Genomic DNA, 72,089 nt, shown 5'->3' on the forward strand with positions numbered 1-72,089 from the left:
TCACTTGACATTGTATTTTGCAGAGCAGAAGTTTTAAATGTTGATAAAATACAGCCTATCAATGATTTCCTTCATGAATTGTGCCTTTGTACTGTATTTAATAAGTCATCACCATATACAGGTCGTTTAAGTTTTCTCTTATGTTATCTTCAAGGAGTTTTATAGTTTTGCATTTCACATTTAGGTCTATGATCCATTTTGGGTTAACTTTTTGTGAAGGGTGTAAGGTTTGTGACTAAATTCTTTTTTGTTTTGCATGTGGATGTCCAGTTGTTCTACCACCAAACTATCTTTACTTCATTGTGTTTCCTTTGCTCCCTTGTCATAAGTTATGATCAGTTGAGCATATTTGTTGATCTATTTCTGGGCTGTCTATTCTGTGTCCTTGATCTATTTACCTATTCTTTTGCCAATACCACACTGTCTGAATTACTATAGCTTTGTAGTAAGTCCCGAAGTCAGGTAGTGTCAATCATCCAATTTTGTTCTTCTCCTTCAATATTATATTAACTATTCTGGGTATTGGCTTTCCGTATAAACATTAAAATGAGTCTGTTGATATCCACAGAATAACTTTCTTGGATTTAGATTGGGGTTGCATTGAATCTAAAGATCAAGTTGGGAAGAACTGACATCTTGACAATATTGAATCTTCTTATCCATGAACATGAAATATCTTTCCATTGTAGTTCTTTGATATCTTTCATCAGAGTTTTGTAGCTTTCCATATACAGATCATAAAAATATTTTATTACACTATATTTATTTCTTCTTTTCAGTTCTAATGTAAATGATATTGTGTTTTTCATTTCAAATTCTTTTTGGTCATTTGGTGTATAGGAAAATGACTAACCTTTGTATATTAACTTTGGATCCTGCAACTTTACTATAATTATTTATTAGTTTCAGGATTTTTTTTGTCAACTTTTGCAAATTTTCTACATAGTCACTCAAGTCATCTGTGAACAATGGCAATTTTATTTCTTGGTTCCCAATCTGTATATCTTTTATTTCTCCCTCCCGCACCCTTCCCCCATCCCCACATTTTTTTCTTATTGCGTTAACTAGAATTATCAGTATGTTGTTGAGGAGTGGTGAGAGGGACACTTTTGCCTTGGTCTGATCTTGGAGGAAAAGCTCTGATTTCTCACTATTAAGGAAAATGTTAACTGTGGGGTTTTTTGTAGATATTCTTTGTCAAGTTCAGGAAATGCTCCTCTATCCCTGGTTTACTGAGAATTTTTATCATGAATGGGTGTTTGGTTTGTCAAATGCTTTTTTTGAATCATTGATATGATCATGTGATTTTCCCATTTTACCCTATTGATGTGATGAATTAGATTAATTCATTTTCCAAAGTTGAATCAACCTTGTATAAAGGGATAAAAACCTAGGGTATATCCTATTTGGTCATGGTATGTAATTCTTTGTATACATTTTTTGATCCACTTTACTAATATTTTGTTGAGGACTTTTGCATGAGAGATATTGGTCTGTAGTTGTCTTTTTCTTATAATGTCTTTGTCTAGTATTGGTTTTAGAATAACATTTGCCTTATAGAATGAGTTGGAAAATAACCCCTCTGCTTCTAGCCTCTGAAAGAGATTGTCAAGAATTGGTTTAATTTCTTTCTTAAATGTTGGGTATAAATCACCAGTGAACCCATCTGGACTTGTTGCTTTCTGTAGGAAGTTATTATTATTGATTCAATGTCTTTAACAGATACAGGCCTATTCCAATGGTCTATTTGTGCCTGTGTGAGTCTTGGCCGATTGTGACTTTCAAGGTCCATTTCATCTAGTTATCAAATTGTAGGCATAAAGCTGTTCATAGTATTTCCTTATTAACCTTCTAATGTCCATGGGATCTGTAGTAATATGCTTTATTTCATTTCTTCTATCAACAATTTATGTCCTCTCTCTTTTTTCTTAGCCTGGCTAGAGACTTACCAGTTTTACTGTTCTTTTCAAAGAACCAGATTTTGGTTTCACTGATTTTCTCTATTAATGTCCTGTTTTAAATGCTATTGTTCTTTGTTCACTTATTTCTTTTCTTCCGCACAGTTTAAATTTTCCCTTTTTTTTTTTTTTTAGTTTCCTAAGGTTTTTTCTATCCTTTTACTTTTAATCTTATGTGTCTTTATATTTAGAGTGAGTTTCTTATAAACAAGAAGATGGATCTTGTTTTTATAGATGGATCTTGTTTTTTGATTCACTCTGACAATCTCTGACTTTTAATTGGTTCATTTAGACTATTGATGCTCAAAGTGATTATTGATGTAGTTGGATTACTGTCTACCATATTTGTTACTATTTTTCTATTTGTTTTCCTTGCTATTTTTTTATTTGTTTTCCTTTGTTACTATTTTTGTCTTCCTCTCTTTTCCTGCCTTTGGTGGTTTTAACTGAGGATTTTATATCATCTATTTTCTCTTCTTTCTTAGCATTATTCATTATTATTCTTTTTACTTTTTTTAGTGGTTGCCCTAGAATTTGCAATATACACTTACAACTAACCCAACTCCATTTTCAAATAACACTACATCACTTCACAGGTAGTGTGAGTACCTTATAATACAAAATAATTCTAATTCATCTGCCCCATTTTTTGTATCATTGCTGTCATTCATTTTACCAAAATATAAGCACATATATTATATATATAAAAGAAAGACAGACGTTATATCTACATATGTAGATATATATAGCATACATCTATCTATAAATGAGATATATAATACATACCCATAAGCATACATAATCTAATATACTGTTACTATTACTTTTGAACAATTGAACATAAGATAAATAGAAGTTTTTACCTGCACTTATTCCTCCTTCAGTGCTTTTCTCTTCTTTATGAAGATCTGAGTTTCTGACCTATATTATTTTCCTCTTCTCTAAAGAACTTTTTAAAACATATTTTGCAAGGCAGGACTGCTGGCAATAAATTTCCTTAATTTTTGTTTGAGAAACTCTTTATTACTCTCTCAATTTTGGGAGGTACAGAACTCTGGGTTGATGGATTTCTTTTTTTTTCTCTCAACACTTTAAATATTTTATTTCACTCTCTTCTTGATTACGTGGCTTCTGAGGAAAGTCAAATGTAATTCATTGTTTCTCTACAGGTGAAATCCTCGTTGAGAATTTTTTTTAATCTTTAATTTTTTGTAGTTTAAAAATGATAAGCCTAAGTGTAATTTTTTGACATTCGTCCCACTTGGTGTTCTCTGAGCTTCCTGGATTGGTACATTAATTTGGAAAAATTCTCAGTCTTTATTATGTCAAATATGACTTCTATTCCTTTCTCTCTTTCTTCTCTTTCTGGTATTCCCATCATGCCCATATTACACCTATTGCAGTTGTCCTACAATTCTTGGACATTCTTTTCTATTTTTTTTTTCAGTGTTTGTTCTCTTTGCTTTTCAGTTTTGGAGGTTGGTGTTGATATACCCATAACCTTAGAGATTGCTTCGTAAGTTGTGTCCAGTCTACTAGTAGGCATGCCAAAGTATTCTTCATTTCTATTACAATATTTTTTTATCTCTAGCATTTTTTTTCACTCTTTCTTAGGATTTCCATCTCTCTGCTTACATTGCCCATCTGGTTTTGCATGTTAGTTCCTTTATCCATTAGTATATGAGTCACTTTTGTTTACAATTTCTGGTCTGATTCCAATATCCTTGCCATGTCTGGTGATTCCAATATCCCTGCCATGTCTGGTTCTGATCTTTCCTGTCTCTCTTCACGTTGTTGTTATTTTGCTTTTTAGTATGCCTTATATTTTTTTCTTGATAGTTGAACATGATATACTGAGTGAAAGGAACTGCCACAAGTAGACCTGTAAAAATGTGGTGGTAAGGTTGGGGGTGGAGGAAGAGGGAAAATGTCCTATCATCCTATGATTAGTCTTTCAGTGAGCCTATACCTCTGGACTGGAAAATGTTACAAATGTGTCTCAGGTTTTTCTCCCTCTTTAGATGGAACAGGATGGCTACAGTTGGCTGGAGCTAGGTAGTTCCCTTCCTTCAAGTCAGTTAGGCTCTGAAGAAACCCCAGCAGGTTGGGCTCTGGTTAAATAGTTTTTCCTGAGAGCAGGCCTTGTTAAGAACAGAGTGCTCTGACATATTTTTAAATAGTTTTTCCCTCTCCTGCTACTGGAAGCATAAAGTTTTTGTTTGTTTTGTTTGTTTTTTTCTAGTATTTACTATGAGAATCTGGTCAGGCTTCTAGAGGTAAAACTTACATAAATGTTGCACCTGCTCTGCCCCGCACTCATGGCTGGCTCACCCTGGAGTTTTTAACTCTCAGACTTGTCCACACTGAGCTTCCAGCAAGTAGTCAATTACAGTTCAGATTTCCTACCTTGGCACTGGTTCTCATGGTGGTTTCCACTCCTAAGTCTATACACCAGTAAGCTAAGACTTCCTGTATTTACCTGTGTGCTCCTATTTTGGGGGCAGCAGTTTTCCCTGTGTCCTCACCTCTCTTAGATATCCAAGAAGAGTTGTTGATTTTTCAGTATGTTCAACATTTTACTTGTTAGAATGGAGTAGAAACTTCAAAGCTCCTTACCTGTGAAATGGGAAATGAGAAGTTGATCCCCAGCTTTTTCATAAATAATGTAGTATTTTTTAAATGTCAAAAGAATATCAGGAATCTACTTCCCCAGTTCACATATATAATAATAACAGCCTCTATTTGTTGAGCACTTACTATGTGTCAGGCAGTGTTCTAAGTGTCATATAATATATGTATATGTATATATCTATATAAAAATATGTATTTTTTAATTCTTCGTGTTAGAATTTTAATTAGAAGTAGAAATATAGGCCACTTTCTAGCTCTGTGATTTTGACCTCTCTTTCAAACACAATTCTGGTACATGTTCTTTCTTCATAAAATATAGAATAGAATAGTAAAATAAAATAAAAATAATAGAGTAAAATAAAATATTAAAATTCTACCAATTCTTTAAGACCTAGTTGAAATATCATTTTCTAACTCCATCACTAGCCCTGACTCACCGAGGGAACGCCCAGGGTCATGATTCCTTGTTCTTTCCTCCTACTATCATATAATTTTATTATGGCACTTAGGAGATTGTATCATAGGTCCTCACTGGGACATTGCCTTCACGAGATTATGGATTCCTTAAGGGCAACAACGTTTTATTTTCTCAGCTTATAACAAAGGAAATATATCATAAACATTTAAGGAATGAGTCTCATCACTATATGACCTGCTAAATTTGTTTCTCCCAGACAAGATTTCTATTGCTTCCCAGTAACAAAAGTTAAAGGCTTCTGCATTAGAAAAAAGAAAATTGTAAAATTTGTCAGAATCTGGTTTTTGCACTGGCATTTTAATCATTTGCTTTTAATATTCTTCCTCAAATAGAGGGGTTGACTGATCACAAGTTGGTCTCCTTGCCAGGGAAAATGGTGTATCTTCAAGGAATGCAGCATAAGGATTATGAGTGTGACTTGGAGATGGACCAGGGTTTTGGTTTAGTTCTAACAGCCACTGGCTGTTATTAAAGCTGTGGCAAGTTATTAAAGCTGAGTTTTCTCATTTGTAAAATGAGATATAGTGTCTGCTCATGCTGTTGTTGTGAGGATTAAATAAGTTAATACATATAAACAATGTAATATAGTGCTTAGCATACATACAATAGGTGGTTAATAAATATTATTTGTTAAGACATGACACCCTATCTTAGGCTGGTTTTCCTGAAGCAGGTCCTGGGACAAGGATTTGTGTACAAGTAATTCACCAAATAAGTTCTCAAGAAAGAAAGAAAAAAAAAGTTACAGGAGGAAGGTGGACAAGAGAAGAATCCAAGCAGGGATATGAGTACAAGCAAAGTCCCACGGGGGCAGCATCAAGTTGGTCCACAGGGGTCTCCAGTGTGTACATTACACCTCAGAACTGGTCCCAACCCAAAGTGAAGGAATTCAGATTTCATATTGCTGCACTGTCAGTCATCGGCTATGTACCGCTTCAGAGGATGTAAAGTACCTTCTGGCTCCCTGTGTAAGTGGGTAAAATAGCTCTAGTAGTCTGAAGTCTGTCCTCCAAAGAAAAGTTGCAGGTATGGGCCTTTGCAAGCAAAGGCATGTTATGCACAAAGAAGGAACACACAGGAACACTCAAAGAGATATGAGGGGATTTGGGCAGTGCACCATACTCCAAGGTATAATCAATCAGGCAAAACATAACTACCCATTGCATGGCATAAAGACAAATACACACAGGTTCAAATCCCATCTCCTCCCTTTTCCTGGCTATACAAACTTTGACAATTTACTTAATATCTCTGGGTATCTATTTCACCATTTGCAGAAAGGGGATGATAATACCTATCTCAAAGAGTGATTATGAAAATTAAATAAGTTCATGTCATGTAAAGTAACTATCAAAATATCTGAGAGTTATCAGGCAACTCTCAGAATATAGTTATCAGAATATCAGACATAGTTATATAGTTATCAGAATATTAGACATACTCAAATATGCTCTGTAAATATTAATTCTCCCCAATCTTTATAGGATTTCTTATATATAAAAAAGAATGGATTGTAGACTACGAATTGAGGAATCTATAAGAACTTTCTCCTGGCATAACATTCTTTGGACAAACTCTCTTCAAAGCAATTTTGTTCAAAGGCTATTTCTCTTTGTGACTTTTTTAATTCTTCTGATTATACAAAGATAAATATTTAAATTTAAGAACCATATGTTAGAATATTTCTGAGGCATCCGCTAAACTTACAGCTTCTAAGAAGAAAGAGGTGCTTTAAGCTCAGGGTATAGCTGGTGTACAAATAGTAGCAACAGAAGCAGCAGCTAGAGAGAGTAAGGAGAGGTTGGTGCAGTGCTGGTGAGCAGAAAGCCATGGGAAGAGATCACATGGGGCTAAAAGTCAAATGTCTCCAGTTTAAGTTTTGCCATTAAGTCAGTTACCCTCCTTGGACATCAGTGTTTTCATCTGTAACATCAGTGGTTGAATTAGATGGTCTCTAAGGTATTTTCCAGCATGAAAATTCTCTCATATGGATATTCAAAATCTCAGCTCTTAAATCCTGGATCTAGAAGATTTCCTGTTATGGTAAAAAGGGTACAAAAGTTCAGAGAAGGGAAACGACAGGCTAGAATGGTCAGGGGAGTCTTCATAAAGAAGTAGAATGTAAGCTGGATAGAATTAGAAAAATGAATATGGTCAAGGGGACAATAGTGGAAAGTAAAAATAATTTCCCACAAATTTTGACTAGAGAAAAATATTTATCATAGGTAATATTGGGAGATAAAACTGGAAATGATAATTTGGAACTACATTATGATGAATTCTGAATAGCAAGTAAAGGATTGTGCCAACCTAAAGGTAATGATGAACTCTTGAAGAACTTGAGAAAGAAAAGTTAGTATTATACATTAGGTAATTTGATGTTGTGCAAGACTGGACTGGAAGATATTGCTAAGAAATCTTTAAGAAGGCTGCCAAATTGTCCAGTTATGAGATGAAATGAGGGATTGTACCATTTTGTTAATCTGTAGAGAGGTTAAACAGAACACAGTCCTCTGTGGACTGGAATAGTCTCCAACAGTTTATCTATACATAGAGAAGCTGTAAATTTCCCTTTGTTCATGTAAGACTGTATTACCCTTTATATATATCATCACCTCCCCCTGATGGGTTTGAATGTGCAGGTTTGGGAGTAGGAGCAGGAAAGAGCTGAAGCACTACTTTGTAGAACAGAGAAAAAGTATTTGGAGTTCCAGAAATTTAACAATCCTAGAAGGAAGGGGTAAAAAGCAGAGAATGAAGGAAGGTGAGGGGAAAACTGGACACTAAGTAGGAAGAAAGGCAGGCCAGTGAGAAATCCTTAATGGTGGGATTCCCAAGAATGTACAAAAATAGGTGACTTCATATTGTTTCCTGTTTAGTGTACTTAGTATATGAAAATGGCAAAAACAGGGCCAGGCATGGTCACTCATCCCTGTAATCCCAGCACTTTGGAAGGCCGAGGCAGGTGGATCACTTGAGGTCAGGAGTTTGAGATCAGCCAGGCCAACATGGTGAAATCATATCTTTACTAAAAATACAAAAATTAGCCAGGTGTGGTGGCACACACTTGTAATTCCAGCTACTTGGGAGGCTGGGGTAGGAGGATCGCTTGAACCCAGGAGGCAGAGGTTGCTGTGAGCCGAGATCGTGCCACTGCACTCCAGCCTAGACAACAGAGCAAGACTCTGTCTCAAAATAAATAAATAAATGAATAAATAAATAAAATGGCAAAAACAAAACTGAAACTCATCAAACCCTGCCATTTTCCTTTTCAGAGTTTGGAACTGATTTGGAAATAGACGTAGGAGTCAGACAGATTATAAAAATATTAGCACCATATATGCTGCAGCTAAATTAATAAGTATGGCTTGAGCTCAAGTCACAAATGGGATTTCTAATGCTTCTTTCCAAGTGTAGAGCTCATAGAGATACTCCCTCTTTCACAGATACCTGCATCTGACTAGGTACAAAGGGAATCCCAACCTCACATAAGTTGGCACTAGGAATAGGGAAGAGAGACTGGTTTCTGGATCTGCCTCTAGAAGGTAAGACATGATCCTGAACCACATGTACTTAGCACAAGGAATCCAGAGCACAAGGAATACACACACTACAGATAGAAAGATCCAAAAGGAAAGAGGAAGAAACTAAGCCTCACATAATAAATTCCAACTTATTTATATCTCAGGTTCTGTGTTGATAGTGAATAGCTTATAATAATTAAAATCCAATGTTGCCTTCCGAAAATTGTATAAGTAACTCAGTTTTTCAGTTCAAAAAGAGGCTCTTTTCATTTTTTTAAATAAAAAGTTTACAAATATTATTTATTCCGGAAATAAAAAATGAAATCATAGACCACATGTCTACCTCAGTAAGAATTCAAATTTTCTCATAAAGAAAATGACTATTACTATCTTAGCATGTAACTGACTCATGATTTGAAAGTCCAGTGACAGGAGACCTCTTTGTTGCCATGGCAATCAGAAGTCCTGACTCTCTCAGGAGAATTCAGTGTTAATGGAGCTAGAGAGTAGAATGATAATTACCAGAGGGTGGGAACATGGGAGGATGAAGACAGGTTGGTTAATGGGTACAAACACACAGTTAGGTAGAAGGAATAAGTTCTAATGTTCAGTAGCAGCATAGTAGGGTTACTACAGTTAACAGTAATTTATTGTATATTTCAAAAGAGCTAGAGGCCGGGCATAATGGCTCACACTTGTAATCCCAGCCAAGGCAGATGGATCATCTGAGGTCAGGAGTTCGAACCAGCATGGCCAACATAGTGAAACCCTGTCTTTACTAAATACAAAATTAGCTGGCATGGTGCACGCCTGTAATCCCAGCTACTTGGGAGGCTGAGGCTAGAAAAAAAAAAAGATTTAAAATGTTTCCAACACACACACACACAAAAAATGATAAATATTTGAGGTGATGGATATTCTAATGACCCTGATGTGATCATCGTTATGCATGTACCAGAATATCACATGAAGCTCATAAATATGTACAATTACTATTTCACAATAAAAAAGAGAGAAAAACAAATATGGTGTTACTCTGACAGTAGTATCTGTACAAACACAAGTTTGTTATGTTGGGTACATTTTTCTATCACACACTAAACAAATACATAACAACTGATTTTTTATAGTTCTTTTTTGACCTGGTAACAGACAAGGAAACTCATTCCTTTTGAGTGACTCAAGTGAGCCTGTTTGCCTGAGTTGAATTAAATCTAGGTTTGACTCACTTAGCACAGTCTTTTCTGATTTGTGACAAGCCAGCTTCTGCTGGAATGTCTACCTGAGGTTGATGGAGGCAGTGGCCCTTGTAGCTGGACCAGCTGACCTGGAAACTATAATATGTAGACTAGTTATGGAAGGGGGTGTCTTTGAGGCCACCAGAGCAGCTTCTCACTTTCCTCTTTTAGGAGAGTATTAGAAACTCAACCAGGGGGATAGATGGAAAACAAGACAAGAATATACATTTGTCTCCAACTTTGAGGTTCCTGCGACACCAGGAAAAATTAGGAAGAGACTGTTATAAATATTCACCTTTTTTCACCAGGCCACATGTGCCCATTGCCTGAAGGGAGTTTTTTCTAACTGTTTTGGCAAAGAGGAATTCTCTCCCTTCCAAATGTATAACTGAGAGTTTCCTGAGTTTTTTAAGGTTATAATAGCACCTCCTCAAAATAAATACTCCCCCAAACAATAGAGGGGATCTAAGTCCACCAGGCTTCTTCAACATTTCAAAGGCCTTGGACAAGCTTCTGTTTAGGCATTGTGATAAGCTGTTATTTTGGTTAAAATGATAATCATTCTTTATTCATTTAGTCAACCAGTCAAAAACAATTTCCTGAGCCCAAGTTCTGTGGGATGGGAGCATACTTGGTTTTCTTGGAGCCACCAGAGCTGGAGTTCAGGGAGAAGCAGGGAGCAAGAGGAAGGGAAGGTCAGTGAGGGCAAGACTGCATAGGATGTATTTGTTAATACCCAGTCTATTCACTCCAGATAATCACAGCTTCCCAGAGCTGCCAGTGTGTAAGAGCTCCTTTCCTAATTCTATCAATGTACAATTATCCTGTAATATTCCTGAGAAAATGGAAGGAAGGTGTGGTACGCTGTCCAAGAGGACAGTGTCTGAGCACATATGATAAAGCCTCTATCTTGGGGATGTTGCCAAGAATTCAACATCATATCCTTTTGTCTGAACTCTTAAAGACAATTTTTGCTATTGTTCAGTCCTTTTTGAGGGTTTCTGATGAGTCCTGGCATCTTTTGCTTTAAGATAAGACATTCTTAATTCAATAACATCTCCCAACCTAATCTTCTTTCTCGTTTTTATAAAAACTCATTACATTACTTGCCTAGTAAAACAGCATTGCCTTGTGATGGAGTGATTACATCCATGGGCTCTGGGATAAGAATGCTGGGTTCAGATCCTGACTTTACCAGTTACTAGCCGTGTGATATTCACAAGTTACTTAGATCTGTGTGCCTCAGTTCCTCCACACATAAAATGAAGGTAATATGCATACTGGCCTTACAGAGTTGCAGTGAGGGTTCAGTGAGACAACCTGTGCTCTGGTAAGAACTGAATAAATGTAAACTATTAACGTGATTCACTCTGCCTCAAATAATAACCAGCAAACTACCAGATAAAGTTTTTGATATGCTTGTATGGAAAGATATTTTATTATTTCTTTACTGGACAGTATTTTTTTTTATTTTATTTATTTATTTATTTATTTATTATTATACTTTAAGTTCTAGGGTACATGTGCATGACGTTTATATCATGTATAACTCCCCAATGCAATCCCTCCCTCCTCCCCCCTCCCCATGATAGGCCCCAGTGTGTGATGTTCCCCTTCCCGAGTCCAAGTGATCTCATTGTTCAGTTCCCACCTATGAGTGAGAACATACGGTGTTTGGTTTTCTCTTCTTGTGATAGTTTGCTAAGAATGATGGTTTCCAGCTGCATCCATGTCCCTACAAAGGACGCAAACTCATCCTTTTTTATGGCTGCATAGTATTCCATGGTGTATATGTGCCACATTTTCTTAATCCAGTCTGTCACAGATGGACATTTGGGTTGATTCCAAGTCTTTGCTATTGTGAATAGTGCCGCAATAAACATACGTGTGCATGTGTCTTTGTAGTAGAGTAATTTATAATCCTTTGGGTATATACCCAGTAGTGGGATGGCTGGGTCATATGGTACATCTAGTTCTAGATCCTTGAGGAATCGCCATACTGTTTTCCATAATGGTTGAACTAGTTTACAATCCCACCAACAGTGTAAAAGTGTTCCTATTTCTCCACATCCTCTCCAACACCTGTTGTTTCCTGACTTCTTAATGATTGCCATTCTAACTGGTGTGAGATGGTATCTCATTGTGGTTTTGATTTGCATTTCTCTGATGGCCAGTGATGATGAGCATTTTTTCATGTGTCTGTTGGCGGTATGGATGTCTTCTTTTGAGAAATGTCTGTTCATATCCTTTCCCCACTTTTTGATGGGGTTGTTTGTTTTTTTCTTGTATATTTGTTTGAGTTCTTTGTAGATTCTGGATATTAGCCTTTGTCAGATGAGTAGGTTGCAAAAATTTTCTCCCATTCTGTAGGTTGCCTGTTCACTCTGATGGTAGTTTCTTTAGCTGTGCAAAAGCTCTTTAGTTTAATTAGATCCCATGTGTCAATTTTTGCTTTTGCTGCCGTTGCTTTTGGTGTTTTAGACATGAAGTCCTTGCCCATGCCTATGTCCTGAATGGTACTACCTAGATTTTCTTCTAGGGTTTTTATGGTATTAGGTCTAACATTTAAGTCTCTAATCCATCTTGAATTAATTTTCGTATAAGGGGTAAGGAAAGGATCCAGTTTCAGCTTTCTACTTATGGCTAGCCAATTTTCCCAGCACCATTTATTAAATAGGGAATCCTTTCCCCATTTCTTGTTTCTCTCAGGTTTGTCAAAGATCAGATGGCTGTAGATGTGTGGTATTATTTCTGAGGACTCTGTTCTGTTCCATTGGTCTATATCTCTGTTGTGGTACCAGTACCATGCTGTTTTGGTTACTGTAGCCTTGTAGTATAGTTTGAAGTCAGGTAGCGTGACGCCTCCAGCTTTGTCCTTTTGACTTAGGATTGTCTTGGCAATGCGGGCTCTTTTTTGGTTCCATATGAACTTTAAAGCCGTTTTTTCCAATTCTGTGAAGAAAGTCATTGGTAGCTTGATGGGGATGGCATTGAATCTATAAATAACCTTGGGCAGTATGGCCATTTTCACGATATTGATTCTTCTATCCATGAGCATGGTATGTTCTTCCATTTGTTTGTGTCCTCTTTGATTTCACTGAGCAGTGGTTTGTAGTTCTCCTTGAAGAGGTCCTTCACATCCCTTGTAAGCTGGATTCCTAGGTATTTTATTCTCTTTGAAGCAATTGTGAATGGAAGTTCATTCCTGATTTGGCTCTCTGCTTGTCTGTTACTGGTGTATAAGAATGCTTGTGATTTTTGCACATTAATTTTGTATCCTGAGACTTTGCTGAAGTTGCTTATCAGCTTAAGGAGATTTTGGGCTGAGACAATGGGGTTTTCTAAATATACAATCATGTCATCTGCAAACAGGGACAATTTGACTTCTTCTTTTCCTAACTGGATACCCTTGATTTCTTTCTCTTGCCTGATTGCCCTAGCCAGAACTTCCAACACTATGTTGAATAGGAGTGGTGAGAGAGGGCATCCCTGTCTTGTGCCAGTTTTCAAAGGGAATTTTTCCAGTTTTTGCCCATTCAGTATGATATTAGCTGTGGGTTTGTCATAAATAGCTCTTATTATTTTGAGGTACGTTCCATCAATACCGAATTTATTGAGCGTTTTTAGCATAAAGGGCTGTTGAATTTTGTCAAAAGCCTTTTCTGCATCTATTGAGATAATCATGTGGTTCTTGTCCTTGGTTCTGTTTATATGCTGGATTACGTTTATTGATTTGCGAATGTTGAACCAGCCTTGCATCCCAGGGATGAAGCCCACTTGATCATGGTGGATAAGCTTTTTGATGTGCTGCTGAATCCGGTTTGCCAGTATTTTATTGAGGATTTTTGCATCGATGTTCATCAGGGATATTGGTCTAAAATTCTCTTTTTTTGTTGTGTCTCTGCCAGGCTTTGGTATCAGGATGATGTTGGCCTCATAAAAAGAGTTAGGGAGGATTCCCTCTTTTTCTATTGATTGAAATAGTTTCAGAAGGAATGGTACCAGCTCCTCCTTGTACCTCTGGTAGAATTCAGCTGTGAATCCATCTGGTCCTGGACTTTTTTTGGTGGGTAGGCTATTAATTGTTGCCTCAATTTCAGAGCCTGCTATTGGTCTATTCAGGGATTCAACTTCTTCCTGGTTTAGTCTTGGAGAGTGTAAGTGTCCAGGAAATATCCATTTCTTCTAGATTTTCTAGTTGATTTGCGTAGAGGCATTTATAGTATTCTCTGATGGTTGTTTGTATTTCTGTGGGGTCGATGGTGATATCCCCTTTATCATTTTTTATTGCGTCTATTTGATTCCTCTCTCTTTTCTTCTTTATTAGTCTAGCTAGTGGTCTGTCAATTTTGTTGATCTTTTCAAAAAACCAACTCCTGGATTCATTGATTTTTTGGAGGGTTTTTTGTGTCTCTATCTCCTTCAGTTCTGCTCTGATCTTAGTTATTTCTTGCCTTCTGCTAGCTTTTGAATGTGTTTGCTCTTGCCTCTCTAGTTCTTTTAATTGTGATGTTAGAGTGTCAATTTTAGATCTCTCCTGCTTTCTCTTGTGGGCATTTAGTGCTATAAATTTCCCTCTACACACTGCTTTAAATGTGTCCCAGAGATTCTGGTATGTTGTATCTTTGTTCTCATTGGTTTCAAAGAACATCTTTATTTCTGCCTTCATTTCGTTATGTACCCAGTAGTCATTCAGGAGCAGGTTGTTCAGTTTCCATGTAGTTGAGCGGTTTTGATTGAGTTTCTTAGTCCTGAGTTCTAGTTTGATTGCACTGTGGTCTGAGAGACAGTTTGTTATAATTTCTGTTCTTGTACATTTGCTGAGGAGTGCTTTACTTCCAATTATGTGGTCAATTTTGGAATAAGTGCGATGTGGTGCTGAGAAGAATGTATATTCTGTTGATTTGGGGTGGAGAGTTCTATAGATGTCTATTAGGTCCGCTTGGTGCAGAGATGAGTTCAATTCCTGGATATCCTTGTTAACTTTCTGTCTCGTTGATCTGTCTAATGTTGACAGTGGAGTGTTGAAGTCTCCCATTATTATTGTATGGGAGTCTAAGTCTCTTTGTAGGTCTCTAAGGACTTGCTTTATGAATCTGGTGCTCCTGTATTGGGTGCATATATATTTAGGAGAGTTAGCTCTTCCTGTTGAATTGATCCCTTTACCATTATGTAATGGCCTTCTTTGTCTCTTTTGATCTTTGATGGTTTAAAGTCTGTTTTATCAGAGACTAGGATTGCAACCCCTGCTTTTTTTTGTTCTCCATTTGCTTGGTAGATCTTCCTCCATCCCTTATTTTGAGCCTATGTATGTCTCTGCATGTGAGATGGGTCTCCTGAATACAGCAGACTGATGGGTCTTGACTCTTCATCCAGTTTGCCAGTCTGTGTCTTTTAATTGGAGCATTTAGTCCATTGACATTTAAGGTTAATATTGTTATGTGTGAACTTGATCCTGTCATTATGATATTAACTGGTTATTTTGCTCGTTAGTTGATGCAGTTTCTTCCTAGCCTCGATGGTCTTTACATTTTGGCATGTTTTTGCAATGGCTGGTACCGGTTGTTCCTTTCCATGTTTAGGGCTTCCTTCAGGGTCTCTTGTAAGGCAGGCCTGGTGGTGACAAAATCTCTAAGCATTTGCTTATCTGTAAAGGATTTTATTTCTCCTTCACTGATGAAGCTTAGTTTGGCTGGATATGAAATTCTGGGTTGAAAATTCTTTTCTTTAAGAACGTTGAATATTGGCCCCCACTCTCTTCTGGCTTGTAGAGTTTCTGCCGAGAGGTCTGCTGTTATTCTGATGGGCTTCCCTTTGTGGGTAACCCGACCTTTCTCTCTGGCTGCCCTTAAGATTTTTTCCTTCATTTCAACTTTGGTGAATCTGGCAATTATGTGTCTTGGAGTTGCTCTTCTGGAGGAGTATCTTTGTGGCGTTCTCTGTATTTCCTGAATTTGAATGTTGGCCTGCCCTACTAGGTTGGGGAAGTTCTCCTGGATGATATCCTGAAGAGTGTTTTCCAACTTGGTTCCATTTTCCCCCTCACTTTCAGGCACCCCAATCAGACGTAGATTTGGTCTTTTTACATAATCCCATACTTCTTGCAGGCTTTGTTCATTTCTTTTTCTTCTTTTTTCTTTTGGTTTCTCTTCTCGCTTCATTTCATTCATTTGATCCTCAATCGCTGATACTCTTTCTTCCAGTTGATCGAGTCGGTTACTGAAGCTTGTGCATTTGTCACGTATTTCTCGTGTCATGGTTTTCATCTCTGTCATTTCGTTTATGATCTTCTCTGCATTAATTAGTCTAGCTGTCAATTCTTCCACTTTTTTTTCAAGATTTTTAGTTTCTTTGCGCTGGGTACGTAATTCCTCCTTTAGCTCTGAGAGGTTTGATGGACTGAAGCCTTCTTCTCTCATCTCGTCAAAGTCATTCTCTGACCAGCTTTGATCCGTTGCTGGCGATGGGCTGCGCTCCTTTGCAGGGGGAGATGCGCTCTTATTTTTTGAATTTCCAGCTTTTCTGCCCTGCTTCTTCCCCATCTTTGTGGTTTTATCTGTCTCTGGACTTTGATGATGGTGACGTACTGATGGGGTTTTGGTATAGGTGTCCTTCCTGTTTGATAGTTTTCCGTCTGACAGTCAGAAGGACTGTCTGTTGGTCTGTTGGAGATTGCTTGAGGTCCACTCCAGACCCTGTTTGCCTGGGTATCAGCAGCAGAGGTTGCCGAAGATAGAATATTGCTGAACAGCGAGTGTACCTGTCTGATTCTTTCTTTGGAAGTTTCCTCTCAGGGGTGACGCCACCCTGTGAGGTGTGGGGTGTCAGACTGCCCCTAGTGGGGGATGTCTCCCAGCTAGGCTACTCAGGGGTCAGGGACCCACCTGAGCAGGCAGTCTGTCCGTTCTCAGATCTCAACCTCCGCGTTAGGAGATCCACGGCTCTCCCCAAAGCTGTCAGACAGAGTCCTTCGCGTCTGCCCTGGCCCCCGCTCTTTCCCCTAATGGACTGCAGCTGTGCGCTGTCCACAGAGGTAGAGTCTACAGAGACAGGCAGGCTTCCTTGAGCTGCTGTGAGCTCCACCCAGTTCGAGCTTCCCAGCGGCTTTGTTTACCTACTTAAGCCTCAGCAATGGCGGGCGCCCCTCCCCCAGCCTCGCTGCTGCCTTGCGGATAGATCGCCGCAGACGGCTGTGTTAGCAGTGAGGGAGGCTCCGTGGGCGTGGGACCCTCCCGGCCAGGTGTGGGATATATTCTCCTGGTGTGCCTGTTTCCTTAAAGCGCAGTATTGGGGTGGGAGTTACCCGATTTTCCAGGTGTTGTGTGTCTCAGTTCCCCTGGCTAGGAAAAGGGATTCCCTTCCCCCTTGCGCTTCCAGGTGAGGCGATGCCTCGCCCTGCTTCAGCTCACGCTGGTCAGGCTGCAGCAGCTGACCAGCACCGATTGTCCGGCTCTCCCTAGAGAGATGACCCCAGTACCTCAGTTGAAAATGCAGAAATCACCGGTCTTCTGTGTCACTCGCGCTGGGAGTTGGAGACTGGAGCTGTTCCTATTCGGCCATCTTGCTCCGCCCCCACCTATACTCTACTGGACAGTATTTTTTAGGTAAATGATTTGATTTCTAAATTTATCAAAGTCTTTAAAATCTTTTTTGGACCTCCAATCCATCTTAACTAATTTGCTGTTATTTACATTTAACTATCTTATCATCTCTTCCATTATTTATACCATTGTAATGATGATAAGTTGCTTTGTAAAAATAAAAGACATTAGTATTACTGTATCTGTTCATTTTATTATGGATTTTTATTAATTTTCACATTCTACTTTACAGAAAATATAAAGTATATGTCTATGTTTAGGAAATTCATCAAAATTAGAAAGTATAGAAAATGTGTCCCCAACATACTTAAAGTAATAAAAGCCATCTGTGACAAACCCACAGCCAACATTATACTGAACAGGGAAACGTTGAAAGCATTCCCCTTGAGAACTAGAACAAGACAAGATGCCCACTTTCACCACTTCTATTCAACACAATACTGGAAGTCCTAGCCAGAGCAACAAGTCGAGAAAAATAAAGGGCATCCAAATTGGTAAAGAGGAAGTCAAACTGTCACTGTTTGCTGATGACATGATCATATATCTAGAAAACCCTAAAGACTCATCTAAAAAGCTCCTAGAACTGGTCAATGAATTCATCAGAGTTTTGGGACACAAAATTAATGTACATAAATCAGTAGCTCTCCTATATAACAACAGTGACCAAGCTGAGAATCAAATCAAGAACTCAACCCATTTTACAATAGTGCAAAAAAATTAAAATAGTTAGGAATATACTTAACCAAGGAGGTGACAGACTTCTGCAAGGAAAACTACAAAACACTGCTGAATAAATCATACATGACACAAACAATGGAAACACATCCCATGCTCATGGATGGGTAGAATCAACATTATGAAAATGATCATACTGCCAAACGCAATCTGCAAATCCAATGCAATTCCCATCAAAATACCACCATCAGTCTTCACAGAACTAGGAAAACAATCCTAAAATTCATATGGAACCCAAAAGAAGCCTGCATAGCCAAAGAAAGACTAGGCAAAAAGAACAAACCTAGAGGCATTACATTACCTGACTTCAAACTATACTATAAGGCCATAGTTACCACCACAGCATGGTACTAGTATAAAAGCAGGCATATAGACCAATGGAACAGAGTATAGAACTTAGAAATAAACCAAAATACTTAAAGTCAACTGATCATCAACAAAGCAAACAAAAAAAGTGGGGAAAGGACACCCTATTCAACAAATGGTGCTGGCATAATTGGCAAGCCACATGTTGAAGACTGAAACTGGGTTCTCATCTTTTACCTTATACAAAAATCAATTCAAGATAGATCAAAGACTTAAATCTTTGAACCTGAAACCATAAAAATTCTAGAAGATAACTTCAGAAGAACCCTTCTAGACATTGGCTTAGGCAAAGACTTTATGACCAAAAACCCAAAAGCAAATGCAACAAATACAGAGATAAATTGTTGGGACTTAATTAAACTAAAAAGCTTCTGTGCAGCAAAGAAATAATCAGCAGAGTAAACAGACAACCCACAGAGAAATAATCAGCAGAGTAAACAGACAACCCACAGAGTGGGAGAAAATCTTTGCAATCTATACATCTGACAATGGACTAATATCCAGAATCTACAACAAACTCAAACAAATCAGCAAGAAAAAAAACAGTCCCATCAAAACGTGGACTAAGGAAATGAACAGACAATTCTCAAAAGAAGATATGCAAATGGCCAACAAACATATGAAAAAATGCTCAACATCACTAATGATCAGAAAAAGGCACATCAAAACTATAATGCAATACCTCCCTACTCTTGCAAGAATGGCCATAATCAAAAAATTAAAAACAAATAGATGTTGGCATGGATGTGGTGAAAAGGGAACACTTTTACACTGCTGCTGGGAATGTAAACTAGTACAACCACTATAGAAAACAGTGTGGAGATTCCTTAAAGAACTAAAAGTGGGCCGGGTGTGGTGGCTCACACTTGTAATCCCAGCACTTTGGGAGGCCGAGGATGGCAGATCATGAGGTCGGAGTTCAAGACCAGCCTGATCAACATGGTGAAACCCTATCTCTACTAAAAAACAAACAAAAAAAATAACAAAAATTAGCCAGGCATGGCAGCGTGCACCTGTAATCCCAGTTGCTCAGGAGGCTGAGGCAGAATAATTGCTTGAACCCTAGAGGCGGAGGTTGCAGTGAGCCAAGATCTCACCACTGCACTCCAACCTGAACAACAGAGTGAGACTCCATCTTAAAAAAAAAAAAATAGAACTAAAAGTGGAGCTACCATTTGATCCAGCAATGCCAGCAATACCACTCCTGGGTATCTATCCAGAGGAAAAGAAGTCATTATATGAAAAAGATACTTGCACATACATGTTTATAGCAGCACAATTTGCAATTGCAAAATATGAAACTAGCCCAAATGCCCATCAGTCAACCAGTGGATAAAGAAAATGTGATATATATATATATATATACACACACACATACCTACGTATATACACACACACCATGGAATACTACTTAGCCATAAAAAGAAATGAAATAATGGCATTTGCAGCAGGCTGGATGGAATTGGAGATCATTATTCTAAGTGAAGTAACTCAGGAATGGTAAACCAAACATCGTATGTTCTCACTTATGAGTGGGAGCTAAGCTATGAGGATGCAAAGGCATAAGAATGACACAATGGACTTTGGAGGCTTGGGGGAAAGAGTAGGGGGTGAGGGATAAAATACTACACATTGGGTACAGTGTACACTGCTCAGGTGGTTGGGTGCGCCAAAATCTCAGAAATTATAATTAAAGAACTTATTCATGTAAACAAACCCCACCTGTTACCCAAAAACCTATTGGAAAAAAAAAAACCCTGCTGTCAAGGAGCCCTTAGAATATCAACAATGACAACAACAAAGACAATGTGTTCCAAGAGGAAAACGTGCAATGCATTTTATAAAATGATCTGATTTTGACTCTTAGTCACTTTTATGATAACATGTAACTAAACAATTATGTGAATTAGTCATGTATTTCCCCACGTAATGTACCTTTATACAGTCAACATCCTATAGTCAGCCAATCTTGATAAGTTTTAGGAACATATATAAAGATAAAGAGAAGAAAAGCCTCTTGAACAAACCAACATTTGGGCCAGGAATAACTAGAGAGGAACAATGTGGTTACTCAGAGGTTTTGTTTTCCTCTTAGTTCTGTGCCTGTTGCACCAGTCAAATAGTTCCTTCATTAGGCTGAATAATAATGGTTTTGAAGATATTATCATTGTAATAGATCCTAGCGTGCCAGAAGATGAAAAAATAATTGAACAAATACAGGTAAGAACAAAATGGAATATCTTTCATTAATTTTTAGGTTTTTACTATTATTTTTAATTGACATATAATTGTACCTATTTATGGTGCACAAAGTAATATTTCCATACATGTATACAATTTGTAAAGATCAAATCAGGGTAATCAGCATATTCAGCAACTCAAACATTTATCTTTGCATTGTGTTGGGAACATTATAATATTTCTCTTCTAGCTACTTTGAAATACGTAACAGATTATCAGTAACTTTAATTTTCCTATTGTACTATCAAATACTATAATTTATTCCGTCTATATAACTGTGCTTTTGTACACATTAACCAACTTCTCTTTATTTCCCCTCCCTCCCCTATCCTTTGCAGCCTCTGATAAGTATCATTCTACTCTCTATCTCTGGAAGATACCCTGGTTTAGTTCCTACATATGCATAAGAACATGTGGTATTTATCTCTCTGTGCCTGGCTTATTTCACTTAACATAATGTCCTCCACACTCATCCATGCTGCCACAAATGAAGCAATTTCATTTTTTTTCAGTGACTAAATAGTATTCATTTGTGTTTATATACCACACTTTATCCATTCATCTGTTGATGGACACTTGGGTTGACTTCACATCTTGGCCATCATGAATAGTGCTACAATAAACATGGAAGTGCAGACTGATGTCTTTTCCCTTGGATATATACCCACTAGTGGAATTGCTGAATCATGTGGTCATTCTATTTTTAGATTTTTGAAGAACCTCCATACTGTTTTCCATAATGACTGTATTAATTTACATTTCCACCAATGGTATATGATAGGTCTCTTTCTCCACATCCTTGCCAGCACTTTTTTTTTGTCTTTTTGATAATAACCATTCCAACTGGGCTGAGATGGTGTCTCATTCTGGTTTTGATTCGCATTTCCCTGACGATTAGTAATGCTGAGCACTTTTTCATATACTTGTTGGACATTTGTTTTTCTTCTTTTGAGAAATGTCTATTCAGATCATTTGCCCATTTTAAAATATTATTATCACTTTGTCTTTGAGGTTTTTGAGTTTCTTGTGTATTCTGGATAATAATCCATTGTTGGATGAATAGTTAGCAAATATTTTTCCAAGAATTGGGATGTCGGCCAGGCACGGTGGCTCTCACACCTGTAATCCTAACACTTTGGGAGACCGAGGCAGGCAGATTATAAGGACAGGATTTTGAGACCAGGCTGGCTAACATGGTGAAACTCTGTCTTTACTAAAAATACAAAAAATTAGCTGGGTGTGGTGGCACACGCCTGTAGTCCCAGCTACTCAGGAGGCTGAGGCAGGAGAATTGCTTGAACCTGGGAGGCACAGGTTGCAGTGAGCTGAGATCATGCCGTTGCACTCCAGCCTGGGCAACAGAGCAAGACTCAGTCTCTGAAAAAAAAAAAAAAAGAATTGGGATGTCTTCTGTTTGAATTATGGAGAAGAAAACAAAGTTAATAGTTAATAATTACTATGGAAACTTCTGAATCCTTCAGGAAGTTAAAAGCAGTGTGGTGCACTGAGGACAATACGGTAATGGGCACAGGGAGATGAGGGTTTTAGACAGGGTTCTGCACTGTCTTACCACAAGACAGAAGACAAGGCACAGGGCTCCTAATGCTGAGTTTCTTGATCTGTAAGTTAGCAGTTGGACTCATTTTTTTCTTTAAAATACTCTTTATTGAATGTTTATGACATGCTGAAGAGCAGTAAAATTTTTTAAAAGCCTCTGGAATCATGCAGTGTATCTTCTTTTCAAAGACATAGTTCATAAGTAAATGGATCACAGGTCAGAAGGTAGTAGGTGGTTGTGGAGTAAAACAAATCAGGAAGAGGGATATGGAGTGTTAGGTGGGGCTGGGTTGGGGAAGAATGTGGGTTGCTGTTTCATGTAGGGAAGTCAGGGAAGACCTCACTGATGATGTGTCAGCAGAGACCTAAGACGAGTGAGAGAAGAGCCCATTGAAAACTAGGTGAGGGTAGGAAGGAAATACAATAAGAATCAAAGAAGAATTCAAGAGTTTTGCTTGAACACTTGGAAGGATGAAATTGTCATCAGTTGAGAAAGGGAAGACTGCAAGTGGAGAAAATTTGGCATTTGGAAAATCAAGAGTTAGTTGGTTGGGGCTTTTGGAATTTATGTTACTTCTGAAACATCCATGTAGATCTGAATTCATGATGAAGGCATGAAAATTTGGGTGTAGATAACCAGGTTTTCTACAGATGGAGAAGAGAAAGTCTCCAGGACTAAAGCAAGGATACTGATTTCTGTTTCTTTCAAATACAACATTCTATGTAATACAGAGTTTGGTGGTGCAGCCATGTAAATTATTTTTCCCTGTCCCTGATAGCAACATATACTAATTCCTTATATTTAATTTGTCCACTATTGTGTTCTGTTGCTCATGGTTGACTTTTGCATGTTTTAATTACCCAGCAGAAGGTGATAGGCATGACCTAAGTTTTAATCAAATGATTTTGTGGCTGCCATTTGTCACTCACTCTCTATAAACTCTGTTACATCACGGAGATATTTGCTTAGAGGTACCTTTTAAATTTCATGAGAAGATAAAAATTCATCTTACTAAAGATGTTTAAAGAGCAATTAATGCAGCTGGTTCTGAATGATAGGTTTTCAGTGTCCAGAGGACAGTAAATCCGTATCAAACTTTTCTTTACTCAGAAATCACTATTTGAAAGAATTACTTGGATGGGCAAAAATTTTGTACACATGGTCCTCTATAAGTACAAGCAGAAATTCAATTGTTTACAGACATGCCCAGATTTTACAATGTTTCCTGACATTTCTGCCAGCCCTCCACAAAAATCTTCACATTTAATATCTTCAAGAAATGCTGTGAAATACTATAATCCACATTTTACAGAAGAGAAAACCAGGGGTCTGAAAAAATAAATGATTTTTCTAAGATCATGTTTTTTTTTTTTTTGAGGCGGAGTCTCGCTCTGTCGCCGGGACTGGAGTGCAGTGGCCAGATCTCAGCTCACTGCAAGCTCCGCCTCCCGGGTTTACGCCATTCTCCTGCCTCAGCCTCCCGAGTAGCTGGGACTACAGGCGCCGCCATCTCGCCCGGCTAGTTTTTGTATTTTTAGTAGAGACGGGGTTTCACCGTGTTAGCCAGGATGGTCTTGATCTCCTGACCTCATGATCCACCCGCCACGGCCTCCCGAAGTGCTGGGATTACAGGCTTGAGCCACCGCGCCCGGCCTAAGATCATGTTAAGCATCACAGTCAGAGTTAGAATCGCTTCAAGCCAGGAGGCAGAAGTTGCAGTGCGCCGAGATCACGCAACTGTATTCCAGTCTGGGTGACAGAGCAAGACTCTGCCTCAAAAAAAAAAAAAAAAGAAGTGCCTTTCATCCTTATATTCCTCATGAGATAATAAGGTCTAGGGAGGGACTATTTCTTTCTTTCTTTTTTTTTTTTTTTTGAGACAGAATCTCGCTCTGTCCCCCAGGCTGGAGTGCAGTGGTGTGATCTTGTCTCACTGCAACCTCTGCCTCCCGGGTTCATGCCATTCTCCTGCCTCAGCCTCCTGAGTAGCTGGGATTACAGGTGCCCACCACCACGCCCGGCTAATTTTTTGTATTTTTAGTAGAGACGGGGTTTCACCGTGTTAGCCAGGATGGTCTTGATCTCCTGACCTCATGATCCACCCGCCACGGCCTCCCGAAGTGCTGGGATTACAGGTGTGAGCCACCACACCCAGCCTCTTTTACTAATGTTTAAGAAAATTCAGTTTTTATCCAAAATGAGTTCGTGTACCAAATATTAATAGTTAGCTAATCATTGTTATATTCATTCATTGTTATTTTTATTTCAATTCTTGCTTTTGAAAAACCCAAAACTTTAAAAATCCTTATGCCTTGTCTCTTTTCTTTACCTTTTGTTATGTTTTGTTTTGTTTTGCTGGATAATTTTTTAATAAAGTGAGGTTTACATCACTGATATTTAAGAATCGCTATATCCACAAAAGAAAACAAACCTTTTTGGCTAAGGGGTGAGGAAGTTAGAAAAAGCATGAGGAACAGGAAACACAAGTGGGGTGAGGTGGGGCAGGAAAGGAAGTTTGCAGGCACCCCCAGCTCACTCCCTGCGGCAGCACCTATGACCCTACAGATCAAGGGGCCGTGAATGACAGGGATTCAGATTTCTTTCATTCTAGACTTCAGCCAAACCTTGACCTTTTGTTCCAGCACCAAACTAACAGAGCAGCACAGGCATTTCTAATCCAGTAGCAGTGTTATTTCCTCACCCAGGGCAGGTGTCTGGGCTGATGGGAGACCTTCAGGAACACCGCCTGTCAGAAGGCACCACGGAGGGTCTCTGAGGTCCCTGAAGACCAACTGGTGCCCATGATCTCCAAACAGACAGATATTTGACCTTTGTCTTCAATGACATTTGCATGTAAATAGACATAAATAAAATCTCCATCATTTATGCTCAAGTCTAGGAAGGTGTGGCTCTCTCCGTAGATTATCTAATGACAAAAAAAGTGTAGTGGCTGTGTGCGGTTCTTGATTTTCACCCGGGTCTCACGGTAGTACAGAACATAATGGAGAAGTATTGCACACACGTTTAAAGTAAAACATGATACATTCACACTGTTTACAAGTACCTTAGTGATGCTCACTGCAAAAAAAAATCTCTTATTTAAACCTGAAAAAAATGAAACACACCAACTACAATTGTTTAGGCTAAAAAAGTTCTAATGTCGCAGCAAAGAATATCTATAGAAAAAATATACTTCTAAGAAAATAGCTGAAACAATCTAAAGACATAAGGTGTGAAACGTTTAAAAATATATATCTTAAGACAAAGTATTGCTCCAAACACTTGAAACTGAATTGTAAAAAACTCACCTGTCTAAATATAAAGGAGGTTGATGCAGCTGTGGCTCGCCGTCCTCTACAGTGAGGGATACAAAGAGAGACGAGGGGCCCAGGGCTGTAAGGACGTCAGGACCAGCCCAGAGAGAAGTCTTTCAGGAGAACTGCTGTCTCTGCCTGGCCCTCCGCAGCAGGGAAAGTGAGTGGGACGGGCCTGGGGTTGCAGACCCCGCTGGTTATGATCTGTTCTGGGATTTCTCAGAATCAGCAGACAAGGCATCAAGGCTGGGCCGCTGGCTGCAGGCACACCCTCTGCAGTAGCCACTGCTCACGTGTCCAAGCGTCAGACACAGCTGCAAGCGCTTAGGGCTCCGGCTCAGGTCTCCACCAGGATCTCCACCACGTGGTCCAGCTCGCCCAGATCGGACTTGCAGCTGGAGCTGGGGCTCGGGGTGGCCAGAGCCAAGCCCTCGAGCCCTTCACAGGGGCCCGGCCCGGCGCCCCCCATCATGCCTGTTAGTACTGTGTCCAAGTCGTAGTAGGGGCTGTCCACGCCTGAAAACAGCTCTTCCATGCAGCCGGGGTTTTTAGTCTCCAGCGTTTCAAATACCTGATCCGAGTGATTTGTGAAAGCTTCCTGTTTTCTTGAGGGCCATCCATCTCCCAGACGCTCCTCTACGGGGTCTCGGCATCTGTGCTGCAGTGACTGGGCAAAGGTCAGAAACTGGGCCCTGTGCGTGGCCGTCTCCCAAGCTAGAGGGAGGACGTGCCCCCTCCTGCTCCCACGCCGCGCGGCACAGGATCTCCATGAAGACCAAGCGGTCGAGCGGCGCCCACCCTGTAGCCTGGGGTGCCACTGAGCGCCACGTCCCATCTCCTCTTGGATCTGCCGGACCATGCTGGCAGTGACGATTGAGCGGCACAGGTTGGGCTCCATGTGGCAAAGCTGCAGCTTCACCAGGGACATGTCCAGGAGGGACTGCCGCTGCAGGCTGTATGAGGACACGGTCTTCAAGCCGGCCAGGGCTCCCTCCACGTCTTCCTCGTGGCCAACACATTTCCCCTTCAGTCCTCGTGCAAACATTGTGTCTTTGAGAGAACAGTTATCTGGGTCCTGCCGTCTCGTGCAGCCCACAAGAAAGCCACAGAAGAGGAGAGGCAGCAGAGATCCTCTATTCCAGCAAGCTGTCGAAGCCTTTGTCACGACTATCCTGTCTGACCCACGAGGCTGCTCTCTGGGTCCTCTGCTCAGCCGACTCCACCGCCACTGCCGCCCACTTCCCGCCGCAGAGGGAGGAGCGCCCGCCCGCGCGGGACCTTCTCTACCCTTTTAAAACAATCAACTCTGCTTAGGAAACTCGCCATAGTTTTACTTCCCATAAAAATTTGGTGTGTCGGCCAGGCGTGGTGACTCACGTCTGTAATCCCAGCACTTTGGGAGGCTAAGGCGGGTGGATCACCTGAGGTCAGGAGTTGGAGACCAGCCTGGCCAACATGGCGAAACCCTGTCTCCACTAAAAAATATAAAAATTAGCTGGGCACAGTGGCAGACACCTGTAATTCCAGAGACTCGAGAGGCTGAGGCAGGAGAATCACTTGAACCTGGGAAGCGGAAGTTGCAGTAAGCCTAGATTGAGCCATTGAACTCCAGCCTGGGAAACAGAGCAAGACTCCGTTAAAAAAAAAAAAAAGAAGAAGAAGAAGTTTGTGTGTCTATACATGACCCATAGTGTCTTCTTTTGTTTTCTTTTTTTAACTTTTATTTTGGGTTCAGGGGCACATGTGAAGGTTTGCTGCATAGGTAAACTGGTGTCATGGGGGTTTGTTGTACAGATTACTTCATCACCCAGGTATTAAGCCTAGTACCCAATATTATCTTTCTGTTCCTCTCTTTCATCCCAACCTCCACCCCAACTCTCAAGTAGACTCCAGTGTCTGTTGTTCTCTTCTTTGTGTTTGTGAGTTCTCATCATTTACCTCCCATTTATACGTGAGAACATGTGGCATTTGGATTTCTATTCCTGTGTTAGTTTGCTAAGGATAATAACCTGCAGCTCCACCCATGTTCCCACACAATACATGATCTTATTCTTTTTTATGACTGTATAGTATTCCATGGTATATATGTACCACAGTTTTTTGTTGTTGTTTTTTGTTTTTTGTTTTTTTTTGTTTGTTTGTTTTTGAGACAGAGTCTCCATCTGTCACCATGTCCAGCTAATTTTTGTATTTTTAATAGAGATGGGGTTTCACAGTGTTGCACAGGCTGGTCTCAAACTCCTGACCCAAAGTGATCTGCCCACCTCGGCTTCCCAAGGTGCTGGGATTACAGGTATGAGCCACCATGCCCAGCCCTGGACCACACTTTTTAATCCAATCTGTTATTGATGGGCATTTACGTTGATTCCATGTCTTTGCTATTGTGAATAGTGCTGCAACAAACATTCACGTGCATGTGTGTCTTTCTGGTAGAATGATTTATATTCCTCTGTGTATATATCCAGCAATGGAATTGCTGGGTTGAATGGCAGTTCTGCTTTTAGCTCTTTGAGGAATCACCATACTGTTTTCCATAGTGGTTGAACTAATTTACACTCCCACTAACAATGTGTAAGTGTTCCCTTTTCTCCTCAACCTCGCAAGCATCTTTTTTTTTTTTTCACTTTTTAATAATACCCATTCTAACTGGTATGAGATGATATCTCATGGTGGGTTTTTTTGGCGTTTCTTTAATGATCATTGATACTGAGCTTTTCTTCACATGCTTGTTGGCCACATCTGTCTTCTTTTGAAATGTATCTGTTCATGTTCTTTGCCCACTTTTTAATACATTGTTTTTCTCTTGAGAATTTGTTTACATTCCTTATAAATGCTGGATATTAGACCTGTGTCAGATGCATTATTTGCAAATATTTTCTTCTATTCTGTAGGTTGTCTGTTTACTCTGTTGATAGTTTCTTTTGCTGTGCACAAGCTCTTAAGTTTAATTAGATTCCACTTGTCAATTTTTGCTTTTGTTGCAATTGTTTTAGGCATCTTTGTCATAAAATCTTTGCCTATGTCTAGGATGGTGTTGCCTAGGCTGTCTTCTAGGGTTTTTATAGTTTTCAATTTTACATTTAAGTCTTTAATCTATTTTGAGTTGATTTTTCTATATAGTGTAAGGAAGGGATCCAGCTTCAATCTTCTGCATATGGCCAGCCAGTTATCCCAGCACCATTGATTTAATAGGGAATCTTTTCCCTGTTGCTTGTTTTTGTCAGCTTTGTTGAAGATTAGATGGTAGTGGATGTGCAGCCTTATTTCTGGGCTCTCTATTCTGTTCTGTTGGTCTAGGCCTGTTTTTATACCAGTACCATGCTCTTTGGGTTACTGCATCCCTGTGGTATAGTTTGAAGTCAGATAACATGATGCCTCCAGTTTTGTCCTTTTTGCTTAAGATTGCCTTGGCTGTTCGGGCTCTTTTTTGTTCCATATGAATTTTAAAATAGTTTTTTTCTAGTGCTGTGAAAAATGTTGTTGGTAGTTTGATAGGAATAGCATTGAATCTATAAATTGCTTTGGGCAATATGACCATTTTAGTGATATTGATTCTTCCTATCCATGAGCACGGGATGTTTTCCATTAGTTTGTGTCTTTTCTGATACAATCTCTTTGAGCAGTGTTCTGTAATTCTCATTGTAGAAAAGTTTCACCACCCTGGTTAGCTGTATTCCTAGGTATTTTATTCTTTTTGTGGCAATTGTGAATGGTATTTGATTGCCTATTTGATTCAGCTCTGGACTTGGCTGTTGTTGGTGTATAGGAAGACTAGTGATTTTTACACATTGAGTTTGTAGCCTGAAACTTTGCTGAAGCTATTTATCAGCTGAGGGAGCTTTTGGGCCAAGACTATGGTGTTTTCTAGATATAGAATTATGTCATAATCAAACCGGGATACTTTGACTCCCTCTCTTCCTATTTGGATGCGCTTTATTTATTTCTCTTGCCTGATTGCTCTGGTCAGGACTTCCAATATTAAGTTGAATAGGAGTGGTAAGAGACAGTATCCTTGTCTTGTGCCAGTTTTCAAAGAGAATGCTTCCAGCTTTTGCCCATTCAGTATAATGTTGACTGTGGGTTTGTCATAGATGGCTCTCATTATTTTGAGGTATTTTCCTTCAATATCTACTTTATTGTGGTGTTGAATTATATTGAAAACATTTTCTCCATCTCCTGAGATAATCATGTAGTTTTTGTCTTTAGTCCTGTTTATGTGATGAATCACGTTTATTGATTTGTGTATGTTGAACCAATCTTGCGTCCTGGGGATGATGCTTACTTGATCACAGTGGAATTGCTTTTTGATGTGCTGCTGGATTTGGTTTGCCAGTATTTTGTTGAGAATTTTTGCATCAATGTTCATAAAGGATATTTGCATGAAATTTTTTGTTGTTGTTGGGTTTCTGTCAGGTTTTCATATCAGGATGATGCTGGCCTCATAGAATGAGCTGGAGAAGACCCCTTCTCCTCAAATTTTTAGAATAGTTTCAGTAGGAATGGTACCAGCAATTCTTTGTACATCTGGTAGAATTTGGTTGTGAATCCATAAGACCCTGGGCTTTGTTTGTTTGTTGTTTGTAGGCTGTTTATTACTAATTCAATTTAGGAACTTGTTATTGGTCTGTTCAGGAAATCAATTTCTTTCTGGTTCAGTCTTGGGAGATGTATGTGTCCAGTAATTTATCCATCTCTTCTAGGTTTTATAGTTTGTGTGCATAGAGATGTTCACAGTAGTTTCTGATGGTTATTTTTATTTCTGAGGGGTTAGCATTAACATTCCCTTCTTTATTTCCAATTCTGTTTATTTGGAACTTCTCTCTTTTCTTATTTATTAGTCTAGCTGGTAGCTGGTGGCATATATCGTTTATAAATTTTTTCAAAAAATTAGATCCTGGATCTGTTGATCTTTTGAATGGTTTTTTGTGTCTCAGTTTCCTTCAGTTCAGCTCTAATTTTAATTATTTCTTTTCTTCTGCTAGCTTTGGGGTTGATTTGTTCTTGCTCCTCTAATTCCTTCAGTTGTGATGTTAGGTTGTTAATTTCAGATCTTTCTAACTTTTTGATGTGGGTATTTAATGCTATAAATTTCCCTCTTAAAACTGCCTTAGCTGTGTCCCAGGGATTCTGGTATGTTGTATGTTTGTTCTCATTAGTTCTGAAGAACATCTTGATTTCTGCTTTAATTTTATTATTTACCAAAAAAAAAAAAAAAAAAAAAGTCATTCAGGAGCATGTTGTTTAATTTCCATGTAATTGCATGGTTTTTAGTGATGTTTGATGTTCTTACTCTTGAATTCTATTTTTATTGTGCTGTGGTTTGTGAATGTGTTTAGTATGATTTCGGTTCTTTTGCATTTGCTGAGGATTGTTTTATGTCCAATTATGTGGTTGAGTTTAGAGTATGTGCCATGTGGTGATGAGAAGAATGTGTATTCTGTTGTTATGGGGTGGAGAGTTCTGTATAGGTCTATTGGATCCATTTGATCCAATGTTGTGTTCAGGTCCTGAATATCTTTGTTAATTTTCTGCCTCATTGAAGTTTCCCACTATTATTGAGTGGGAGTCTATGTCTCTTTGTAGGTCTCTAAGAACTTGCTTTATGAATTTGGGTGTTCCTGTGTTGGGCATACATATATATGTAGAATAGTTAGATCTTCTTGTTAAAATGAACCCATTACCATTATGTAATGCCCTTCTTTGTCTTTTTTTATCTTTGTTGGTTTGAAATCTGTTTTGTCTGAAATTAGGATTACAACCCCTGCTTTTTTCTGTTTTGCATTTGGTTGGTAGGTTTTCTCCATTTTTTTATTTTGAGCCTATGGGTGTCATTATGCCTTTATGAGATGATTCTCTTGAAGATAACATACCATTGGGTCTTGCTTTTTTATTCAGCTTGCCACTCTGTGCCTTTTAAGTGGGGCATTTAGCCCATTTACATTGAAAGTTAATATTGATATGTGTGGATTTGATTTTGTCATTGTTTTGTTGGCTAGTTATTATGTTGACTTGTTTGAGTGACACTGGTCTGTGTGTCTGGCTTTATAGTGACACTGGTCTGTGTGTCTAAGTCTGTTTTTGTGTTAGCTGGTAACAGTCTTTCCTTTCTATATTTAGCGCTTCTTTCAAGATCTCTTGTAAGGCAGGTCTGGTGGTAATGAATTCCTTTGACATTTGCTTATCTGAAAAGGAACTTAATTCTCCTTCACTTAGGAAACTTAGTTTGACTGGATATGAAATTCTTGGTTGAAGATTATTTTACTTAAGAATGCTGAATAAATGCCCCAGTATTAGTCCATTCTTATGCTGCTAATAAAGACATGCCTGAGACTGGTAATTTATAAAGGAAAAGATTTAATTAACAGTTCAGCATGGCGGGGAGGCCTCAGGAAACTTACAATCATGGTAGAAGAGGAAGCAAACATGTCCTTCTTCACATGGCAGCAGGAAGGAGAAGTATAAGAGCTGAGGGAAGGGGGAAGCCCCTTATGAAACCATCAGCTCGCATGAGAACTTACATCACAAGAACAGGAAGGGGAAAACCACCCCATGATTCAATTGTCTCCATCTGGTCCCTTCCACAACACGTGGGGATTATGGGAACTACAATTCAAGGTGAGATTTGGATGAGGACACAGCAAAACCATATGAGCTCCCAATCTCTTCTGGCTTGTAGGGTTTCAGCTGAGAGGTCCACTATTAGCCTGATGGAGTTCCCTTTGTAGGTGATCTGCCCTTTCCTCTCTAGCTGCCTTTAACACTCTTTTTTTCATTTCAACCTTGGAAAATCTGATGATTGTGTCTTGGGGATGATCTTCTTGTGTAAAGTCTTTCAGGAGTTCTCTGTATTTTCTAAATTTGACTGTTGGCCTCCTAGCAAGGTTGGGGAAGTTTTCATAGATGATATGCTGAAATATGTTTTCCAAGTAGTTTGCTTTCTCCTGGGAGGGACTATTTTTCTTATTTGTCTTTGTATGTGAGTTCATAGTTCTGAATATAAGATGGTATTATTTTCAGATTGGTGGTAGAGCAACAGTTCTGTAATCAAAGTTTTTCCTCTACTATGGGTTTTTTTGTTTTTGTTTTTTGTTTTTTTTATCACCCACACAGGCTCCAAACCCAGCTGCTTCTCCTAAGGTTGGGATGGGAAACCTCTTCAATGACCCATTTCTATAGAGTATCCTCCTCAGTTTGCATCAACCAAGGCTGTTTTCTACTAAGATTTCTTATAAATAGTAATGATATCAAACAGTTGTAAGATTTCCTATTTGTAGAGTTCCATTTCTATGCCAACCATACTGACAGATAGTAATAGTCCATTGAAGGATGAGGAAACTGAGATTCGGAGTATTGCATAAATCAACCAAGATCTGTCACCTAGAAGATACTAACATTAGTATTGGAATCACATAAATGACTTCAAAGTCCATGTACATATTCATATTAATCAATTTCTCTTAATGCCAAATACAAGCATTTGCCTTTTAAGGCAGGATTACAGAAGACTGAGGAGGCTTTCAACGTGCAGGATTAAGTGATGATTTTTGGTTGACAGGTGGCAGAGTTAGAATAATGAGGCAGAGACCCTGCTCATCAGTCTGTTGCTTTTCTGTCCACTCTTAAGTTCGGAAATGCCTGTCACAAAACTCTGCTAATTTAGTTCACTCTAACTTCGCCATCCTCACACGTATTTTTCCTCTAATGACAGGATATGGTCACTACAGCTTCTACTTACCTGTTTGAAGCCACAGAAAGAAGATTTTTTTTCAAAAATGTATCTATATTAATTCCTGAAAATTGGAAGGAAAATCCTCGGTACAAAAGGCCAAAACATGAAAACTATAAACATGTAAGTGTCAAAATCTTCTCTTAAAAAATTATATTTTCTGATATTACCCATTTTTGCCACAAATTATTTAAGAGTCTTTCTAACTGAATATTATCTTTTTTATTGTTCATGTTTAACAACCTTTTTCAACACTTTCAGGCTGATGTTATAGTTGCACCACCTACGCTCCCAGGTAGAGATGAACCATACACCAAACAGTTCACAGAATGTGGAGAGAAAGGCGAACACATTCACTTCACCCCTGACTTTCTACTTGGAAAAAAACAAAATGAATATGGACCACCAGGTAGAAATTTTGGTTAAAAAATAATCTTGCAATGATTGCAGCATACAACTTTCTATGCAGGTTAAGTGTGCAGGCCATGGGGCCAAAGTCTATAGAATCAAATCCTGGCTCCCCTACTTACTAGCTGTGTGTGACCTTAAACAAGTGACCTACTGTCTCTGTGCCTATTCCCTATAAAATGGCAAAGAGAGGAGTTTCTACCTTGTAAAATATTTGTTCTAGGCCGGGCGCGGTGGCTCAAGCCTGTAATCCCAGCACTTTGGGAGGCCGAGACGGGCGGATCACGAGGTCAGGAGATCGAGACCATCCTGGCTAACACGGTGAAACCCCGTCTCTATTAAAAATACAAAAAACTAGCCGGGCGAGGTGGCGGGCGCCTGTAGTCCCAGCTACTCCGGAGGCTGAGGCAGGAGAATGGCGTAAAACCCGGGAGGCGGAGCTTGCAGTGAGCTGAGATCCGGCCACTGCACTCCAGCCCGGGCGAAAGGGCAAGACTCCGTCTCAAAAAAAAAAAAAAAAAAAAATTTGTTCTACGTTAAACTAAAGAATCCAGATAAATGTACTCAGTACAGTGTCTACAAAAATATAAACAGAGAAAAGCAATAATAAATGTTTTTCTTAAGGCATGCTTTTTACATTTTAATTTTTCCAGTTCTCCCATAGCTGGTTATTAACAAATCACAGGTAAGCTACATGAAAGCCAGATATATAGTAATCTGGAAAGAGTCATGTTGCCAGTTACTGGTCAAGAGAAAACACTCCTAGGCTACCAGTTGCTGATAATATCAATCTATTTCATTGAAACAGATGACATTGTCTGTAACTGATCATTTTCACCTATAAAAATGGCAATGTCATCTAGTTCAATCTAAATGTCGAAATAATTTGTCAAAACAACAAAAGTGCATTTTACAGACAAAAATGCAAATCATTATTAAAGGAGGGCTCTACACATGTGTCACTATTAAATGGGAACCTTCCTGAATCCCCATACCCCAGAATTACCCTCTTCTATTCCTGTTCATTGAACACTCATTAAGTCTCTGGTCTCTGCCAAACATTCAGCTAGATCTGGTCCTATTCATTACCTGGACCAGTTCCCCTCTCCAGTCTTGAAAGTTCCATCATCTCCTTATGTCCCAATCTTACCTCTTCCCTGTACATTATCCTGACCATGTTTGTTTTCCTTGGCACCTCTAATCCTTTGTGCCCTTTTAGTTATACTTTCTTTCCATCTGGCATGTCCAGCAAAATCAGTCACTTCAACTACAAGTATAAATAGCTCAATTCTCTTACCACTCATATCCTTATGTTTCATTCAATTTACTAAATCTTCTGAATTATCCATCTACTTTATTCTTAGATCCTGTCATGTTTTCAAGAATGTTGAAGAAAATTATAAAACTAATTGACATGATTATAAAAACGCACTTCCAAGCTCAGTGAAGCACTCAAAGCTACTCAACAATATTTTTACTCAGCTCTTCTCAATTCTCTTTCTCAATTCCTGTAGCAGCTGTTTTAAAACTTCTACCATTTTTCTCAAGATCTCTAGGCACTCTTCTCAATCCCATCAATTAATGTCCTGATTGATAAAACAGAGGTCTCTACATTCTTCCTCTCTATTTCCAAACTTATTACCACCTACATCTTCTCTACCTGCACCTTTCTTAGAACAGAAAGGCTCCTCCAATTTGTAAGTTCAGCGTCCCCATATCAGTTATTGATTTTTCCCATATCCCACACCTAAACCCTATTCTATTACTGACAGGTCTCCCCTTCTTCTTAGACAGGTCTTTCTTCCTTTTCACAAATGCATAATGTGATATGTGCATTTATGTAAAAAACTCACATTCTTCAATGTCCTAAAAAGCAATAAGGTTTTTGGACAAATAAGATTAGTAAGAGAGCTCTCAAAATCTATGCAATTTTGTAATAATAATGATAACAACACCAACGATCACAATAGATCATTTAGATCATCCAGGCAAGCAATGCAGTATGGCTAGAGGCCGCCATAGCGCATATTAAAAGTACACACACACACACACACACACACGACACACACACACACACACACAGTGTGAAGAGGGTGAGAGAGAAATGTTACTAGAAACAGGAACAGAGATAGTTGGAAATGAGACAATGATGTAGACAGGAATGGAATTCTAAGTCAAAAAGGTTGCTTTTAAGGTGGGCATGGGAGGCAGGGAAACCTGAGAAGGAATCGAGTCTGAGTGAACTCTCTGAGAAGACAGCCAGGTACAGGGAGTTTTAAATTTTTCTTAACATGCACCAGATTCCTACTGCAGTAGCTGATATGAGGGCTTTTTCCTTTCCTACTGAAGGTTCTAATTCTGCTCCCACGAACCTGGTTCCACTTGCCTAGGAAACCTGAAACCAGTGTTTTTAAAGTGCATTATGTAGAAGAGTAACTTAGGGACCTTGTTAATATGCAGCTTCTGATTCTGTAAGCAAAGAGTGGCCTGAAGATTCTGCATTTCTAACAAGCTTCCGGGTGATGCTGAAGGATGTGGTCCAGAACCACAGTTTGAATAGCAAAGACTTAAAAAAGAAACATGACGGCTGGGCACGGTGGCTCACGCCTGTAATCTGAGCACTTGTGGGAGACTGAGGCGGGTGGATCACAAGGTCAGGAGTTCAACACCAGCCTGGCCAACGTGGTGAAACCCCATCTCTACTAAAAACACAAAAAATCAGCTGAACGTCGTGGTGGGTGCCTGTAATCTCAGCTACTCGGGAGGCTGAGGCGAGAGAATCACTTGAACCCAGGAGGCGGAGGCTGCAGTGAGCCGAGATGGCACCATTGCACTCTAGTCCAGGCAACAGTGCAAGACTCTGTCTCATAAAAAGCAGAGAGAGAGAGAGAGAGAGAGAGGAAGAAGAAGAGAAAGAAAGAAAGGAAGAAAGAAGAAAAAGAAAGAAAGAAGGGAGGGAGGAAGGGAAGAAGGAAGAAGAAGGAAGGAAGGAAGGAAGGAAGGAAGGAAGGAAGGAAGGAAGGAAGGAAGGAAGGAAGAGAGAGAAAGAGAGAAAGGAAAGAAAGAAAGAAGAAGGAAGGAAGAAAGAAAAGAAAGAGAAAGAAAAGAAAGAAAGAAGAAAAAGAAAGAAAGAGAAAGAAAGAAAGAAAGAAAGAAAGAAAGAAGAAAGAAAGAAAGAAGAAAGAAAGAAAGAAGGAAAGAAAGAAGGAAAGAAAGAGAAGATGACTTCTTCATACTATGGTACTATGGTGTATTTTCCTCCTATTTTCAGATTCATATGAGGTCGTTTGAGCTACAGTAACACACATTGTAGCAGAAGAGACTTTACTTCCAATCTCTCCTTCTCCATCTCTGTTTCCTCTGAAGTTTTTCTCAACATTGCTAAAATGAAAGTTCCACTTTCCTTCTTTCAGCATCTCAAGCTGTGAATTTACTTTTATTCCTCCATTTATTGCAAAATTCTTATTTAAAAAAATTTTATTTGAACTCCCTCTCTCAAAACTTCCCAAGTGAAGGACTAAATCTCACACATCTTTATTTTTTTAATACCTAGTATTGCATTGAATATATATATAATTAGTAATTGTTTCATATAATTAATGCTAACATGTCTAGAATTGTATTTGTCCCATAATAGTGTTTCCCAATTTTTTTTTTAAATCATGCTAGGGAGCATTTTTAGACTTTTTTTTCTAATTGTATTCACATGGTATTTTGGTGCAAGAGATGTACTGTATATCTGATATGTTGGTTATAATTTGGAGAACCATAAACCATTGTACTAAGACTTTTTACCCCCAAGAACCAAAACACAAATCCCAGTCCACTCGGTCCATAGCATATCCTCCCTTATTGTTTCATTGATTTAACATGTTGTGGAATAAGAAGATAATATATTACTTAATATAGCATAATATATAATATAATGTAATTTAATGCAATAGGCTTTTTTATACACTGAAATATAAATGTTGATAGTTGTTGAAAACTGAAATCTAAATATATTTTATAATTGAAAGAGTAGCTCCTTAAAATATTTTGATACAAAATGTGTCACTTGAATTATGATCATGTATTTGAAATGCTTTCCCACAGGCAGACTGTTTGTCCATGAGTGGGCTCACCTCCGGTGGGGAGTGTTTGATGAGTACAATGAAGATCAGCCTTTCTACAGTGCTAAGTCAAAAAAAATCGAAGCAACAAGGCATGGTTACTTAAATTTTCTAAACTGACTTCAGGCTTTTATCCGTTCTTATTTTCCTCCCTTTGATATCTTTCAAAATCATTCTTAATGCCGACAATATGTCACAAAACAATGCTTTTGTTTTTTTGTTGTTTGTTTTTTTACAAAGTGTATCTTCAAGTAGTCAATTGCTATTTAAAACATACATAATTTCAATGGCAAGCATTCGGTTGACAATTTGACATATTTTATACTTCTCTGCCATAGCTTCCAGAATTCACTTGCGTTGAAGTTGGGCATGTAAATGGATTTACAATATGCTGGGATAAGATCAAAGTTATTCACATCACACAAGAATGCACAAACATGGTTAAGTAGTGCTAAATGTGGACTGAGTAAGAAATGAGGCAGCTTCAAGGAGCCAAGCAGGAACTTCTTGGAGATTTATAAAGGTTATAATACCATCTAGCATCACAGTTAATAATAGAATCTCCTTTTGATTCTATGATCAAATGGTTGGGAAGAATCGGTTTAAAATTAAAATTGGTGCTATCGCCTCATCAGTGTAGATGTCCTGCTGGGGCTCAGGACTTGACACTAATGTGAGAACTGAAAGGTATATGATTTCAGTCAAGGTCCTTCCTCTGCCCCATTGCACCAATTTTCAGGCACATCTTTTAGAGAGTATTACATTTATTGCATTTGTTTATGTCATACTCCCCTTAGATGTATAACAGCTGCTGCAGAATATTCATCATGATTTTCCACATAGATAGTTTCATCATGTCGACCTAGTTTGGGAGCAGTAGAAGCATCGACATATTTATGAGACTCCCTAAATAACAGAATAAAAACTATTCATCATTTCCTGAATTTGAACTGAAAGCCTATTGAAAAGGCAAAATATGTTCACATCTCAGCGTATTTGTTGTAATCACTGCCACCTGTGGTCAATTACATGCCATAAAACATATGTCTAAAATGTCTCCAACATTTTTTATTCTACCATGGGATTCTTGGCAGTACCTCCTCTTCGCTTCCAATCACATTTACCCTTTGGATAAAAATACTCTTTGAGTAATAAGACTTGTGTCTATCCCATGTACCTTTCTTTTGGGAATATCTTCTTTGGGAAGAAATCTACAAAGAACTTCAAGCTAAAGTGGTACTCAGAGTAAATTGTCTCAAAAGTTCTCTTATCCAGGTCCCTATAGCATATTTACCACCAAAAGACCAGCAGGAGAGATGTCTGAGCAAGAGATCAGCAGCTTTAATACAAGGAGAGAACTCAACCATTATGTTTATCTGGAGGCCCCACTTAAAATTTCCCTCTAGAATTTCTTAAAAAATAGATAATTACTTTGATTGGAACCCTTAAACTCTACTGCCAGGATAGGAAGGACATGGTACACATAGAAAAAACATCTTGATATAAAGGTCATCATGAATACAACCTCTTAAGATTTCTATAAGTGTTAATGATTCGGTTGCCTCAGAGATTAACTGTCATGTATTTTCAGGTGTTCCGCAGGTATCTCTGGTATAAATAGAGTTCATAAGTGTCAAGGAGGCAGCTGTATTACTAGAACATGCAGAATTGATTCTAAAACAAAACTGTATGAAAAGGATTGTCAATTCTTTCCTGATAAGGTGCAAACAGAGAAAGCATCCATAATGTTTACGCAAAGTATTGATTCTGTAAGTATGCTGATAATTGCTTCCAGAATTTATAATCAAATGACATATTGTCATGTTTTTAAAGTATCTGTTCAGGTGACCTGGGGATTACATATATTGATATAGAGTTCTTTGAATATTGGCTGACACATAGTATGTGCTGACCTAGTGCTATCTAGTGTTGTCTGTTATTACTGTTACCATTATTCTTATTATGGTAAATCTACCTTATTGTAATATTGATGCTCAGTAAATGATATTTCATTCAACAAACAACATATCTGCATAAGGCATTTTAAATTTTTTCAGGTTTGTAGTTTGATTTTTAAATGCATGGTATATTAAAATTATTTTTTATTTTATTAACCGTTTAGGTTGTTGAATTCTGTAAAGAAAAAACCCATAATCAAGAAGCTCCAAGCCTACAAAACAAAAAGTGCAATTTTAGAAGTACATGGGAGGTGATTAGCAGTTCTGAGGATTTTAATAACACCATACCCATGGTGACACCACCTCCTCCACCTGTCTTCTCATTGCTGAAGATCAGTCAAAGAATTGTGTGCTTAGTTCTTGATAAGTCTGGAAGCATGGCGGTAGGTTCACTCTTTCTGGATATAGGGATGTGGGATATTTGAAGATCTGAGAACACACTGAACTCTGTCTGCACCTAGATTGTTCTAAATTGCATGGTGGCATAAAGTACCATCATTGCCCATGATCATGACTTCAAGATACTGCAGCAAAATACCATAGTAAAAGAAAGATGCGAATATGATTAAAAATACCTAATCCAAGGGTCACTTCCTCCTTGGATTCCTCCAGAAAATGGACTGGACTTCTAGGCTGGTTAAAGCCCTTCTACTGTTTCCCAACAATGCTCTGTGCATACCTCTATTACTGCATATTATATTTACGTTACACATTTCTCTTCCACTAGCCTAGGAGATCCTCTAGGACTTAGAACTATGTCTTATTCATCTTTATCCCCATTTCCTAGAATAAAGTTAATCACATGGGGTAATCAATAAATAATTGTTGAAATGAATGGACAGCAAACAAGTGGGTGCAATGTGATAAGAAACCAGAAGGACGGCACATTTAAGGCAGAGCAAAGCCTGCTGAAGAATAGGAATAAGGTCTTCAGCAAATGAGGGAGGTATTAAAAAGGGCAGAGAATGATAGAGTGGAAGGAACTGAGCCACAACAATGCGGGTAGTGGAGAGAGCATGTAAAATGAAGATGTAGAAGTTTCTCATTGTGATTTGGTTCAGGGAGTTCAGAAGGAAATTTGGGCATAAGTTGGCAGGGAGTAACACAGATCAGTATAGTGATAAGGACTGGAGAAGACAAGTGCATGAAGAAGCTTATATCCTAGACAATCACCTCTGAAAAATGGCCGGGTCCTGAGGGTTACCAAAGAGCCAATTCAATTAACCCATCGGTGGAAAGGTGGCAGCGAGAGGTTAGGAACAGAAGGAGCAAGTGAGAAGATAGGGCCTTGGCCTCTCCAAACTTAAAATGAAGCTTGAGTAAGTATTACCTTTTGGGCAGTCTAGTTTCCAGTGGATGGAGTGATTCCAGTCTCTGGTTGGAGTCTACAATAATCCGGTTTGATTTATAGGCTTGGGGGTATGGTTTTATCTGAAGACAACAAGCACAGGAGCTCCCAAGAGTAATTAGACAGTCTCTCAGATGTGTATCCTCACCCCAATTTCAACTCAATCCCCACCCTACCTTCCACCCCTCACTTGGATACTTAGCAGTCAAGAATCAATTGTAAATAAAAACCTATGCTCCTTACTACACAATATGTGTCCCATAATACATACCACCATTTTTTAAATTTTATCAATTACAAATTTGATAATTGCTTCCTTTAACAACATCGATTACCATTCATAGAAAATGTTACCAATAAATTCTGTCCATTCACTTTATGTGATTGTCTATTATTTTCCAGTCAAAATCACTTGTTTGTTTTTCTTGTCTTTTTGATCTAGAGTTATGACCGCCTAAATCAAATGAACCAAGCAGCAAAATATTTCCTGCTGCAGATTGTTGAAAATGGATCCTGGGTGGGGATGGTTCACTTTGATAGTACTGCCACTATTATAAACAAGCCAATCCAAATAATAAGCAGTGATGAAAGAAACACACTCTTGGCATGGTTACCTACATACGCTTGGGGAGGAACTTCCATCTGCTCTGGAATTAAATCCGCATTTCAGGTGAAAATTGTACTGCAAATATATTTTGGTTTTTGTTTCTTTTCAGGACATTTTCATGTTAAGTGCTACTGCACATACTTGCTGCCTTTTTTTAACATAATTAATCCTAAGAAGCACAGGACTAAACATATAGAAAAAAGTTCTCTTGATGTTTTAATGGATCAGCGAATCAATGAACAACCCATGGGTGAATAAATGACTATCAATTTGCCACTCACTTACAAGCCCAAGGAAGTCATGGACTTTGCTGTCTTGTTACCATGCAGTAGTCAGTGCTCGGTAAATGTTAGTTAAATAAGTGTGCTTGGATGCAAAAGTCATCAACTTTTGGGGCAGTGACACAGGTGGTATAATATTATTCCACTTTAAACTAGTTCTCATTTGAGTTTCTGTAACATTCAGCTAGGGCAAACTATTTATTATACCTCTTACAGCAGATGTAGCAAGACTGTGAGTCATATTTAGGGTAAGCCATATGAGTTAGAGCATGAGCTTTGACATCAGAGTACTGTATGTGCTACTTACTAACCACATAATTTTAGACTAACCTTTCAGTCTCTTTGGACTCTGTCATCTATACAATATAGGAAATAGGAATGCCTACCTCATAGAATAATTATAAGGATTACATGAAATGATACATTTACATACTTAGAACAATATTTACTATATTATGTAGCAAATATCTACTTCATATATTATATATACTAAATATATAATTTATTATAAGTATATATTTATAATAATTAGTAAATATATGTATAATTATTATGAATATTATTTTTAGCCAAATGGTCATCTTGAGCTCACAATTAATATAAATTATGTAATTTTACTGTTTAGAAATCTTCACTGTCTCTTTACAGTCTACAAAATTGTTTCAATTTCTCAGTCTGATATTACTAAAAAGTCTCCCCCACCCAGTAAAATTGCCATCATTTATCTTTCCTGCCTTATTTGCTCCATTCTCCCCTCTCAATACTCTATCCTCCAACCAACTTACTATACACATTGTTCTCCAAGTCCCCTGTGTACTAACAGCCTCAAAATCTTTGCACCATGCAAGTTCCTCTACTTAAAATGCTTCCTGTTCTCCCATCTCTGCATGTTAAAATTCTACAAATCCTTCAAAATCCTTTCTCCTTCATGTAACTTCCCTTTTACTCCCAACCCAACTGAATGTGTCTCTTCCATGAATTGCATGACAGTTTAGTTTAGGTTTGTAACATGAAGTCCTACATTCAAATCACAATTGTCACTTATCAGCTTTGTGACCCTAAACATGATTCTTATCCTCTCTAGCCCTCAATTACCTCATCAGTAAAATAGGATACATAGGGTTGCTCATGTTTTAATTTATTCAAAATATGAACATGCTTTAATTTATTCACCAAGCAAAGCTTTTTCACTCTTGTGGTATGTAGATATAAGTGGGGAACAGATAATAGATAGATAAAAACAAGAATTGCAGATTATGTAGATAGTGTTGTGAAATATCTAGTAAATGAAACAATGAAACAGGGCAATGGGACAGAGTAACAGGGAAAGGAGAATTACTTTGGGTGGAGAGGCCAATGAGCCTTCTCTAAAAAGTAACATTTAAGCTCTGATTTGAAGGATGAGAAGAAGCCAGTGGTTCAGATAGAAAAGAAAGTGCAAAAGTTCCTTAGAAAAAGGTGAGAAAAAACTAGATTATTCTAAGAAATTATAGAAGCTAGTGGCACTGGAGTTTGGCAAATGAGGGGGTATGAAATGTGGTTGGAGAGGTAGACATGACAGGTCTTAGAAAACTTCAAAAAATATGAGGCTTGTATTTTGTTTTAAGCACAACAAAAAGCTCTTGAAGGGTTTAAAGTATCAGAATTTGATAATCAATTTATGTTCCAGGAAGACGATTACAATTGCCCTGAATAAAATAAATTGTAGGCAGTAAAAGTGGTAATAGGAAGACATTTTGGGAGCCTGGAGTTGGATCAAATTATACAATGTATAAAACATGGTTAATACATAGCAAATGTTCAGTAAACTGTAACAGTACATTGTTATTTCTCTTGAACTATAGAATATTCTGTGGTAAATACATATTAGTTTTGTCTTTGTGGTTCATCTCTAGAGCTCCTCAGTCTCTGACACAGAGCTCCATAAACATTGTTAAATTGAACCCAATTATTTATTAATATATGAATGTAGGAATGTAGTTCCTACTGAATCCCCAGCACAGTGACTGGCACATTGTAAATACTTGGCAAATAACCTCATGCAGGAAAAGGAGAGGTGAAAGAGAGAACTCTGTTTCATCTTTGGATCTTCATTTTATACTTAAATGCATGGGAGAAGTGTGATAGAGATGCTACAAATGCCATAAATGTATAAAAACATTTTCCTATCTTTCCGTTTGGTTTCAATGCATGTCAGAGAATATTTCCTATATATTGCAATATGTGTAATAGTCACTCTTTGCTTCAAAACATGCAAAATTGAAATAAGGGTGGTCAATTTGTTCCCTGATACCAACTTTCAAGGGACCTCTACCTTAAACCCTCTTCTGCAAATCTGCACACACACCTCCACTCCATGCCAAAGAAAGCCACTGATAATCTGTTATTTTTCACCTCTTGGCCTGGACTCAAGGTCTCAAAATGGTGCTCCAAGATGCTACCGGCCGGGCGCGGTGGCTCAAGCCTGTAATCCCAGCACTTTGGGAGGCCGAGACGGGCGGATCACGAGGACAGGAGATCGAGACCATCCTGGCTAACACGGTGAAACCCCGTCTCTACTAAAAACTACAAAAAAAAAAAAAAAAAAAAAACTAGCCGGGCGAGGTGGCGGCGCCTGTAGTCCCAGCTACCCGGGAGGCTGAGGCAGGAGAATGGCGTGAACCCGGGAGGCGGAGCTTGCAGTGAGCTGAGATCCGGCCACAGCACTCCAGCCTGGGTGACAGAGCGAGACTCCGTCTCAAAAAAAAAAAAAAAAAAAGATGCTACCACCAATTAAAACTGTCAAAGAAAATGAAATATAGTTTTCATCCTGGGCTAAGTTCTCTTTATCCTCTTTTACTGGCATCTAGTTTCAAAACTTTGAGTTTCAAACTGTTTGGCGTTTAGGAAAAGGATTCAAGCTACAAATTGAACTTAATAAATATAATTTTAATATATTCTTTGAGCGTCACCAATATGCTTAGTTCTGTGCCAGTTATTATCAGAAGTAAATGAAAGTTGCATAACAAGCCCACATGCTTAGAACTTTCTGTGTTTTTTCTTTATAAGCATACTGAGGGTTTACTAATTTGTAATCACTGACTTTTTAAAATGTTGAAGTGGATTCTTAATGCATCTAGCTTTAAGTGCAAGAGACTTCATAAACTGAAGGCTTGTCTGTCAGAAGGTAGTCCAGTCAAAGAAACCAGAACACTATTTAATGTCATATACTGTGATTATACCTTTGGTATCTGGTTGACCTGAGTTTCCCAGGTTGAGATATTTTCATTTAGTCTAGATGATTTTCCAAAGCCTGGTCCCACCAAATTCATTTAAATAAATACTCACTGCAGCTGGGAGTTTAAAAAAATTTTCATGTTTAACATCCCCCAAGAATTGTTGATTGAAAATTCTTTATTTTAAAATAGAGGCTATCTCTTCTATTTTGCATAACTTGTGTTTATTCTCTCTGAAATTTTTTTCTGATTTCCCATTTGTCTCTTTGATCTAGGTATGCCTGTTGGTCACTGTGCTCTGAATTATGTTTGCAGGTCATTGGAGAGCTATGCTCCCACCTCGATGGATCTGAAGTAGTGCTGCTGACTGATGGGGAGGACCACACTGCAAGTTCTTGTATTGATGAAGTGAAACAAAGTGGGGCCATTGTTCATTTTATTGCTTTCGGAACAGCTGCTGAAGAAGCAGTAATAGAGATGAGCAAGATAACAGGTAAAACATGTTCCATTTATTCCAGGCCTTCAATAGCAATGCATACATGTAAAGGCTGACAGTTCAACAACTTCTCTTGAGTTTCTGCCCTGAAGGTACTGAAGCTGGGGACCAGACCCAATCTCTGTTCTCGTGGCACTTGGAGTCCAGTTGGCTGGAGAGACAAATAAAACTGTTAATGAAATAACAATCAGATAACATTCCTTCATAACAGGAGGAATATAGAAAAATAAAGTTCTGTGTGAGCAGAGGAAGCCATTAGCTTTACTACAGTTGTATAGAGCCAGGGAAAGGAAGCATGAGAAACTAGCTGAATTCTGAGCTGGGCTTTGAACAAGGTGTTGAATTTCTCTGGGAAGAAAAAGGGGCTAAGAAAAGATGATCAAGTCGTGAGCAAAAAGCATCATGTTGGGGTGACAGTGCAAGGCACATGGAGGGAATGGTGAAAACTCCGTAAGACCAGAGCATAAGCTGTGGGGTGGGTGTATGTGATTAACAGAAACTCAGGCTGAAAAGATCTAAATAACAAAGTTTTTATATAAGCATTAACTATGGTAGCTGTTATTTCAGACACAGACGTGATGAAAATGGATTACGTGTTTCCAATACCTTCTTAAACTTAGTAGAGAATATATAATTTATGATATGAGTATAAATTCTGTTGAATTGGCTTCTAATGGTACTAAATATATGCTTGCTTTTTAATGCTTAATTATGCAAAATCATATCATTTCAAAGTCCTTTCATGGCCATTGTAAAATTTATTTCTGTGCCAAGTAGCTCCTTAAAAGTAGTACTTTTTTGGATTTATCGCTCTTGCTTTCCATTTTTCTATCTGCTCATTGCCAGTTATTGTGAGGATACCTAAATATAGCAGCTCTTTCATCTTTCTAATTTTCTGATTTTGGTCTACGCTGGCTGAAATATCTGAAAGTCAACTTTGTTAGAACTAAAATAAAGGATTAACAATCTTTTAACAAAAGATTTCACAAACCTACACTGGCTGAAATATCTGAAAGTCAATTTTGTTAGAAATAAAAGATTCTCTAAAACGGCTGTGTAAAGTTTGTGAGCTTTAATACATGGAATTGTAACATCTTTCATATTCTATAATTATCATGCAGTTTAGCTAGCTAAGATTTTGATAATGAGGTATTATGGTAGCTTTCATTCCCTAGTTATGGCATTTTAAAATGAGCATTTCAGAATTAATCTGTACAACTATATGCTTTTGGTCTATTTTAATAGCACATACTGAAACTATGATTTTGTTTTAACTGTTACCTTAATAATCACTAAAATATACATATTTATTCTCTAGAAAGCAGTCTAATTAATGCATTTACATTTTAGGAGGACGTCATTTTTATGCTTCAGGTAAAGCCCAGAACAATGGCCTCATTGATGCTTTTGGGGCCCTTACATCAGGAAATACTGAACTCTCCCAGAAGTCCCTTCAGGTCAGAGTTCTCATTCCTTGGGTTTTCATGTTTACCTTTGCCATAACAAAGAAAAAAAATTTGGTGGTTATAAGTTTTGAGTTCCATATTTTTCTCAAAGTAATTTTTAATTAAAATCTAAACTTTAATCTTAAATAGAAATTACCCTTTAGCTATAGCCAAATTAATTGGTGAAATAAAAGTAAAATAAATGGGGAAGTAGCAGACATACTGTTTCTTTTCCTATTGCCACAGCTCTGGTTAAGAAATGACATTACAATGTAATAATGTCAAATATTTCACCAAAAATGGACCTTTTCCAAAATAAAGCACCCATTTTTCAATGAATGCATTTTAAAAGCTCATGCTTGAAGCTGTCTCCATACTGAACTTCTATGAAGTAGATTTAGACACATGAACTCAAGAACGTGGTTGCGAAATGGAACGAGTGTATCTTGGAAATAAATTAAGCAGGAGAAAGAAGGCGTGAATAATCATTGTCTAGCTACAAACATAGGGCTTCTGTCACCTCTTCAACCACTTTTTTCAGTGGCTTTTTTATTCACCTGTCTTCTGAACTTAACACTTTTGCTCATCTGGGTCTTAATAGCACCACCATTTTCTGTTACTTAGATTCAAAAACTGTGAGTAAACTTTGATTCTTCTTTCTTCACGTCCCATGTGAACATAGCCAGTTTCTCTCAAAATACATTTTACAAAAATGTTTGTCTTCATTCCTACATGTCTATGTCATGTCACTTTATATCAAGATTTCTGTCTTGTATTTTCCAGCTCATCAACTCACTGCCTATATTAAAACTTGCCATGATCCCTAAACAAACCTATTTTCCTCTACTTCTCAACAATGAAAGGAACGGAAGTTACAGGATGTGAGCTTAGAGTATGTGCAGATTGGTTTGCACATCTGGTCTACAGATATATCCTGCAAACAAGTTAAAAATTGGTGTGAGATATAGCCTACTACTGTGTAGAGAATAAGCTAAAGGATAATAAAGGTCATTTCTGAGGTTGCCATCGTCGTTGACTGAGAAAATGATGATTATAGTGACTGAAATTGACAAGGAGAGAAAACTGATTCTGAAGATACTATTTTGTGTTCTGTTTATTTTAAATGGATGGTAGGAACACCAAGAAACCCGCTATACAACATAGCAACTGTAGTTAACAACAATGTATTGTATATTTGAAAAACACTAAGTGGATTTTATGCATTCTCACCACAAAAAAAAAAAAAAGAGTATGTGAGGTAATGCATATGTTAATCCACTTGATTTAGCCATTCCACAATATATGCATATTTCTTTGTCACTTTAAAAAATAAGTAACTAAACAAAAATGGTTAGCTCTCCTGGACTAAGAGCTATCAACAAAAAGTTGGAAAGCTTTCTTTAAAGCTCCTCTCAAAAAAAGGTTCTATCTTCAATTTCCTCTCTTCTCAGGATTCCAACCTTTATGTATCAGTTTGTACTCTGTTGAATATGTTTACTGTCCAGTGCTACTCCCTCTATCTGTGTGAAAAAATTATTTCAAAATTCCATATCAGGATAATATCCATGAATGCTTGCCAAGACAACCGGGAAAAAAACAGTAAGGTCATATTCATGACTGTAAAACCCATGCTTCTGCTCTAAGTCTCTTACTTCCTCACTTTTTAATTGATAACTGTCATATCATCACCAGCTTGCAGAGAGATCACAAGTCTAAGGTGGTTTGCCATTTATAAGCTTGTTCTCAGGCCAGAAATTTAAAACCATCTTTAAAAAGAATAAAATTACTGTCTTTTCAATTAATTTTGAAATCTATTTAAACAGCTTGAAAGTAAGGGATTAACACTGAACAGTAATCCCTGGATGAACGACACTGTCATAATTGACAGTACAGTGGGAAAGGACACATTCTTTCTCATCACATGGAACAGTCTGCCTCCCAGTATTTCTCTCTGGGATCCCAATGGAACAATCATGGAAAATTTCACAGTGGATGCAACTTCCAAAATGGCCTATCTCAGTATTCCAGGAACTGCAAAGGTAAGCAATCAGCTTTTAGACTTCCTGTCAACATTTTTAAAAAACTGAACATAAATTGTTTAATGTCATAAATGTGAGTACCAAAGGTTGTATCAACTTTAAAATTAAGATAAAATAGTATGTACTTTCTATGCCTGTGTCCTTAAAATTATGATGGTAGGAAAAAGTAAAAAAGAACTTATGTATCAAGAAGAAGGAAGAAAAGGTAGTCAAGACAGTCTGAGAAGAATTTTAAGAAGGAAATGCAGGAAGAGTCTATGCAAATTGGTGGGTAGAGAGCTACAGGGTCCTTCCTTTTTCACCCTACCAGGATTGATGAATCTGTGGAATCTAAGGTCAAAACCAAGGCAAACCTTCTAAAACTTATTTTTTTCCAATTGAGATGTAGCAAAGTGTACACATCATGAATGATACCACTTGGCATGCTCTGTCTGAACTGTCTCAGCCCTTTCCCGTTTATCCTCAACATCCTTAAAAACCTCTTTATTCTTACTCCCCATTATATAATTTATTTAGAATTACATAATGGAAATATAGAAAGTAGCTTGACTTTGGATACTTACTATATTTTGGTTGAAATTTTTAGGTGGGCACTTGGGCCTACAGTCTTCAAGCCAAAGCAAACCCAGAAACATTAACTATCACAGTAACTTCTCGAGCAGCAAATTCTTCTGTGCCTCCAATCACATTGAATGCTAAAATGAATAAGGACATAAACAGTTTCCCCAGCCCAATGATTGTTTACGCAGAAATTCTACAAGGGTTTGTACCTGTTCTTGGAGCCAATGTGACTGCTGTCATTGAATCACAGAGTGGACATACAGAAGTTTTGGAGCTTTTGGATAATGGTGCAGGTAATTCACAGGTTTTTATGAATAAGCCAATATTTTCCTAATTGAGCATGTTGTGAGTCCCTGTGGCATTGTGGGGCAGTAAGACAGACAACAGAATTGATGCAGATTAAGGAGGAATAGCAGGACCAGCAGGAAATTTTATCTAGGTAAAACCTACAGAGTGCCTAGCAAATGTCTTGCATGTGGTAAATAATCAATGTTTTGGGGCTGAGCACAGTGGCTCAGGTATGTAATCCTAGCACTTTGGGCGGCCAAGGTGGGCAGATCACTTGCGGTCAGAAGTTCAAGACCAGTCTGGCAAACATGGTGAAACCTCTTTTCTACTAAAAGTATAAAAAATTAGCCAGGTGTGGTGGCACACACTTGTAAACCCAGCTACTTGGGAGGCTGAGGCTAGAGGATCACTTGAACCTGTGAGGTGGAGGTTGCAGTGAACCAAGATCATAACACCGCATTCCAGCCTGGGCAACAGAGAGAGACTCTGTCTCAATAACAACAAAAATACCTGATAAATAAATAAAAATAAAAACGTTTTTGCTTGTTGAATTTTTTTGTTTGTTTTCTGTTTTTTTGAGATGAGGTCTCACTCTGTCGCATAGGCTGGATGAAGTTCAGTAGCACCATTTCAGCTCACTGAAGCCTCTGCCTCCTAGGCTCCAGCAATCCTCCCATCTCAGCATCCCAAGTAGCTGGGATACAGGTGTGTGCCACCATGCTCAGCTAATCTTTACATTTTTTTTGTAAAGAAAAGGTCTACAAAAGAGAAAAAGTCTCACTATCTTGCCTCAGCTGGTCTCAAACTCCTAGGCTTAAGGTATCCTCCCACCCCAGCCTCCCAAAGTGCTGGGATTACAGAAGCGAGCCACCATGCCTGGCCATACATGTAATTTTTTGTCATCATTATTGTTTATCAGCCAGGCAACCAATGTCTGTCACCAATTAGAAAGGTCTCATTCAGGAGGCTGAGGACAGCATCAAGAAAGTCTGGCTAGAGAGGATGAAGCACAAGCAAACTAGATGCGATTAAGTGATAGAACTTGGGTCTCTGGCAGGAAAATAAAGCAGGAGTAATCCTCAACAGCTGGAACACAGTATAAATATAGTCCTAAGAACTGGGACCCAGGGGCAGCTAGCATTGCCACAAGAGAGGAAGATTCATCACTGGGGCATCAGATACCAGGTCTGGCTGGTAGGAATCAAGATGCAGTGTTGGCCATTCTCTATCTCCATGGTCTGCACAGATGAGTGATACCTAAAGACCCTTTCCCTAGATTCTAGATTGTTCTAGGAACAGAAGCTTCTGTTAAGAGGTTAATGAGCAAGGAAATAACTATATTGATAGGCACTCAAATTAACAAAATTTTCCATCAGTATATTTTGCAATGTAACTTATTCAATCATTTTATAATCATATCTTCAACTACAGTTGCCCCTGAGAAAAACTAAGAAGGTGAAATTGTTCTTTTGTGTACCTCAATGTCTTCTTCAGATATATCAGTATTTCCACAACTATTCCTTGCCTCATTTTCCCCTTTCTGCAAATCTATACTACATTAAAACTTATATGCATCATGTTTCCCTTCTCAACATTTTGCTACATGACCATTTAGGTAATTGGGGAAATTTGCTAATTTGGAGTGCCTTTACTTGAAATGGTATTGGTGATTAACAATGACATAGAGCAGACATTCTTTAGTCTGCAAATGTCTTTAGTTTGCAGACAAACTTTAGTGTGCAAAGGAGTTATCTCGAGGGCTTGTAAGAACACAGAATGCTGGGACCTTTCTCTAGGAAATCTGGGAAATGTATATCTCTAAAAATCATCAAATTTAGTAATTTTATTTGACTGTTGTGAGAATTAAATTCTACACAAAGATAGGATTTTTCCTTAGTAGAGACCCTTTTGATTTAAAAAGAGAGATGACATAATTAATGTGTTTAGAGTTAGAGAAAGCAAGCTGAAAGCAAAAAGTGGTAGAGAAATTGTAAGAGTACTATGTGTAATACTCTGTATATGAATTAATAAGGATGGGAAGGTGAAGTATTTAGGCATTTATTATGCATACATAAATATTAATGTGTGTGTATGTATGTTATATAGACCTAATAGATATCAAAATAGCTCAAAAGTATCAATTCTACAATATATTGTTTCGGCAGAATATAATGGAAATATTCTCCAAAGGGTCAATCTCAAAATATTAAGCCTAATCTAGAGGATATCCTTGTAGAGGCCAATTACTTGTCTTTGAAAATGCATACGTTTCTCTTTACAATACTTTATTCCTTCATTTCTATAACAAGGCGCTGATTCTTTCAAGAATGATGGGGTCTACTCCAGGTATTTTACAGCATATACAGAAAATGGCAGCTACAGCTTAAAAGTATGGGCTCATGGAGGAGCAAACACTGCCAGGCTAAGCTTACAGCCTCCACTGAATAGAGCTGCGTATATACCAGGCTGGGTAGTGAACGGTGAGTAACTCATGATATTTATAATCCAGTGATAGTTTGAATAATATTGGTGATTTTATATAACTGAGGCTTCAAACAGGTTGATCACAACTCAAAATATAGCTTTTCCGTTTTATGGAATAAAGTTCTCAGTCATACTAGGATTTGCCTCTAAATTAATCTAAGCTTTGGTACAATGTCTGGCACCTAGTAAGCACTCAAGCACTCGAAAAAGGTCAGTTATTATTGTTTTTTAAACTTTCAATTTAGGTTTGGAGGTACATGTGCAGGTTTGTTATATAGGTAAACTCGTGTCATGGGGGTTTGTTGTACAGATTATTTTGTCACCCAGGTACTAAACCTAGTATCTCATAGTTATTTTTTCTCTCCTCTCCCTCCTCCCAACCTCCACCCTCAAGTAGGACTCAGTGTCTATTGTTACCCTCTTTGTGTCCATGAATTCTCATCATTTAGCTCCCACTTATAAGTGAGAACACGCAGTATTTTGGTTTTCTGTTCCTGCATTAGTTTGCTGAGGATAATGGCCTCCAGCTCCATCCATGTTCCTGCAAAAGACATGATCTCACTCAAAAATGTCAGTTATTATTGTGTTAGTTTGGAACATCTTATGTATATCAGCAATAATATGCCCAACTTTCAGCTCAAGATGAAGGAAACAGGTCAATTTATGAACCTAAGCACAAGCCAGTGCAGAATTTATCCTTCAGATTACATATGCTGTAAAAGTAAACATTCATTTGGAATTTTAATAAGTCAAAAAGAAAAAAAAAATGTGTGTAGTAAAGTGATGTAAGAATTAAGAATGCATTCTTTGCTAGCTTCTTTTATCTGGTCCCTTGTGACTTTTAGGGGCTTTCTACTAGCAATTGGAATACAACAGAAGAATATTCCTTAGCACTTGCAGCATGGAGGGAGGGACCTAGCACAAGTGGGTGGAGGAGAACTGGTAATGATTTCCCCAGATATATTCCCAGAGTGCTGATAATTCAAGAGGTGAAGCAATTCCTTTTTTAAAAAGGCACATATTGAATTATATAATATTTCTCTCATCCAGTGTAGGCTTAATTCTAAAGCAATGTGTTATCTGACTCTGTCCTACAATATCCTACCAAAGATGAGAATTCTCTCACCAACTGGATGCTTATGATTGTCACAAAACTTAGTAAAAATGTGACTGTATATATATTTATTAAAAGGAAAAGACAAGTAGGGTGAAGAAGGTGATTCCCTGAATTATAAAAAATACCAGCAGTTTTGCCCATTATAAACCAGGAAATGTTTAATGCAGGGGAAATTGAAGCAAACCCGCCAAGACCTGAAATTGATGAGGATACTCAGACCACCTTGGAGGATTTCAGCCGAACAGCGTCTGGAGGTGCATTTGTGGTGTCACAAGTCCCAAAATATTTCTCGGATGACCTACATCCACCAAGTCAAATCACAGACCTTGATGCCACACTTCAGGAGGATGAGATTATTCTTACATGGACAGCACCAGGAGATAACTTTGATGTTGGGAAAGGTAAGGACGAAGTGTCACGTGATTTTGGCTTAAATGAAAGGTGCTAATTGCAAAAACAAGGGTGTGAGGGTGGGTAAGGGGAGAATGGTTTTATATTGACAGCCTAGCAAAGTATTAATTTTATAATCTGATATTTTTTAATCAATCAAATGACACATTTTAACGTGGTCCTACTTTTCATACAAAGAAGGTAGCAGTTTGCAGAGCTTAAGATCAGAATTCAGCTTTTATTAAAAAATGAGTAAGGTTTTTGATCTGAGTATCTGCTTTGTATAACTAGATATTTTTGAGAATTAAAAAAAGGAATGAATATGCTATGCTCCAGTCTCTAAACTACATGTAACTTTTTTTCTCAGCTCAACATTATATCATAAAAATAAGTGGAAGTCTTCTTGATCTAAGAGACAGTTTTGATGATGCTCTTCAAGTAAATACTACTGATCTGTCACCAAAGGAGGCCAACTCCAAGGAAATCTTTGCATTTAAACCAGGGAATATCTCAGAAGAAAATGCAACTCACATATTTATTGCCATTAAAAGCATAGATAAAAGCAATTTGACATCAAAAGTATCCAACATTGCACAAGTAGCTTTGTTTACCCCTCAAGCAAATCCTGATGACACTTATCCTACTCCTACTCCTACCCCTACCCCTACTCCTACTCCTACTACTGATAAAGGTCATAATTCTGGAGTTAATATTTCTACCCTGGTATTGTCTGTGATTGGGTCTATTGTAATTGTTAACATTATTTTAAGTACCACCATTTGAACCTTAACGAAGAAAAAAATCTTCAAGTAGACCTAGAAGAGAGTTTTAGAAAACAATGTAAGTAAAGGATATTTCTGGATCTTAAAATTCATCCCATGTGTGATCATAAACTCATAAAAATAATTTTAAGATGTCTGAAAAGGATACTTTGATTAAATAAAAACACTCTTAGAGATGTAAAAAACTGTCAAGATTAAAATTTAATAGTTTTATTTTTTGTTATTTTATTTGTAAGACATAGTGATGAACAGAGATCCTTTTTCATGTTGCTATCTGGTTGTTTATTATTTGATACATTTTTCTGAAATGATATTTCAAATTTCATCAAGAAATTAAAATTATCTATTTGAGTAGTCAAAATACAAGTAAAGGAGAGCAAATAAACAACATTTGAAAAAAATGAATTTGGTGTTGGTACTATTAAGTATAAATTGATGATGTCGTATTCCTCCAAAGCCTCCAACTATACCCTATAATTGCCAAGGTTATGTTTACTTTCTCACATTGGATCTGAGCTGGGTGAATGATGTGCCTTAATTAACATAATATAGCAAAAATGATAGACGTTTCCATTTTAGTGTTCTTGGGAACCCTGACCTACCATGTTAAAATACAGCTATGCTAATGGAGAGACCACTGGAGAGGTTCCAAGAATACATGGAGAATAAAAAGAGGACTAATTAACTCTCCCTGTTTCCCAGCCTCTAGATGATTCCATTTACAGTCACCAGACTCTAAGCCTAACCAGCGAAAGAACCTCGCATTTAAGCCCAGACAACCAATAGAATCATGGAAAAAAGAAAATGATTGATGTTTTAAGCCACTAAGTTTTGGGATGGTTTGGTCCACAGTGCTAGATTACCTAGATAACCAGTAACTGTATTGGTTAGTGTTCCATCAGGGAAACAGACCACCATGAGTATTACAGAGTAGAGAATTTATTTATTATAAGAATTAGGATGAGGAAGTAAAGTACTAAAGAAAGGAAATGAGAGATCAGAAAAAAATCTAACAAGCCTATCTGAAGTGCTGAAGTTTGTGTTGGGTGTTTCATGTTGGTATCCAGGCATGTCCAGGAATTGGAATGGGATCGTGAAGGGGGCTACTGTGGAAGTCTGTGGAAGACTGTTACCTGTGCATAAAAAACCTCTGTGGGTTTGTTGCCAAGAGTCTTGTGGTGGACCTAGGATCACTGTCAAGTCAGCAATGTCAGCATTCAGAAAGAAGAGTCAGAAATAGAGTCGAGAGGAGCAAGGATGCCGGCCCATCTGCACCTGTTTCCCACCACCTCTTATCACTTCTCCTGCAGGCAGTTATGGCTGCTGTTTTACTTCTGCCTTCTACATTTCATGCAAATTATTTTTGACCAACTTTAACCCAGAATCATATGGTTTCTGAGAGATGTAGTTCCAATTTATCCAACTTGCCTCAGCAAAGCCACTATTATATTAAGTGAAATAAGCCAGACACAAAAAGACAAATACCATATGTTCTCATTTGTATGTGAAATCTAAAAACATTGTACACATAGAAGCAAAGAGTAGAATGGTGGTTACCAGAGGCTGGGGTGGGAGGAAAAAATAAGTTTAAGAGATCTACTGTACATCATGGTGATTATAGTTAGTAACAATATACTCCATAATTGAAACTCACAACAAGAATAGATTTTAACTGATCTAACCAAAAAAAAATTGTATGAGCTAATGCATTAATTTTTTTTTTTTTTTTTTTTTTTTGAGACGGAGCCTCGCTCTGTCGCCCAGGCTGGAGTGCAGTGGCCGGATCTCAGCTCACTGCAAGCTCCGCCTCCCGGGTTTATGCCATTCTCTCGCCTCAGCCTCCCGAGTAGCTGGGACTACAGGCGCCCGCCACCTCGCCCGGCTAATTTTTTGTATTTTTTTTAGTAGAGACGGGGTTTCACCCTGTTAGCCAGGATGGTCTCGATCTCCTGACCTCGTGATCCACCCGTCTCGGCCTCCCAAAGTGCTGGGATTACAGGCTTGAGCCACCGCGCCCGGCCACTAATGCATTAATTAAATAGCTTGATTTATCCATTCCACAGTGTATACATATACAGACATACCATGTTTTACTGGATTTCACTATATTGTGTTTCACAGATACTGTGATTTTTACAAATTGACAATGACAATACTAATAGAATTGGGCTCTGATATTAGTAATTGCTACCCAGTGAAATAGAGTAATTCAATAGAACACTGTTTGTTACAGCGGCTCAAAAAATTGTTTTTTCATGTTTATATCCTAGTGAATTGAGACTGTTCAATAAGCTGTTTTCACAGCAATTTATACTCAATGTCATCACTGCAAAAACTTCGTAAGTTTTGAAAAACAACAAACAATGACAAATCCACTGCTATACAGATCTACTCTCTAGGCACCAAATTCCTAATTTGTCTTTCCACTTCCTTCCCTCTTATAGAGAACACTTTTGTTCACCTTACCATCATTCTTTCTCCCTCCTTCCAGCAAATGTCTAGTCATTTCCTAAGCTGAAATTTTGGCAAGTCCTTGTCTTTCTCCCCAATCCTGTTCCTCTTACCATCACCTTCTACTTTTCTGGTGCCCAGCATTACTTGATCATTGATGCCTTAGATAAGCCTGGTTTACCTATAGTTCTGTCTTTTCCCTTCACATAACCATGAATATTATCTAGGGCTACTATATTACAGAACTTTAAAGGGATCCCTGCAAATCACACCTTCTATGAATGGTACCCCTGGAATTTCACAAAGCACAGTGTCTGCATCCTCATGTGGTAGTTCTACTCTTAGAGCTGACACATGAAAAAATAAGTATTCTTCATAAATGATTCTATATTGTTCCATGAAACAGGAAGTTATTTTAAAGCCTTAGCATCCGTAATAGCACTTTAGTAAATATACCTGTTCAGATCATATTTGTTGCTAATTAATTATTTGATTTATGACCCCAATACTCTGTTTTCTTTAATAATCTATGTGATGATCAGCAAATTAGTTCCTGATGCATTTGACCCCATGAGGAATGTAAGCAAAGCGCTACATATTTTATGTCCTGCTGTCTGTCATCATGTGGTGTTTAGGAAATAGGAAGTTGTTTTAGAGGCATATGGAAAAGACTGAACAGTAGGAGTTTGGTGACATGAAAGTAGAACCATCACTTATTTAATCATTTGAAGTTCTATCTGGGCTTGGAACTAAAAACAATCAAAACCTTTTGCTTTTCTGCAAACATACATCTATGTACAACCTCTCAAATGTATTTAGAACCTTAATTAGGCTTCCTTCATAGAGCAAACCAGAACTCTCCAGATCCCAGAGAGCTCAGTGTCAGGAGACAATGCTATTTGAGGAGAGGAAGAAAGCCCACTATTATCTGTTGCTCCTTCAACTTCTGCTCCACCACCATGAACCTTCTCTTTCTCTTTCTCTCTCTTTCCTCTCTCTCTCTCTCTCTCTCTCACACACACACACACACACACACACACACACACACAGTTTGAGCCAAGCAGGGAAATGTAAGTGGTTCATAGCACTGTTTGAGTATAGGTTTGTCAATTTGGGTCGGGAAACAGTATAATTCTATAAAACTAAATTCATTCTCTTCACCTATACCTTCTTCCAAAATGTCCTATCTCAGTGAAAGAAAAGTATCTCACCATCCAGTTATTCAAAGCAGAGACCAGGAGGCCATCTCTTGACTCTCCAATTTCTTCACCGTTTATGTCAAATCAGTGAATCAGTCTTGTCTGTAAAATCTCCTTAACCCTTATCTCTTCTCCATTCCTCTTCAGTGACTGCCTCAGTCAGCCTCTATCATCTTCTTCTGAAAAAGATGGTCCCTAATAGGTCTTTCTTTTCTGTCAATCCTTCCCAACCCATGTTCCCCACAGATTCACTTGAACAAAATCACAATGGTTCCTACACTGCTTTCAAGATAAGGTATAAATGCCACAAAGGCAGAGACTTTGCCTGCTTTATTCATCACTTCTTGCCAGGCACCTTGCATGATGGCAAATATTTGTGAAATGAATGACTGCAAGGCTCATCATCATTTGGCCCTAGCTTTGACTTCCACATCTCTTATTACACCATCCCCACTGATCTCCCAGCTGTAATCAGTCAAAGACTTTCAGTTTCCCCAGAAGTGCACACAGTTTTATATTTCTGGGCCTTTGTCAGAAATGCCATACGTTACCATTCCTTCTTTACTTCTAACCCCACCTTCTTCAGCCTCCCCTTCCGCCCCCTAATCACATTCCCCTTTTTCAAAATCCCATTTCTACTGCTTCTCCTGCTTCCCTCCCTCACACTCAGACAGAATAGAACACTCCCCCATTTGTATCCCATTCTTCATATAGAATTCTGACACCCAAATGCAGTTATTTGTTCACTATCTGACACGAGCCCTGACTCCTAATCCCTCTCAATTATACAGTGAACACTTTGGAAAATGGGACTACATTCTGGGGAGACAGAGTAAAAAAGAGAGAAGAGGAAGGATGGAGTGCTGCATATTCTAATACACACATGCAAATACAAGAGATCCCTATTCTTGCTTCTTTACTCTCTATATCCAGTCCGTCACCAAGTCTTGTCAATTCTTAATGTCTCAAAAAGTGTTCCACCTGTCTCTATCCCTAGTTCATGCCCCCAGCATCTCTAACCTATATTCCCTACAAAACCCTCTTCCAAACAGCCATTGTGAACCATTGTGAAGGTTGAGCCCTGTCTGAAGACACTCAGCTATGCAGGGCACGAGTGAGTGAGGCCTGAACTATAGGCCAACCTCAGCTCCCAGAATCAGGACTGCAGGGGCACTACTGGATCATTAGTCTGCCCAGAGGTGGCATGTTTTTCTAATTTATAAGTTGTTTTTCTAATTCACACAAGACATATATGCTAGTAATGCAAGCCTGTTTCCAACCAGTATTCACTTTGCAGCCGAAGTCTTTCTAAAGTACAAATACGATCCTGTTGCACTCCTATTTAAAACCTTGTAATGACTTTCCTTTGCACTCAAGGTGATGTAACCACAGACCCCAAATTCAGTGTGGTTTAACTTTGTTAGTAACAAAAGGACGAGTTGCTTTGCAGTGCAATGGACCCCCAGGTTGCATATCATGTAACGTGAACAGGTCCAGATGAACCAAGTATATCTGATTCGAGACCCCAGAGCCAGCAGAATAAAAAAGCCAACCACAGGTGGAACCTAAGTACTTGAATCAAGGAACAGGGATGTAATTAAGAAGTGATTAGTACCCTCTTTTGTTGCATTACAGACTTAAAAGCCAAAAGTCCATCACCACCCTTTGCATGACCCAGCCAGCTCACTCCTCAGTGCATTTTCCTACCCTTCCCATTGTTAGTCTCAGGCTATAAAACCTGCCCCCAGACCCTGACTTAGGGAGATGGATTTCAACTTGCCTCCTGTCTCCTTACCAGTTGATTCTCAATAAGGCTTTTTTTTTTTTACTTTTCTCAAAAGCCAGTGCCACAGTATTAGCTTCTGTGAGCATCAGGCAACAAAACCATTGCTTGATTCCAGTGAGGTCCAACCCCTGTGGTATGATTAATGATGCTTTTCATCTTCCACATCCAGCTTACTTCTCCAGTTTCATGTCTCACAACTTCTCACATTACATACTGGGCTCCATCCACCGTGGACCACTTCTAGTTCTTTAAATACGTTACAGGATCTCTCATTCCAAGGCTATGAGGTGCTTTTCATTCTCTATAAATGCCCTCTTCTCCACTATCCTTCCACTTCCACATCCAGCAGTCACTGAATAACTCATGCTCATTCTCAGGTCTTTGGAGTCATTCCTTCTGGGAAGCATCCCCTAATTCCTCCAACCTCTTGCCCCAGAGGGTTAATCTCCTCTTCCCTTCCCTAATTCTCACCCCTGAGTTTCACGTTAACTCTGTCACGTAACTGCCCATTTACTTGTCGTTATTTCCCTCCAGAGGGTGAGATGCTTGAGGGCAGGAGACAAGCTCTTACTCATCATCATCTCGCCAGTGCCCATCACCAAGCTCAATAAATGCTTGTCAAATTAAAACATGGAATCTGTGTTTTCCCAAGCATCAGTTGGGATGAATCAATCACAGAGCTGACAAAAGGACCACAAAAAGGAACCACTAACAACTTTACTGTATGAGCTTAAGCAGGAAAACATTATACCTATAGACAGGAATGCTGGGTCGTTCCACTTAAATTAAGGCAAAAGTATCCTGAACTATATCCTCATTGTTACTGCAATAACAAACTTCGGTTTCACATTTCCTCTTAATCTCCCAATCAGCTTTCAGCCCCTATTTAGGTCAATTCAAATTTTACATGAATTTTCTTCTGCCTAATAGGTTCCTCCAACACCAATTCCTCCAATGACCTTGATTATATCTGCCAAGGACATTAGCCTTTCAAATCAGTTTCAAAGATATCAAGGCCAGACTCATTCAAATGCACCTAAAAACTTAGTTCACTCTTGAGAAATGCAGCCTTTTCCTATTGGGCTATATCAGTCCGTCACTCTTCCTATAATCCTACCTAAACATCAGCACTGATCTACCAGGTGTCTGCATTCAAACCCAGAAGTCATTTTTTCTTTGAAATTGATGTTCCTGCCACTTGATTATTAATTACTGACTCTCTTTTATCAGATATTCATTTATCTCTTCAGAGAGACCTTCCCTGTCAACCTAATCTTAAGCAACAACTCAGTCACCACCATATTTTTAAAAATCAAATTCTCTGTAGAGCATTTAATGCTAGCTGATATTTTAAGTTTTAATGGAATGTTAGAATGTGTATTGTTTATCTTTTCCACTGGAATATGGGTTCCATAAGAGCAGTGACCTGTTAGTTTTGCTCACTTCATGAACTAGAACTAGACCAGGCTATAATAAATTTGCAGTTAATAACTGCTGAATGAATGAAAAGATAATGGAAGAATAAACTAAATATTTTGTCCATGCTGTCTTATATGGAGGCATAGAATCAGGCCAAGGAGAGTTACTTAAACTATTTGTTATATACTTGCTTGTTTATATCACTTTATACCTTTTCTCTAGAGCTTCATACATGCAAACCTTGGCTTCTGTCATTTGCTAAATGAATTTTCACAAACCAAACACAATCATGTAACCAAAGTTGATCTCAAGAAAGGAACATTACCAGTATCCCAGATGCTTCCTTTCTGCTCTCTTCCAATTATCATCTCCCATAAGAGATAATGGCAAGTTAAAGTCAAGTTATCTTGGCTCCTAAAGGCAGAGATTGTTTTGCCTGTTTACACTCTTTAGAGAGGTGGAATCATATACTACATATTCATTGGTGATTGGCTTCGTTTACTCAAATATATATATGAGATTCATCCACATTGCTGTGTGTAGTGGCATTTTGTTGATTCTCATTACAGTAGTGTACAAGTTTTAAAGTTCAATACTCATTAACATATTAAAACATAAATTCATTTTTAATACACATATATATAACAAAATTTATATAAGGAAATTTAGATTCACATCAATTCTTTACTCTTTTAAAATAGTGTTCTCTATGAACATTCCTATAGCAAAAAACTTTTTGCAAGTTTTTAAATTCATATTGACAGCTTATTAACTAGAAAGTTTTAACAATTCATTTTATTATCAACTGTATGTGCCAGTATTTGCCTCCTAAATTTCTTCAGCAAATGTGGATACTACTGTTCTTTTAAAATTTGTGTCACTCAATAATTTAAAATATGATATTCCATTGCTCTTTTTATTTTAACTTCTTTACTTACTAAAGAATGTGTGGTTTTCCATATGTTTACTGGTTGTTTTTGTTTATATGAATGACCATTTATGTCTGATTCATCTTTCAAGTGAAGTATTCATCTTTTTTATTGATTGGTTGAGCAAAAGTTAATCCTCAATCTATTCAGGTTTCCAATGACTGGTTCCATTTTGATAATTTGTATTTGCCTAGAGAATTGTCCATTTTACTGAGGTTTCTTAATGAATGTGTAGCGGCATCTTGTGATTCTAATTTGCATTCTGCTAATGACTAATTCATTCAGACTTTAAAATAAATTAGCAACATTTTAAAATTCTGTTCTGAATCTGACATTAATTCTTGAGATTAAAGTAGATCTTGTATACATAATTAGAAAAGCTTCAAGTGTTTACATATACACAGAATACATTCTGTGATCAAAAATGTTATTTTTCATTTTCTTTAACTTAGAAAATAAAGTACAGATTAGAGAGCAATCTGACTTAAATGTGTCGCTTTGCCCTTTTGATTTAGCTCATCCAAAGGACCATGCAAGCATTTTTGTGCCCACACTTTCTAACACCGTGAACTCCATTGAAAAGGAAGACCTTCTAACAGAGAACTGTGAAAAGAAAACCTCGAACAGAGGTAGGAAAAGGAACGAGGTGTCAGTAAATGTCAGTGAAGGGACAGACCGGTGTGACAAATAAAACATGAGGAAGACTTTGGAGCTTGGGACCAGGAAATGAGAATGTGGAATTATTAGAATGTTTTCCTAAGAGCATGAAACAAAACAAAATTTACAAATAGTATTGTTGCTATTAAAATAAGTTTCTTAAAGTTCAGTTTTATTTACAAATGGCATTGAACATAGAGGTAAGATTATATGCTGCAAAATAAAGAATAAGATTTTTAAAATTTATTATCATTGCATTTATTCTCAATTAAGAGAGAAAATGGGTTTTAATGAGGATATACGTATGAAAATGAAGCCTCTTAAAAACCAGAATGTATTACTTAGAGATCATATGAAAAATTTTCTGAGATAGTGATTGAAAAATTAAATCTGACATGATTTAAATGTGAATCAAGTTATAAATGGAGGCTAAAATGAGGGTGTTTTTAATTTTTCAAGTATACATTTTAATTTTTCAGGTGAAGATTTTAAAGTTGTTTGGATAAGTGCTACTGGCAAAGTTGCTTTTTGTAATAGTTTTATAGAAAAATATGTATCAATAAATGGATTGATAATCATTGATCCATGAATTCATTCAGTGAAAATTTCATTATTTGCATTCAGTGTGTAATCAGAAGGCATGTATTTAAATCTTAGAAGTAATGCTTATTAACTTATGCCAGCTTTTTCTTTAAATTTGTAAAGTAAGGAAAAAAACACTCATTTCATGGTATTTCAAGGGTCAACATATAGATAACATATGTAATTTCCTAGCATAGGACTGAGCAAATAGTAAATAAAAGCATAAGTTATCCTTCCCAGTCTTCCTAACTGTAAAATTATGATAATACCTTTTTTTCAGAGTTGCCATGCAGAATAATGTGAAGTAACTACTGTAATGTACAAGCACCTATCAAAATGCCTGGCAGCTCAATAGTAAGAGTTCAATCATTCCTTCATTCTTTCCTGACTTCCTATCATTTAATTTCCATATCAACAATATTGGCTGAGTATCTACTATGTGCACTAGGTCCTGCGCCATGAGGGTACATGAGGCAAATGTGATTCCTGCCTTCAAAGAATGTATAATCTTGAATTGAGGAGAAGAAAGTTTAATTAATTAATTGCAACTGATTGTAAGAGGAAGGAAGAAGGCTTCACTATGAATTGAGCTGACTTTTAACTCTGTCAATGCAGTGCTAGGTACGGGGAATGCAAAGGTTAGGTGTATTTGCTTTAATTTGCTTTGGGAAATTGGCCCATTTACACATCTCGGTGACATCCTAATCCTGCCTCAGCCCCATCTGTCATTTGTGTTCTATTGCTCATATGTGGTTTTTATCCTTCTTGGTTTTCAGAAAGGGGTGAATGTCTGTTGATGACTATTTTGCTATAGCAATATTCACATTTCCAAAGTCTGAATGGTAAATGGTTAATTACTGTAGTTCACGTGTAAGGTTGCATTCTTGGCAAATAGAATGTAACCCAATAAAAAGGAAATTATAATGTGTTAGGCCATTCTTGCATTGCTATAAAGAAATAGCTGGGACTGGGTAATTTATAAGAAAAGAGGTTCAATTGGCTCACAGTTCTGCAGGCTGTACAGGAAGCATAACACCAAATCTACTTCTAGGGACACCTCAGGAAGCTTACAATCATGAGAGAAGGCAGTGGGGAGTAGGCATATCACGTGGCAGGAGTGGGAGCAAGAAGGCAGGGAAGTGCCACACACTTTCACCAGATCTCATGAGAACTCACTCACTACCATGAACACAGCACCAAGCCATGCAGGATCTGCCCCCATGACCCAAACAGCTCCCACCAGGCTCCACCTCCAACTCTGGGGATTACATTTCAACATGAGATTTGGCAGGGACGTATATCCAAACTACATCATTTCACTCCTGTCTCCCCAAAGCTCATGTCCTTCTCACATTGCAAACTACAATCATGCTTTCCCAATAGTCCCCCAAAGACCTAACTCATCCCAGAATTAACTCAAAAGTTCCAAGTCCAAGTCCAAAGTCCCGTCTAGAAATGAGTTCCTTCCACCTATGAGCCTGTAAAATCAAAACAAGTTATTTACTTCCATGATACAATGGGGATACAAGTATTGGAGAAACATTCCTGTTCCTAAAGGGACTAACTGGCCAAACAAAAGGGGCTACAGGCCTCACACAAGTGTGAAACCCAGCAGGGCAGTCATTAAATCTTAAAGTTCCAAAATAATCTACTTTGACTCCATGTCCCATATGCAAGACACACTGCTGGTAGAGGTGGGCTACCAAGGCTTTGGACAGCTTTGCTTTGTGGCTTTTCCAGGCTCAGGATGTAAGCTGGTGGCTCTACCATTCTAGGGTCTACAGGGTACTGGCCCCCTTTCCACAGCTCCACTAGGCAATGCTTTGATTGAAACTGCCTTTGCAAAATTATGACTGAGACACTGGAAGAGATCTAATTTAATCAACTCCATCTTGCTTCTAACCTCCAAGATGTTCTTGTTCATTCTTGGGTGTAGGCTGAACTAACTTTGGGAGAAAATTAGTTTACAGTTTATAGGTTAAAACAAACACAATAACAGTCCTTTCACAAAGCAGACCTCCATCCTGCCTAGGGACTAGATTGCCTTTGTAGGATCAACATTAGCCACAAGATTAGAAATTACGGTTTAGTAGTCATGCAGCTGGAGGATACAAGATTCTGACCTACCTAAACTGCTCCTGAGACCATGTGCTTGAGCTATTTTGCAGACCCTGCATTTGATGGATCAGCTGGTACCACCCAGATTGATACGGGCTCATCTAATCTTGCGGACCCCACCCAGGAACTGATTCAGTGCAAGAAGACAGCTTAAACTCCATATTATTTCTTCCGTGACCAATCAGCATTGCTGGCTCACTGGCTTTCACCTATCCACCAAGTTGTCCTAAAAAACTCTGCTCCCCAAATGCTTGGGGAGACTGACTTGAGTAATAATAAAACTCCGGACTCCTACACAGCCAGCTCTGCCTGAATTACTCTTTCTTGATTGCAATTCACTTGCCTTGATGAATTGGTTCTGTCTAGGCAGCAGGCAAGGTGAAGCCACTGGGCGGTTACAGAGTGGGGACACTATGTGGAGCCTTCAAGCCCACATTTCCCCTCTGCACTGCCCTAGTATAGCTTCTCTGTGAGGACCTCTCAGAGAAAATTGTCGTAGAAAACTTTCTATGACCTCTCATAGAAAATGACAGGTCATAGAAAATGTCTCTTAGGCTTATGCAGCAGATTTCTGGCTGAGCACCCAGGCTTTCTCATACATTCTTTGAATTCTAGGTGGAAGCCTCCAAGCTTCCTTCACTCTTGCATTCTGTGCACCTACAGCCTTAAAACCACATGGAAGCTGTGAAGGATTATGGTTTGCACTCTTTGTAGTGGTAGCCGAAGCTGTACCTGGGTGCCTTTGAGCCATGGCCTCAGTTGGAGCAGCCATGATGTGAGGTACAGCCTCCTGGAGTGGCACAGGGCAGTGGTATCCCTGGTCTGTCCCCTGAAACCATTCATTTCTTTTGGACCCCTGGGCCTGTGATGGGTGGGGCTGCCTCAGACATCTCTGAAATGTCTTCCAGGCATTTTTCCCATTGTCTTGGCTATTAGCACTTGGCTCCTTTTTAGTTATGCAAATTTCTCTAGCAAGTGGATGCTTCACAGCCTGTTTGAATTCCTCCCCTGAAAATGGGCTTCTCTTTTCTACCACATGGCTAGGCTGCAAATTTTCCAAACTTACATGCTCTGCTTCCCTCTTAAATATAAGTTTTGGCCAGGCGCGGTGTCTCAGACCTGTGATCCTAGCACTTTGGGAGGCTGAGGCGGGCAGACTGCCTGAGCTCAGGAGTTTGAGACCAGCCTGGGCAACATGGTAAAACCCTGTCTCTACTAAAATACAGAAAAAAAAAATTAGCCAGGCATGTTGGTTGGCACCTGTAGTCCCAGCTACTTGGGAGGCTAAGGCAGGAAAATTGCTTGAACCCGGGAGGCAGAAGTTGCAGTGAGCCCAGATTAAGCCACTGCACTCCAGCCCAGGCAACACAGCAAGACTGTCTCAAAAAAAAAAAAAAACTTTAGGTTTCAACTTTAAGCCCTTTCTTTGCTCTCCCATCTAACCATAGGCTGTTAGAAGCAGCCAGGCCACAGTCTGAATGTTTTACTGGTTAGAAATTTCTCCCACTAGGACACCCTAAGTCGTAACAATTAAGCTTAAACTTCCACACATCCCCAGGGCATAAACACAATGCAACCAAGTTCTTTGCTAAGGCTTCATATGGGTGGCCTTTGCTCCAGTTCCCAGTAAGTTTCTCATTTTCATCTGAGACTTCATCAGCCTGGACTTCCCTGACTCTGTCACCATCAGCATTTTGGTCACCACCATTTAACTAGTCTCTAAGAAGTTCCAAAGTTTCCCTCGTCTTCCTGTCTTCATCTGAGCACTCCAAACTCTTCCACCCTCTGCCCTGTATCCCATTCCAAAATCCCTTTAACATTTTCGGGGATCTTTATAGCAAGGCCCACCTCCTTGGGACCAATTTGCTATATTAAGCTATTCTTATGTTGCTACAAAGAGATATCTGAGACTAGGTAATATATGAGAAGAGAGGTTTAATTGGCTCTCAGTTCTGCAGGCCTTACAGGATGCATAGCACTGACATCTGCTTCTACGGAAGCCTCAGGAAGGTTACAATCATGGCAGAAAGTGAAGTGGGAGCAGGCATGTCACATGGCAGGAGTGCAAGCAAGGGGGCAAGGAGGTGCCACATACGTTTAACAACCAGATCTCATGAGAACTCAGTATTGTGAAGACAGCATCAAGCCATGGGGGATCCACGCATGTGACCCAGTCACCTCCCACCAGGCACCCCCCACAACAACATTGGGGATTACAATCATGGCCTATGAGATTTGGCAGGGCCACATATCCAAACTATACCATTAGTAAACCCTTCATTTGGCTATGGTCATAGAAAATTCCTCTCAGGCTTATGCAGGTGTAAATCAGCCATTTACTTGCAGGCATTTTTGAAACACTGTTTTCAGGTTTACCTGCTTGTATAAACTTCCTTCTGGCTTACTTTAGACTTCCTCTTTCCTTCTACCATGTGTACTTCCCATCAGTAAATTCATTTCTTCAGATTTAATTCAATAAAGCAAATATTTATTGAGTGGCTATCGTATGCATGTTCTCAGAAATAATGTTTTAAATGTTCCTTGCATGGAAACAAAGTTCTTAGCCATCTCATATTTGTCTGTGAGAACAGACTTAATGTATCGAAGTATTCTCCTTGGATGAGCTATATCTATTTGGTAAAAACTCAGGACCCCAGTTCACTCTACCAAAACGAAAAAAAATTAAGCTGAAAGCTGAGTCATGCAAGATACTGCCTTTCCATTTGTTCCTAAGCAGATAGCTACAGATAAAATGTTAAATATCTGCACAGGGAGCTGCTCTTATCTGATGTTAAGTGCTGTTTTCTTATGTTACGTAAACTGCTGATTTACAGCATGTGAGATGAATACATAATTGACTATTCCAGTACCTGCCTGTATATTTCCCTCATATCATGTAGGTTATCAGACCCTCCCTCTTTCCCCTTCAGTCAGCTTTTTCCTTCTGAATATTGAAGCCCTCAAAATTATCTCTGGAGAAAGGCACAGACCACATATTGTTGCCTTGATTCTGTGCTTTGTTCTTGCAGCCATGCCCTTAACCTTGGCCAGATAAACCTTTAAATTGATTGAGATCTGTCTTAGTTACCTTTTGGTTTACCACAAGCTTCAATGACTAAGGAAAGAAAATGATCACTCCACATCTGTGTGATGTGGTGGGCTGGGAAGGGCAGGGAGACAGCAGTCATGGGAGGGTTTTCCCTGAAGTAATGGAAACCTATACAAGATGCTAAAAGCAGGAACCTCAGTAGAGGCCTTGCAGAATCACTACACTAGGGCAATGAGTGTGGGTTAAGGAAATGAGAAAGGCTCTGTGAAGAGGTGGGCGTGGCTGAGCCTCAAGAAATATGGCAGTGCTCAGCAGAAGAATGCTTCTTCTGATCTTCACTTCATATCTTTAAATCAAGAGCTAGAAACATATCATGAAAAAGTCCCTGAATAAGGGAACAGGACCAATTGTTAGGCTAGGCTGGGAAGCTGCAAGTTCTTGTGTGGGTGTAAAGCTGTAGAAGACACAACCCAGGGGAATTCCTGAGCTCACAGCAATTCACCCCTTTGCCACCTCCCACCTTTCTTGTGGGTCACAATTGCTTCCCTTGCTTCATTTCCAACTCTAACATGCAGCTTTTTGTTGTTATTGTTTTTTTGAGATAGAGTCTAACTCGGTCACCCAGCCTGGAGTGCAGTGGCATGATTCAGCTTACTTAAATTGAGGGGAGAGAGAGACCCTCTCATATTGTTTTATATTGTTTTATACTCGGTACCTGTTTTAAGAAAAAAACAAGGAAGTAAAACCAAAGACAGGCAGCCCGGTGCCAGGCCCAAAACCAGGCCTGGGCCTGCCTGGCCTAAACCTACGAGTTAAAATCAACTCGTAACTTAGAAACCAATATTATTCATAGATTCCAGGCATTGTATAAAAGAACGTAGTGAAACTCCCAGCCCTGTTTTGTTTCTCTCTGACCACTGGTACATGCAACCCGTCACGTACTCCTTGCTTGCTCAAATCAATCACGACCCTTTCATGTGAAATCTTTAGTGTTGTGAGCCCTTAAAAGGGACAGAAATTGTGCACTCGGAGAGCTCGGATTTTAAGGCAGTAGCTTGCCGATGCTCCCAGCTGAATAAAGCCCTTCCTTCTACAACTCAGTGTCTGAGAGGTTTTGTCTGTGGCTCGTCCTGCTAGAAAACTCCGCACCTGTGTTCAAGCAATTCTCATGCCTCAGCCTCCTGAATAGCTGGGACTACAGGCACACTCCACCACGCCTGGCTAATTTGTATTTTTAGTAGGGACAGGTTTTACCATGTTGGCCAGGTTGATCTTGAATTCCTGGCCTCAGGAAATACACCCACCTTGGTCTCCAAAACTGCTGGGATTACAGGTAGGAGCCACCACACCCGGGCTAACACGCAGCCTTGGTTGGTGCTTTAGGACCTTGACTGCCTTGTTAGAGGAAACAATTATCTCTGGACATGCCAGTCATAGAACTCTAATACCTTGACCATAGAGATTAGTTCAGAGGGCAAGCACGTGGCCCAAGTCAATGCAACCATAGACCCTCACCAGATGTTTTTAAACTGAAATGGGAGACATATGCTCTTTTCCTCAGGCTGGGAATATGTGAGTCTGGAAACATCAGTAGTCAAGGTTCCTGCCTTATGGAGAAAGTCAGTCTGAGAGATCAACACCGACATGATGAGAAAAACAAAAGCAGAAACGGAGAGTGATTCCTGCTCATCTGTGGTTCCCCAAGTCAAACATTACCCTTCTTTCTAAAATGGTAATAAGCTTGGTGTATTCAAGGAACTGAAGCCACGTGTGTAAGAAGAAGTGAAAGCAGATGAGGTTGGACATCTCAGAAATAATCAAATTTTTTGTAAGTTAATAGATCTCAATAATGGCTGAAGATAAAAATCACCTGGAAGATTTCTAAAAACATCACTATAGCCGGGCGCGGTGGCTCAAGCCTGTAATCCCAGCACTTTGGGAGGCCAAGACGGGCGGATCACAAGGTCAGGAGATCGAGATCATCCTGGCTAACACAGTGAAACCCCATCTCTACTAAAAAATACAAAAAAAACTAGCCGGACGAGCTGGCGGGCACCTGTAGTCCCAGCTACTTGGGAGGCTGAGGCAGGAGAATGGCGTAAACCCGGGAGGCGGAGCTTGCAGTGAACTGAGATCCGGCCACTGCACTCCAACTTGGGCGACAGAGCGAGACTCCATCTCAAAAAAAAAAAAAAGAAAAAACTTCACTATAGACTTTCATTTATAGTAATGGTAGATTTTGTAATTCAAAACAAACTTCGCCCTTCTATTCAGCGTTCTACTGGGGATTCTAGCAGTGTAATAAGATAAAAAATAAAAAATAAAAAAGCCATCCAGATTGGAAAGAAGTGTTAAACTGTCTTTGTTTGCAGATTACATGATAACCTATGTAAAAAAAAAAAAAATCCAACTGATTCCAAAAAAAACTACTAAAACTAATATGTGAGTTTACTGAGGTTGAATATATAACAGCAATCTCCAGAAAAGTTACTTCATTTTATTTCTATACCCAAGCATACAACTGGAAACCGATTTCTTTCTAAAAATAACATTTATAATAACCTCAAAAATATGAAATGTTTTGGGATAATATGACAAGTGTTTAAAAATTACACACTAAAGAAAACAAAACACTGCTGAGATTAATGAAATATGTAAATTAATGGAAAAATATATAATGTTTATGAATCAGAAGACTTAATGATTTTTTTTGGGACAATTCTACCACAGAATCAATAATGTTAAGATAGTAATTGTGCCAAAATTGATCTGTAAATTTGACAAAATCCCAATCAAAACTCTAGCAGGTTTTTTGATAGAATGTCAGAGGACAATTCTGATTTATACAGAAATTCAAAAGACTAGAATGACAACAACAACAAATCTGAAAAAGAAGAACAGAGTTGAAGGACTTACACTAGCTGACTTCAAGGCTTCCTATAAAACTACAACAGTCAAGACAATGTGGTATTGGCAAAAGAATAGACACAAAGATCAT

General features: G+C 38.5%; 1 protein-coding gene, 1 long non-coding RNA gene and 1 pseudogene across 2 annotated transcripts; 1 reads left to right on the top strand and 2 right to left on the bottom strand.

Moving 5' to 3' along the window:
* Positions 1-20,487: 20,487 nt before the first annotated feature.
* On the top strand, positions 20,488-55,295 carry CLCA4 (chloride channel accessory 4). Its single transcript, XM_033225478.1, has 14 exons — positions 20,488-20,751; positions 33,353-33,493; positions 33,632-33,779; positions 37,874-37,982; positions 39,482-39,659; positions 40,013-40,231; positions 41,639-41,866; positions 45,615-45,792; positions 47,146-47,252; positions 49,064-49,279; positions 49,866-50,133; positions 52,438-52,608; positions 53,897-54,130; positions 54,487-55,295. Exons 1-14 carry the CDS (start codon positions 20,593-20,595, stop codon positions 54,900-54,902), a joined length of 2,772 nt encoding a protein of 923 aa, XP_033081369.1. The 5' UTR covers positions 20,488-20,592; the 3' UTR covers positions 54,903-55,295.
* Positions 25,982-26,887, bottom strand: LOC117092197 (annotated as a pseudogene).
* LOC117092199 lies at positions 45,719-49,932 on the bottom strand. Its single transcript, XR_004440666.1, has 2 exons — positions 49,843-49,932; positions 45,719-45,946 (listed from the first exon to the last, which is right to left on the bottom strand). It is a non-coding gene; the product is annotated as an uncharacterized LOC117092199 (long non-coding RNA).
* Positions 55,296-72,089: the final 16,794 nt, after the last annotated feature.

Source organism: Trachypithecus francoisi, unplaced genomic scaffold (assembly GCF_009764315.1).
Source record: "Trachypithecus francoisi isolate TF-2019V2 unplaced genomic scaffold, Tfra_2.0 Lachesis_group12, whole genome shotgun sequence".
Classification (NCBI taxonomy): domain Eukaryota; kingdom Metazoa; phylum Chordata; class Mammalia; order Primates; family Cercopithecidae; genus Trachypithecus; species Trachypithecus francoisi.

Bases quoted from the DNA above. Each gene is read 5' to 3' on its own strand.
- CLCA4 (XM_033225478.1), top strand. From the start codon at position 20,593: ATGTGGTTACTCAGAGGTTTTGTTTTCCTCTTAGTTCTGTGCCTGTTG. The intron at 33,780-37,873 runs GTAGAAATTTTG...GCTTTCCCACAG, and splicing joins AAATGAATATGGACCACCAG to GCAGACTGTTTGTCCATGAG. The intron at 45,793-47,145 runs GTAAAACATGTT...TTTACATTTTAG, and splicing joins AGAGATGAGCAAGATAACAG to GAGGACGTCATTTTTATGCT.